The sequence below is a fragment of the Mustela lutreola genome, chromosome 1, assembly GCF_030435805.1.
Source record: "Mustela lutreola isolate mMusLut2 chromosome 1, mMusLut2.pri, whole genome shotgun sequence".
Taxonomy (NCBI): Eukaryota; Metazoa; Chordata; class Mammalia; order Carnivora; family Mustelidae; genus Mustela; species Mustela lutreola.
Window position 1 is genome coordinate 213,654,923 of NC_081290.1, and position 72,089 is coordinate 213,727,011.

The window sequence follows — 72,089 nt, forward strand, 5'->3', positions numbered from 1 at the left end:
AGAAATTGGATATTATGTAACTGTGTACCTTTTTAATATTAAAATTTTAAACATTTAACACTGTTACCATGTACTTACAGCAGTGGTCTTAGAAATTAGATGCCCCCCAACCCCCTGCAAAAGACTTTCCCAAAAGACCCCACTGAAATGGAACAGACCGATAGAAAAAGTTTGTCTGACTTTAAAGAACAATGAAATGAAAAAAACATTGAAAGCATTTTCGAAATTAAAATATTTTCCTTTCAAACCCAAAGCTTGCTTCATCTATTGATTCACCAAAATGAACTGGTACACACCTGCGAGGTCAGCTTTGTGTATTGGTTGAGAGCCCTTTCTCTGGCTGCAGTTAGAATTCCCTCTTTGCCATTTATTAGTTCACCGTCCTTGGGCAAGTTACTTAGCTTTGTGTGCCTTTAGTTCCCTCATCTGAAAAATGGATATAAATACTAGAATTATCTCACAGGATTGTCATCAGAATTATGTATAGTGCTTAAGAATATTTGACAGCACATCAATATAATTCTTAATCTTAATTTTTTTTCAGCCCCGAGTGAATGTCAAGTATTTTTGAAGGGCACTGAAAAATCCTTGAAGTGAAACTATTTGATTAAATTCAATCCTAAATGGGAGTGCATCCTGCATCTCTTCTAAAAAGGGGCACCGGAAGATGTATAACTAAGGAACAGTCAGAACTCCAACACGGAGAGGGGACAGTCTCCTCCTACTCTGCGTTCTCCCAGGTACCATACAGAATGCTAAAGCCTTGCAAGTAGATGGGCTCCTCAAATTTAAGTTCGTGGTCATCTTTAAAGTCCTCCAGGGAATGAGAGGCCTGGATTCCCGCCAGCTCTAAGCTCCCATCCCCGAGATCTCCGCAGCGCCCCTTCTCTCCGGTTATCCCACCCCGCTCCGCCCCGCCTTCCGTCACTCGGGTCTCCCTCCCCAATGCGGCTAGTCCGCAGCGCCCCGCGAGCCCCAGGGGGGCCCTTCGCGCCCCAGCACCGCGGCGGGCCGGGCCGCATCACTGCGCATGCTCCTCGCCGCGCGGGTGGGGTGCCCGGGGCCGGGAGGCGGGCGCTGGGCGTGGGTCCCGCTCGGCTGGGAAGGCCTCCGCCTGTCGCGGGCCACGCAGCGGCGGGGGAGCGCGCTCCGGGGCGACGGCGTCCTGGAGACCCCGGCGAGATGGAAGCGGCGGCGCCGGCGGCGGCCGAGGCGGCGGGGCGCGAGGAGCTCGGTGGGTGCTGCGTGCGGCCCGGACGCGGGGCCGCGTGTCCGCGGGATGCGCCCGGGACTCCGGGCAGGCGCTCGGCCTCGGCCTCGGCCGGGGAGGCTGCTGCTGGCGCCGGGCCGCCGCCGCCCCTCCCCCTGCGCGTGGCCGGGCCGCATCCGGCGCGTAGCGGCTGGTCTCCGGACCCCGACAGTGGCGGGTGGCCTCCCCGGGGCCACTGGGTGTTTCTGGTCGGGGCTCTTGGGGTCGTGGGTCGGGCACGGGTTTGGAATAAAAACCCAGCCGAGCAAACCTCCCCGAACAGGGGGTGAGTTGAGGCTGGGGAGGTGACCGACCTGGGGACCGCACCCGCGCAGGAACCCGCTGACTGGGGAGCTGGGCCGGTGACGAGAGGGGCCTACAAAGGGCATCAGATGGGCGCGCGCGCGCGCGAGTATGTGTATGTTGGGGGCTGGGGTGCGTTGTGTGTGCAAAGGCAAGCGAGAGTCTGCGCTGTGACTCTCACTGTTTTCTCCAGGGGTGCTTGACGGCTTTCACACGCCGCAGCCCCATCCTGAGTCCTGGGTGACTCCTTCATTTACCCTATGCCACCTCCGAAGTGGCGAGCGCGACGTGCGGACCGGACCCGACGGGAGATACCTGTAGCTACCTCACTAGCCGAAGTTTGTTTTCCTGCCGTCCTGCGGGCTTATCTGGTCTTATCTTCCTGGCCCCTGGGAATGCAAAAGCTTGTTTATGGTTTCCTGCCATCAGCAAGGAAGCAAAAGCAAGGGTCAGGGCAGTACTGTCCTTTCCCAGCCAGTGATATGCATTCTATTTAGGAATATTTTGAAATCGGCCCTGAGTGATTAAATGGTTTTTTAAAAGTTGAGCTTTTTAAAGCAACACTTCATTTTAGTGACTAATAGGTTGGCGGTCCCGTAATAATGGGCAGGGCACTCTGCAGGTAATTTCTTTCAAATCGTAATAAGGGTAGAAATAAACTTAGCATTTATTGATTGCGTATTGTGTGTCAAGCAGCCAGCTAAGTGCTTTACATATGCATTGTTTCTTTTAATCTTTAACACGATTGGGTGAGGTAGATGCTGTTATTATCCCCATTATGGTAATTTTAAGTTAATTAATAGCAGAACCCAGATATGAACCCAGGTTTATCTGACTGTTTGAAATTCATTAAAAACACATCTTAGGATGTGGAGAAATGTGCATTCTCCTGCGTTACTGGTAAGAGCAGTGTAGTGTCTTTATCCTTAAACAGGCACATATCCTTTGACCCAGCAATTTTACTTACAGAAGTATTTCCGAAGGTAATAAGTCAGGTAACAAATACTTAACATTGAGAGATGTTCACCACATTCTTTGTAGTTGAGAAAATATAGTAACTATCTAACTGTCCAGTTAAAGGAAGATGGGTGAATTGTGATAGAGCCGTATGGTCATGTGCTGAATAAACATTAAAAGTAGTGTGGGAGGGGGCGCCTGGGTGGCTCAGTGGGTTAAGCCTCTGCCGTCGGCTCAGGTCCTGATCTCAGGGTCCTGGCATCGAGTCCGCATCGGGCTCTCTGCTCAGCAGGGAGCCTGCTTCCCCCTCTCTCTCTGCCTGCCTCTCTGCCTACTTGTGATCTCTCTCTGTCAAATAAATAAATAAAATCTTTAAAAAAGAAAAAAAAGTAGTGTGGGAAGATGTTTACCATATATGTTTTTATTAACTGAGAAAGGTTCCAAGTTATTTCTTAAAAGTTATGTCTGTTCATTCAACACATATTCAACAAGCTTCTCTTATGTGCCAGACGCTGTTTTAGGCACTTGGGATACATCTGTGAACAACACAGATGTATATATAATAAAAGATCAAGATTCCTGTTCTTGTGGGGTTGTATTCTAGTAAGAAGACACAGACAATGAAGAGTAAAGACAATAATCAACTAATTATATATTATGTTAAGTGAAAAGTGCTGTAGAGAAAAGGATAGAGTAAGAGAAGTCAGAGTCAGGGTGGAGGCTGGACAGTTACTGTATTTTATGAAATGGACAGAATGGATCGTATTGAAGAGGTGAGGTTTGTGTAAAGACTTGGAAGAGCTGAGGAAACTAGTCAGGTGGTATCTGGGGAAAGAAATTCCAGGTAGAACGAATGACTGAATAAAGACAAATAACACAGAGGCTAAGATGGCTGAAGTGGGATGATCAAGATGGTGATGTGGCCAGGTTATGTCAGGTTTTCAGGGTTGTGTAAAGACTTTGGCTGTTACTCTGAGAGAATGGGGAGCCAGTGCAGGGTTTCGGCGGAGAAATGACATGATCTGACTTGAATTCTAAAAAGATTACACTGCTGCTGTGGGAAGAATAGACTGTAAGGGGCAGAAGTAGCAGCAGATGGGTATTTCTGAAATGCAAGAAAGAAATGCACATGTTCCTCACTGAAGTATGCTCGTAGCAGTGGGAGTGGAGAGAAATGGTTAGACTCTGGATATACTTAAAAGTAGAACCAGCATGATTTCCTAACAGATTGGGAAAGGGTTGAGAGTGAAACAGGAAACAAAGATGACTCCAGGGACCTGAGTATCCAGAAGAATGAATTTGTCACCAACTCAGATGTTACGGTGGTTTTGTAGAATGTCTACAGAGTTTTTGATACTTGTCTCATCCAAAGGAAGAACTTGATTTTCTCCCCTTGGAGTGTTGATTGGATTTAGTAATTTGCTACTATTGGATAGATTATGGTGGACATGATAATGTGTGACTTCAAAGCCAGATCCTAAAAGACATTGTGCCTTGCTCCCTTTTGGATCCCTCACTTGGAGGGAAGGCCAGCTGCCATGTTGTGAGGACACTCAAACAGGTGTTGAGTGAGCAATGGGATTGATTTCTTGAGTTAGTGAAAGGTCTGGTCTAGAGATACAAATTTGGAAGTCATCAGCATGTAGATAGTATTTAAAGCCATGGGACTAAATGATAATGTACAGGAGGTGGGTGTATTTGTGTATATTCTAAAATGTTACCAGTGGTTATTTCTGGGTGGTGAGGTAATTTTAATTTCAGAAATGTTGCATATATATATATATATATATATATATATATATATATATTCTGATCTTCTACAGTGACCAAATATTATTTAATTTAAAAAAGATTTTTTAAAAATTGAGCATGTGTGTAAAAGGCACTGGTAGAAATGTTAAGATACAGGTTTCCTTAAGCTATACAAATGTTATTTGTATAGCATAAGAACTATACTTTATTTCATAGGCAGTGGGGACCTCTGGAAGTTTCTTGCTGTGCATGTTTTTCAGAAATGAATAAAATAGTTACTGCTTCTATCTTATATATGTAGTAGTTTATAGATTTAGATAGCTACATTATGTTATATTAACAAAAAACTTTTCTACTTTTAATTTGTCCATTGTCAAAATAGAAGTGATTTCCTTTATTTTGCTATAATAAAAGTAATATGTTTATTGCTTTTTTTTTTTTTTTTGGATTAGCCAGAGAAAGACAGTAAAAAGTACTCATGATCCCTTTGCCCATCTCCATCCTTGTTAACTTATTCCCATTTAAAAAAAAAAAAATGTTTATTTTAGAGAAAGTGAGAGAGAACGGGGGGGAGGGCAGAAGGAGAGGGAGAGAATTTCAAGTCAGCTGGGCACTGAGTGTAAGCTTGACACAGGCTCACATTGATGTCCTTGAGATCATGACCTGAGCTGAAATTAAGAAGCCCGTGCTTGGGTGCCTGGATGGCTCAGTGGGTTAAGCCTCTGCCTTCAGCTCAGCTCATGTTCTCAGGGTCCTGGGATGGAGCCCCACATCGGGCTCTCTGTTCAGCGGGGAGCCTGCTTCCTCCTCTCTCTGCCTGCCTCTCTGCCTACTTGTGATCTCTGTCGGTCAGATAAATAAATAAAATCTTGCCCATTCACCCCTTATTCCCATTTTTGGTATATTTCCTTGCTTCCATTTTAAATTGACTTTTTAAAACATCATTGAATTAATACTGTTGTTATCTAGCACTTTTTTTTTTTTAAGATTTTATTTATTTATTTGACAAAGAGAGAGAGATCACATGTAGGCAGAGAGGCAGGCAGAGGGTGGTGGTGGGGGGAGGCAGGCTCCCTGCTGAGCAGAGAGCCAGATGTGGGGTTCAATCCCAGGACTCTGAGACCATGACCTGAGCTGAAGGCAGAGGCTTAACTCACTGAACCACCCAGGCACCCCGTCCAGCTTTTTCACACTCAGTATGATATACCTTTCCCTGTTTTACTCAGACTTCAAAACTATAATTTAGCATCACTGTAATACTTTATAAAGTGGAGGTCTGTAGTTAATTTTGCAATTTCCTGATTGCTGCACATTTTGGTTGTTTCCAAATTTTCAACATTTATGATGTTTCAATCAACATCTTTGTGCAGAAATTCTTTTTTTCTATATATTGGCTTGTCAGAAGTGGAATTAGTAGGTGAAAGGATAAACATTTTTAAGATTTCAAGACCTGTTGCTAAATTAACGTGGTTTTCTTTAATTCTAACTACAAATAAAAATTTAGGTTGATTTTGGGTTAGGAGATTGAGGTTGAGACAGTTGTCTGGGCAGGCAGTAGAAGAGATGAAACAAGTACTGTCTAACCTAAGAATGTTCCAGTTTTATGCCACAATAATGTATATATATGTTATATCATGTATGGTATATAATATTAAATTAAGCTAGTGTCTCTTACTCATCTGTAATTTTTCCATAGAAAATAGAATATAAATAGAATAGAAATAACTGTGTTTAGGTGGTTTGGTGGTTTGGTTTCCGTTGCTTAATAGTGTTTTATCATACAAGGCGTTCATTATTAATTCTTACCTGTAGTGATCACATAGCACTTTTTAGAACTGCCGGTTCAGTACTAAGTACTAAGCGAAAAATTACAGCAAGACATGGACAAATAGTAGACTTTATGTGTAATGTAAATTGTATTTTGTAACTTTTAATTATGTTGCATAAGTGTTCAGATTTTTATTCCAAACCTTCTTAATTTTGTTAAAGGTTTTACCATGCTAAGTTTTTAAGTGTTTGTGTCTTCCCCAGTCTGTGTTTCCTTCTGGCTGGTGTCACACATTTTGCCTACTCAAATTTTGCCTATTATAGCAGTTTGTAGGTTCATAAATGCTCAGAATTATTAATCACTGACAACTTCTTGTCAACAGTTAAAATCCTATACAGCATAATTTGCTTATGATATATCATCGTGGGGGCGCCTGGGTGACACAGTTGGTTAAGCATCTGATTCTTGGTTTCAGCTCAAGTCTTGATCTTAGGGTCCTGAGATTGAGCTCTGTACTGAGCAGAGTCTGCTTGAGATTCTCTTTCCCTCTGCCTCTTCTTCCTGAACCCCCTGCACATGCATGCACTATCTCTCAAGTAAAAATAAATAAATAAATCTTTAAGAAAAAATAATCTCTCAGGGTACCTGGGTGGCTCAGTAGGTTAAGCCTCTGCCTTTGGCTCTGTCATGATCTCAGGGTTCTGGGATCAAGTCCCACATCGGGCTCTCTGCTGAGCGGGGAGTTTGCCTCTCTCTCTCCTTCTGCCCCTCCCCACTGCTTGTGTGCTCTCTCTCTGTCTGTCTCTCAGATAAATTAAAAAATCTTAAAAAATGAGGTGCCTGGGTGGCTCGGTGGGTTAAAGCCTCTGCTTTTGGCTTGGGTCATGAACCTAGGGTCCTGGGATTGAGCCCCACTTGGGCTCTCTGCTCAGCAGGGAGCCTGCTTTCTCCTCTCTCTGCCTGCCTTTCTGCCTACTTGTAATCTCTGTCTTTTAAAAAAATTTAAAAAAAAAAAGCCAAAAAACTCTCTTTGTGTAGGAAGAGGAAGAAAACTAGTATTTATTAAAGACTTACATCCCAAGAATTAGGCTCTGTGCTTCCTGAATATAACCTCATTTCATTACTATAAAACCCCTGTGAGGTAGAAGTTACTACTCCCATTTTACACATGAGAAGATAGGCCCTGGTTAAAATACAAATCAGATTGCATCACTCCTCTGCACAGAACTCTCTATTTCTGTGTTGTCCAGTGCCATCGTCCTTAGCCCTGTGTGCATTGGAAATGTGGTTTGTCCGAATTAAAATCTGCTGTAAGTGTAATGCACACGGGATTTCCAAGACTTACTATGAAAAATAGAATGTAAAATTCTGGTTAGTAATTTTTTATGTTGACTGCATTTTGAAATGATAATACTTTGATTTATTGAGTTGCATAAGACCTGTTATTAAATTAATTTTACCTGCTGCTTTTCCCTCTTTTTAAAAATGTAAATATTAGAAAAAGTTACTTCCGGCTCACATGATGTTTCTGTTGTACAACACTGCTGTAGGTGGCTTTCCTATCACTGGGAATGGTCTGCAAAGTGGTGTGCCGTCTGTCTTCTCTAACCTCACACCTTCCTCCTCCTCGTCCTCTCCTCTCTCATTACTCTGGACTCCTTCCTACTTAAACACACCGGGCTCTCTACACCCTTGGGGCTTCTGTCTTTGTTGTTCCCACTGCCTAATTGCTCTTCCCCTAGATATCCACAATATTTATCAGATCTTCGGGTCTTCTTTAAAATCCTTCTTTCTCCAGGAGAGCTAATTTGGCTGTCCTAACTGAAACTACGGGCTCTCCCTCCCAATCCCTAGTTTCCTTGTGAGTATCGAACACTAGCATGCTCCCTATTTACTCACTTAACTGTCTCTTCCATTACTAGAATTTGAGCTCCATGAGGTTAAGAATTTCTCTTAGTTGTAGGAATTGCTTTTTTCCCAGCATCTTTGAATGCCTGACACATAGGTGTTAATACTTGTGAAACTGAACTGGAAAGGATGGCACCCTCTCGCGTGAGTATGTTCCATCAGGAGGCACCGGGCTTCTGTGATGGGGGCTCCTGGCAGTAGATGTTGGGGAGAGGCCATGCCATTCCATTCGTGGAGCCTCTTGAGCGAGCCGTGCTCGCGCCTCTGCATGGCCCCTGCTCTGTGCTCCCCCGGCCGTGCTCACATGCCCAAAGCCGTCCTTGTGCTCACCACCACTCTCTTCTCTAGCAAACCCAAAGGCAAGGCCTTCAGAGTTTATTGTGCCAAGAAAGGCAACTCCCTTGTCTTCTCAGCTCAGGCTTTTAGAACAAAATACCTTCAGTTGGGTGACTGAAACCACAGACATTTCTTTTTCAGGGCTCTGAGGGAGGAGGAAGTCCAAGAGCAAATGCCTGCTGATTTACAGTTCCTGGTGAGAGCCCTCTTCCTGGTTTACCGATGGCCATGTTCTTGCTGTGTCCTCACGTGCTAAGAAGTGTCCTCTTCTTAGAAGGACATGTTAGGATTTTATCTAACCCTCATTACATGCCAAAGGCCCTATCCCCCAATACTATCCCATTGGGGGATGGGGTTTTAATGCATGAATTTTAGGGGGATGCAAACATTCAGTCTAAAACATCCTGCTGATGGCTTCCACATACACATCTTTCTGGTTTTCTGCAATGGAATGGGTCCAGGAGCAATGAGGGACACGGTTCTACCCCCTGTCCCCCCCTCTACCTCTCGGACGTGGAGTTCAGAGGAATGAGCGGTGGGAAGAGTAGTAGGAGATAAGATCAGAGAGGGTAACAGTGACACCACAGTGTGCAATAAGCCAGGGAAGGACATGGTGGGTGGGGGTGCCTTCCTTGACCCTGAGCTAGAAGCTGCTCACTGGAAAGGGGTTGCGGATCTTGACAAGACTGATTTGAAAATTTTAATCTTTTGCTTACTATTTTGAATATCTCTTGTACCAAACTCAGTGCAGCCTTTGATCATTCCTTTTCAGTTGCTTTTGCCAACTTTTTACTTGAATTTAAAATGTTAGTGGATCTCTATTATTCGGTGTTCAGTTCTGTTCTCCATACAATCTCTGAGTGACGTCATCCTGCCTTTTGATCCCAGTTATTTCTTAACTACCTTCTGATTAATTCTCAAATCTTTATATTTAGCCCCAGGTTTTCTTCTTACTTCTAGACCCTGTTCCTGACTGCTCATTCAGGATATAATTTCAGTTTACATGATTTAAAAATTCAACTCGTATTTCCTCCTTAACATGCTGCTTTCTCTTTTATGCATTTATTTGTCCCTCATCTCCTGCATTCCAGATATCGAGGGTCCACTAGCAGACAAGTCGGACATCACTGCTGTCACTTCATGGAGAATGCAGACAAATAGAATGGGCCATTACAATACAGTGTATTACAGGAGGGTTGTAGGGTGCCACAGGAGAGACCTGAGCCAGGCTTGGGGTGAGGGAGGCTACTGGGAGATGGTGGTGTCTAAACTGAGACCTGAAAGATGAGCAAGGAATAGTTAGACTAAGTGGTTAGACAAAATTGGATGGGAAGAACAGGGAACGGAAAAATAGAGTATGATTCAGGAGGGAACAGCATATGTGAAGGCCAGAAGCAAGAGAAAAAAGGCCACGGAGGGAAGAGAAATCATTCCTTATGGCAGAACTAAAGTCACCAGACTAGCTTAGATTCCCAGAACTAGTGCTGGTAGGATTGGGATTCAGCTCAGGCTTCTAAATTTGAGATCAGGGCTGTGGATCACATGACACTGTCTCCCTGTGTTTCTTTTCTCAGGGACATTAGCATCCATTCCGTTTTCTCCACTGCGGTCACCTAGGAAGCATCCTCTGTTCCGTTATCTTCCACGTCTAGTTGGTTAACTAGTCTTGTTGTGTCTCTCCTCTGAATAACCATTCTCTTCTCTTCAACCAAGCTAGCTTAATTCATGCCCTCACCAGTCTCTTGCCTGCACTGTGTGCTGATTGGCCTTGCTGAGACCAGTCCTGCCGTTTTTCCAGTTGTTGCTGACACTGCTGCCAAGGTGATGCTACCCAAATGCACATCTGACCGCTTCCCCTTGAATTCTTTCTCTGGCTTTTCACAGCCTCTGAGATCAAGTCCAGAGTCCCTAGCACGGTTCAGAAAATCTTTTCAAGCTTTCCAGCTGATCTTCTGCCATCTACATATGCATTCAGTAACTCTGAAGATAACCAAGCAGGTGCATATGCTCCACTCGTTCTCATGGCTTATGCCAGTGTTAAAACCTCTCGCAAAGAATTCAAGAGTTAAATATACTGCATTTTCCTATACTGTATGCTAAACTTTGGAACAAAAATACAATTTCTTATTTTTTATTGAAGTATTACCTGGAGCTTCTGAAAGTCATAAGTGACTGGTTGAGACTCTATTTATTAATAAATCTCAGCCTCAGAAATCCAGGCCTCAGTGGGCTCTTGTCATTTAAAGATGCAACTTCTTGGGTATGTAAGTGTATCACTTTCTCAAGTACTTGTAGTTAGGTGTCTTTGAATGTATTCTTTAGAGTCAGTAACTATTTTATATCATTCAAGTTAATGTAATCAGGCCTAAAACCCAATTTCTTCACCTACTCTTAGTTTACTTCGTTTAACAGATGCGTATTTCTTAGTATGTAATGTCAACTAAATAATATAGGTGAAGTCGCAGAGAAAAACTTAGAGAGTTTTTTTTTAAATGTAGTTTTAAAAAATACGTTTAAGCATATACTTAGAACTTAGCTAATAATGTTTCACAATGCTTTAATGGTCTATTCGAAACAGTTTATAAATGTGTACTTCTTAAATTCCTAACATTGTTAAGAATTATTTTTATTTCAAATAGTTTCAACTTTAAAAAAATTGACTCTTTAATCTCATTGTTGTAGTTCAAGAAGCTTCCTAGAATTATTAAATTTTATTAAGGCTTTAAAAGTGAAAGGTGAGACAAATGGATTTAGACCAAAGAAAGAAAAGTTACTTTTCAAGTAAGTCATATTTAATGTTTCCTAGACCACATAAAGTTGGGAAATAATGAATTTAAGAAGTGAGGAAAAGTTTAAACCATAAGTCATTTACACTGTTAAAATTAAACAAGACAGTTGCTACTCAGTGTAAATTTGTTAAGAGTGACTGGGAGCCCAGCCAACTTTTAGTTGGGAATTTGAGGACACCTTATAATCCCATTTTAAAAACTTGATTCTGGGGCACCTGGGTGTCTCAGTGGGTTGGGGCCTCTGCTCAGGTCTGCTCAGGTCATGGTCCCAGGGTCCTGGGATCGAGCCCCATCGGGCTCTCTGCTCGGTGGGGACCCTGCTTCCCTTCCTCTCTCTCTGCCTACTTGTGATCTCATGTCTATCAAATAAATAAATAAAATCTTAAAACAACAACAACAACAAACAAACTTGATTCTGTGAATTATGGAACTAGTAGAACTAGTACTATAGATTATTTTAACACTTCTACAAATTCAGGCTTAACTAAAAGATATGACAAATTATCTGGTGATGACATTAAAAGTAAACTTATCCTTCAGAGTTCATATTTTTTTAAGTTGCAAGAAAACGTTTTTCCTGACTTGCCATTGCAAGTCAGTACTTCTTGGGAAGTATGCTTCAAATAACAGATTGTTCAGTTTTTGAGATGTTGGTAGTGATAACTCTCTTTATGGAGAACTTAAATAGTGTGCTTAGTATACACAAAACATACTGTACAGCCTCTGGCAGAAAGAAATTAGTTCAAATAACTGACAATTTGAATAACTGAATGAATAAAAATGCAAATGAACTCAAGAGCAGCAAGGGCAATGAAATGAAATTTGGAGTGAAAATATTAACATGATTCTATTTAAAGATGATGTAACAAATAATGATGATCGTTATCAATTAAATTTGTATTGAAGTCCTACTCTTCAGTCCTTAAGTGACCTTATTTGACAGTAGGATCATTGTAGATGTAAATAGTTAAGATAAGGCCACACTGGAGTGGGGTGGGACACTAATCCAGGATGACTTGTGTCTTTATAATAAGGGGAAGTTAAGACACAGACACGCGTGCTGGGAGAATGCCCTATGAACTTGAAGACGGCCATCTCTAACCAAGGAGAAAAGCCTGGAATCGATCCTTCTCTTCCAGCCCTCAGAAGGAACCAACCATACCAACATCTTCATTTTGGACTTTTAGCCTCCAAAGCTATTAGATAATAAATTTCAGTTCTTTAAGCTACCCACTTTGAAGTACCTTGTTAGGCAGCCCTAGTGGTTTTACAAGATAAAGTATCAATTTTCTTTGTACAGAGCATAACAGAAAATGATAAGAATCTGTTCAAACCAAAGATGACCTTAATTTGTAATACTAAAAAACACTGGAATAAATGTGACATAGCTCCCTAATACTGAGAATCACTTAATTTTCACTGTGTGCAGGTTTAGACTGAACCACTTTGAAATCCCACAATGTCCGGCAGGTCAGAGGGTTAGAAAAACTACCCAAAGATGAAGTTGGGGAATTTGAATTCTAGAAAATACTCATTAATTTACACTCCGGGCATTTGGAGTTTTTGATAATTCATTGGATTTTACTTCACACATATTAGTAATATTATTAGAAGAAGAATATATATTTTTAAGAGATTTCTTTATTTATTTTAGAGAGTGTGAGAGTGATTGGGGAAGGGGCAGAGGAAAAGGAAGAGAGAGAATCTCAAGTACAGTTGCTTCTGAGTGCAGACCTGATGTGGGGCTTGATGCCAGGACCTTGAGATCATGATCTAGCTTTAATTAAGAGTCAGATGCTTAACCAACTGAGCCATCTGGGTGGCCCTAGAGGAAGAATATTTAAATGACTTAAGCATAGACTATTTTCAAGCATTTTTTCCCCCAGTGGTTTATTTTTTAAATTGTAGTATGAACACTTAACATGAGATCTAGGCCTCTTAACAGATACTAAGTGTACAGTACCGTGTTGTCATCCATCGGCACAATGTTGTCTGTCCAGTCTCTAGAACTTACTCACCTTGCATGCCTGGAATTTTACACATGTTGATTAGCAGCTCCCTGTTCTCCCTCCCCAATGGCAACCACCACAGTAATCTTTGCTTCTATGAGTTTGACTATTTTAGATCCTCATATAGGTGGAATCATGGTATTTGAACTTCTGTGACTAGCCTGTTTCATTTAGCCTAATGTCTTTAAGGTTCATCCGTGTTGTTGCATATTGCAGAATTTTTTTGAAGACTATATAATATTCCATTGTAAGTAGACCTCTACTTTCTTTATCCATTTATCTGTCAGTGCCCATTGTTTCTACGTGCTGGTCCTTGTGACTAGCACTAAACTAAGCATGGAAGTAACTAGCCTCTCTTCAAGTTCCTGATTTCAGTAGTTTTGGATGAATATTCAGAAGTGGGACTGTGGGTCATAGGTTCTTCTGTTTTTAGATTTTTGAGGAATCTCTGTACTGTTTTCCTTCATAGCCACAATATTTTGCATTCCTACTACCTGTGTGCAGGCGTTCCTGTTTTGCCACTTGCTCACCATTACTTGTTGGCCTGTTTTTTCACAATGACCACCCTTAGTATGAAGTGGTATTTTATTGTGGTTTTAATTTGCATTTCCTTGATGATTAGTGAAATTGAACATCTTTTCATAAACCTGTTGAGGATTTGTATGTCTTCTTGGGAGAAATATATCAGTTCAAATCTTTAGATAATTTATTAATTGGTTCTCTAGGGTTTTTTTGTTTTTTGGTCTTTTTTTTTTTTTTTTGCTCTTGGGTTGTAGGAGTTTAATATATATCTTAGAAATTAAAATTTCTAGAAATAAGAGAAAACCTAAATCTATCCTTTATCAAATATATAGTTTGCAAATATTCTCTCCCATTCTGTAGGTTGGCTTTTCACTATGTTGATTGCTTTCTTTGGTGTGCAGAAGCTTTTTAGTTTATTGTACTCCCACTTGCCTATTTTTGCTTTTGTTGCCTGTGCTTTTGGTGTCCTATCCATGAAATCATTGCCAAAACCAACATCTGAAGCTTTCTCAAGTATCCAAGTCTTGAATACATTTTGAGTTGATTTTTATGTATGGTATGAGATAAATACTCACTTTCATTCTTGTGCATGTGGATATTCAGTTTTCCTAGGACCATTTGTTGAGGAGACTTTTTTCAGTTGTGCATTCCTGGCACCCTTGTCAAAGATCAGTTGACCATAAAGATTGATTTCTGGGTTCTCTGTGCTGCTTCATTGGTTTGTATGTCTATCTTTATGCCAATGTGATACTGTTTTGATTACAAAAGGCCCCAAATACCCAAAACAATCTTGATAAAGCTGATCATACTTCCTGATTTCAAAATGCATTACAAAAATATATAATACAAAGCTAAAGCATCTTCTGGTATCTCAAAGAATAACATTACTTTTATGAAAAAATGCTGTCATGTGTTCCAGTTAGTACCGGGATAATGGAGGCTACCTAAATCCTAATTTCGTCACGTGTCCTTCCCCCAGAACCTGTTAATTCAAAAAGAAGCACAAGTAAACCATTCATGAAGTTGTTCTTTTAGCATTAGTAGGAGACAAAGCTACCACAAACCTCACATTACATGTAGAAAAAAAAATAGCAAATTTCAGAGTTCCTGCTGCTGCTGCTGCAAGAACTCTTTAAAGAGAGTTGTTTAGAATCTCTGGAAGAGAGAAGAGGGCATTAGGACGTGTAGTCACACAGCAGCCTCGGCAAAACATTGCTTCTGGAGGAGGAGATACAAGGAGCAGTTGAGATGTCCCTCTAATACTTGGGGGTGAAAAGAAAGAAGGAAGTAAGGAGCAGGGGGTGGAGGGTGAGTAGGGAAGTGAATATCCTGCAGAAACGAAGAGAACTAAAGATACACTATTTGCTCCCTGTAACCCCAGTAAGTCAGCATCATTCCTATGCCAACAGAAGGCACTGCTCTCAAATTGGGATCCCTGTCCATGAACTGCCTAGCGGTAGGCAAAATCATAAGTAAATAATAAGGTACAAGGTGTCCAAGGGAAAATGTATTGAAATGAAAGTTTAATAAGATTCATTTAATTTAGAAGGAGAATTTAAATGAGGTAAAGGCAGACTTTAAAAGGGTCAGAAAGTGGTTGAAGTGGAAGGTGGGCAGAGGAGATCTGACATACAATTGGAAGCTCTAAAGAAGAAAAACAATATTTGAACTAAATAAATAGTCAAAGCCATAATCCAAGAAAATTTTCTAGAAATAAGAGAAAACCTAAATCTATATATTAAAAAGGCCCACTGATCCCTGGGAAAATTGACTCAGAATGCTTAAGCCCAGGACGTATCATGGTAAAACCATTAGATCTTAAAGTCAAAGAAAAATTCCTCAGGATCTCAAGCAAAGAACAGTATGTAATGGCTAAAAAAATTGGTTTGGCATTAGACTTCTCAAAAGTAGCTTATACAGCAAGCCAAGAGTGGAATAGCATTTTCAAGAAACTCAAGGATAGAGAGTGTGAGTCAAAGGTGTTATATCTAGCTGTCCATCGTAGCAAGGCTATAGAAAAACAATTTAAAGTGTTCAAGAACTTAGGGAATGCTGTGCCGCAAGCGCATCCTCAAGGATCTACTAGCACTGTGGTTCTCAAAGTGTGGTTCCCAGACCAGCAACATCAGAATCACGCAGGAACTTAGAAATGCATCTTCTCAGGCCCCCCGCAGGCCTGCTGAATCAGAGCCTTCGGGGTGAGGTTCATCAGTTTGTATTTCATCAAATCCTCCAGGTCATTGTGAGGCACAGTCCACAAGAGAATGGGCTTCTTCCAGCCAAAGAATGAGAACACTTTGACAGAGGACTGATAACAGGCATTTAATATACTGATGGTAGATGTAAATCTAAGACATGGGTGGGGACATGATTGGAGTAGCAGTGTGTAAAGCATCATATATGTCACCAAAATAGAAAGAGCACAACAACAAAAGTTGTTCTCTCACAGAAGTGAGAGAATAGAAGAAGGGCATATGTGGGGGTGGGGGGAGCCGTGTGGTTTTCTGGGAAATAAATAAATAAATAAATGACAAAAGTAGAATAAGACCATTAATTATTGTATAGGTAATAGGTAGAATTCAGATGATACCATTTTTTAAAATTTATTTTTGCTTATTTTATTTATTTATTTATTTATTTAAATATTAAATTTATTTATTTTTTTTAATAGACATATAATGTATTGTTAGCTCCAGGGGTACAGGTCTGTGAATCACCAGGTTTACACATTTCATAGCACTCATCATCGCACATACCCTCCCCAGTGTCCATATCCCCACCCACCCTCTCCTGTCCCTCCTCCCCCCCGGCAACCTTCAGTCTGTTTTTTGAGATTGAGTCTTTTATGGTTTGTCTCCCTCCCAATCCCACCTTCTTTCATTTTTCTTTTCCTACCCCCCAACCCCCCCACATTGCATCTCCACTTCCTCATATCAGGGAGATCATATGATAGTTGTCTTTCTCTGATTGACTCATTTCGCTAAGCATAATATCCTCTAGTCCCACAGAGGATACCATTTTTTAGAAAGATTTATTTATTTTGTTTTGTGGGGGCGGGGGGGGCGGCGAGGGAAAGGGAGGGAATCTCAATCTCCAAACAGACTCCCTGCTGAGTATGGAGCCCAGAGTGGGGCTTGATCTCGTGACCCTGAGATCAAGACCTGAGCTGGAATCAAGAGTTGGACACTTAACCAACTGAGCCACCCAGTGCCCCCAGAGACTGACAAACCTGACAAACAAGGATAGTAAAAGATTAAGGAAGGAAAAAAAGGAGGATTAAGGACATCATAAAAGACATAATGGCAAAAGTCACCAGTAGAATAAGTCAGCTAAATCCAATACATGATCCTGCGGTGAAAACAATTACTGAGAGAACTTCGTTGGTACAATTGATGAAGTTAGAATACGGAATGTAGGTAACCATACTGCATCAACATCAAACTGAGTGTTGGCTGTGATGTGAACGTTCAAGAACTTCCTGTTCTTAGAGAGAAAGTGCTGACTGTGGGGTAAAGTGGTGTTATACGTGTAACCTACTCAGATAGTTCAGAAAAAGTGATACACAGTTGAGAGAGAAAAGGCAAACATGGCAGAATGTTAAAAATCGGTAAGTCTGTAAAGGGTGTATAGGAGTTTTTTGGTACTCTTGCAAATTTAATGTAAATTTTAAATTATTGCAAAATAAAAAGTTTGTAAAAATTCCGTGTCAGTCAGTGATAGTTACCCCAGTTCTCTGGTTCACAGGTTTATTGTATTTGAATGGAACAGTCTTCCACTTCTTTAAAATATTCTATATTTCAAACCTTGCTAATGCATATCAGTCATCTCAATAAATTTGAGTTTAGTGAATTTTATTAGAACAAGGCAGACAGCGATGACTAATGTCATCATAAATCTTGGCTAAAAATGAGAATACATTTTGGCGGGGGCGTGGGGGTGCCTGGATGGCTTGGTTGGTTAAGCATCTGACTCTTGATTTCAGCTCATGTCATGATCTCAGGGTTGTGAGCTCAAGTCCCATGTTGGGCTCCTATGGAGCCTGCTTAAGATTCTCTCTTTCCCTCTCTCTCTGCCCCTCCCCTCATCCTCACTGTAATTTTCTTAAAGTATTTAAAAACATGATTACTATGTATGTATACAATATGATTAAAACTAAAAGAGCTAAAAATTCATTTGATTATTCAGATTTTTAAAAAAGATCATATTGATTTATTTGAAAGAGAGAGAGGGGGCACAGGCAGGGAGAGTGACTGGCAGAGGGAGAGGGAGAAGCAGGCTCCTCGCTGAACAAGGAGGCTGATGAGGGTCTTCATCTCAGGATCCTGGGATCATGACACCCACCAAAGACAGATGCTTAACAGCTGAGCCACCCGGGTGCCCTGATTATTCACATTTTTTAGTCTCATAACTCTGTGATCATTTGCTAAAAACCTCATGTTGACAAAGCAGAAGAAGATTTGCATTGAATACTTAAGCTTTGCCCTTCTTTGTCCAAACAAAATAATCAGCAAATGAGTCTCATTTTGTTTTTTGTTTTTGTTTTTGTTTTTTTTTTAATGAGTCTCGTTTTTTAAATACACTAAAACTCAAAGCATTAATGGGAATTAACTTAGACTGGAAAAATTAAGTGACTTAACTAGTACCAGTGGTAGGCCCTTCTTTAAAAAAAATGCATTTATACCAGCTTTAACTCAGTGTTAAAAATCATAATGAAGTACTTTGTTTTTCTTTTTGAAGATATGGATGTAATGAGGCCCTTAATAAATGAGCAGAATTTTGATGGGACATCGGATGAAGATCAGGAACAAGAGCTCCTTCCTGTTCAGAAGCACTACCAGCTTGATGACCAGGAGGGTATTTCGTAAGTGTTACGGGGTTAAATGTCTCCTTTTCATTTAGTATATTTTAACCTTCTGTAGGTAAAGCACAGGTACTACACAAGGCACACAGATGAGTAAGATATTGTCCCTACCCTCAAGGTATTTGTAGTCCATTTGGGAACGAAGAAATGCATCTAAAAGACAGAGCAGCACATGGAAATTGCTGCAGTGATGGTCCCATGCTTTGGATCTTGCAAGAAGGGAGATCTGATTGAAAGGATTAGAAATTTTATGAGCTGTGGCTTTGAAATGGTTAAGAGTTAGACAGTGGGAGGTAGTAAACACTTCTTCATGCTGAGTGAATGGTATAAAACAAAGTCATGGTGGTGGGAAAGCAGTGGAACCTTGTAGAACTGTTTTTGTTATTTTGTCATCATTAATAGATTTGAGTAAGTTCTTACTCTGACAGTTAAGCAAAGTTAGATTTTAGTTGATCAAAATAGTATAAACTGAAAAAAATTTAGGCAAGCATGTTTATTTCAATCCATTTAAGATTTGCACTGTTCTTCCTAGTTGAACTTACTTTTTCTTGGCTAAGAGACTTTCTTCTGATGCCTCTTGGAAATTTAGGTGGAATTCCTTAGGGAGTACATGATGTCTAAATGGTAATCAGTATTTATCTTACCTGGTGATTCACATAGTTTTAAGACTTGTGTGCTTTTTCTTTTAGTTAACTTGCTGTTAGGTTGATAATCATAGATCAAATGTGTTTAGTACTGTGTTTCATAGACAGTGTCAATAAATTGCTCTGTTTTAATAGCCTAGCCATGTATAATCTTCAGCATTATTCTGAATGTCATAGCAGCCAGGCATCTTATGAGAAAATTACCTTTTATGTATTTCTTTAGTATGTACAAAAATAGTATCACTTAAATATCTCATTTACTCTACATAATAACCCTCTGTGTCTCCTTTTTTGAATGGCAGAGGTAGCACATGAGTCCATACGACCTCTGGCCTGTTCAACTTCTGGTTGAGTAGAAATGTTACTTGATTCCTTGCCGAGATTGATTTTCAATTCCTTTCTAATGCTAAAACTGTGATCATGTGATTTTATTAGCTTTTTTCCTAAAATCTTAACAATGTTTACTTTTCAGATTTGTGCAAACTCTTATGCATCTGCTTAAAGGAAATATTGGAACGGGCCTGTTAGGGCTTCCACTGGCAATAAAAAATGCAGGCATAGTGGTAAGAATTATCTTTGTGAACTCTATCTAACTTACAGTTATCTCTCTTAATTACAGCAAAAATGACAAGCTAACCGCTGGCCTAGTCACATATGACCTGACCAGGTAACAATGAGATTGTACTGATAAGATTGTGTAAACAGTGATAGTAATAGTCAGCAAAAATGAGAATTAATTACTCTTTTCATTTCTGTTTAACTACTTAACTTTTTGTTTAATCACTTAACTTTCAAATACTTCATAGTGTTTGGCAGAAAGCCTAAAATAGTATTTGATTTTTCCAAGTATGGTTTTATCTTATTACTTTTTTAGATTTCTGGGGATGTAAGCCATGTACTCATATCAACAAATATATTTATAGAGTAGATTATTTGAGTTGGTGAAATTTTATGGTTTTTTGGATTCAGAATAAAATATGCGGTTTTCAGATTTAAAGAATATTAGTAAAGAAAAGGGATAACAATACTGTTTGAAAACAAATGTGCAAAGTGTTGTTAGAACTAGTTATTGTCATTGCAGAGAATCTTAGGGAGAATTGCCTTATGAACTAATGAAATTATATTTAGTCTTTTTAATTTTTTTTAAGATTTTGTTTGAGAGGGAGCGAGAGAAAGAGCATGAGTGGCGGGAGAGGCAGAAGAGAGGGAAAAGCGGGCTCTGCTGAGCAGGGAGCCCGACGTGGGGCTGGATCCCAGGATCCGGAGTCATGGGTCATCTCAGGTCATCTCAGGTCATGAGATCATGACCTGAATTGAAGGCAGAGGCCTAACTGACTGAGCCACCCAGGTGTCCCTGCTTAACCTTTTATTAGAGGTCTAAAACCTTACCAATTTGCTAAGAACAGTTTTAACTGTCCTTTCTCTCTGCATTTGACTTGCCCACCCTAATTTAGAGAAACTTAAACTATTTCTGATTACAAAAATAAATTCTGACAGTATTTTTCTGGGTTGCAATAATCCAGGCATTACTTCAATATTAGTAAACAAATACTTGAAATTTTTTATGTACCACTTTTAAAAATAATCTTCTTCACACATAGCAAGTGCTCAACAAGCACAGCCCAAGATGGGTACAGCAGTTTTTAGTCATTCAGATTTAACTATCACGATGGGACACTGATGGTCATAGGCTTACCATCGGGTGTTACTGGAGGTGAGGTCTATCCTACCTTACTGCACACCTGTAGTCTGTGCTCATAGGGTCGGCTTAGCAAGCCGTGGAGATGGAGTCATACGCACTTGTCTTAAGTATTACTGAAATTGGTTCAGTATCAAGATCGTGAATTTTCCTATATGCAAATGACTAATCATTTTGTCCATCAAAATTGAATCACACAGATGAGTAGTCCATTGTCTCATTCATAGTAAGACAGCTTAATTTTTGTTAAACTTAAATATTTAATCCTATACATTTTTTCCCCCCACAGCTTGGACCAATCAGCCTTGTATTTATAGGAATTATTTCGGTTCACTGCATGCACATTTTGGTACGCTGCAGTCACTTTCTGTGTCAGAGGTAAATGAGGATTTGTTAAGTGTGCTCTGTTTCCTTTAAAGCAATGTATTTATTTAAAGCATCAGCTAGTCTTAACTGTGCTTTGCAACTAACAATTATATTTCCTCTAATCTGGTAGTAGTTAAGTCTAAAATAATGAATATGGAAAAAGATAGTATTTCCTGTGATTGAAATCTGGTCAGAATATATTCACTTCTTCTAGAATACAGCCCTGTTTAGTGAAATGGCATGGTTTCTTACCATGTAAATTAAAAAAAATCCGGATCGACATGGAGGCCTCAGCACTACTTTCAGTTATAGAGTGATGGTCTTCTGTTTGGTAGAAATTCATTTTAGGGTATGGTGCCTTGGTGTTCTTTGCTGACCTGTGGATTGGCAAATAGTAAAATTATATTCTTTTTTCTTTGTTTTTGTATCATGAAATGTTTCTACTTACACAATGGACTATTTAAAAACTAAATATTGCCTATTCTAGTAAACTAATACTCTAATCTTAAGTCTTTTTGTTATTGTTGTTAAATGTTATCATAACTTTGGGCAAGTCATTTACGATCTTTAAATAACAATGATACCTGAAAAAAAAAGTGGGGAATAGAACAAGGGGAAATAATGCCTATCTCAGGGGCTGAGTATTAGGTAAGATAGTTTATATGTAAATAAATTGTAAAGCCCTGCGCTGATGTATAAAATAATGCCCTTCTAAGAATAAATAATCAGGCAGTGAATAATGTAGTTGAAGCTTTTTGTAATTGAAATACTTACATATTTAAGTCAGTGAAGCACAAATATTACATTATATGACTTCTACAAATATGTAAACTTTGACAGTAGATAAAAACTAATATATTGGTAAAAATAACATTTAAAATTTCATGATACATATCTTTGAGTATGCAGTTCTTGAAATTTCGAAAACTCCTCTGTCAGTGCATGGCCTTGCATTTATTAGTTCCTATTTATTTGATGTTCTTTTCAAGGGTTGGATTTATAGGCCAACTTCAAATTTTCCTTTTTCATATGCACATGTGTCCTTAAATTACAGGTTCAAAAAGTCAACATTAGGTTATAGTGACACTGTGAGTTTTGCTATGGAAGTAAGTCCTTGGAGCTGTCTTCAGAAGCAAGCAGCATGGGGACGGTAAGCACTTGTATGTTGTTAATATCTGCTTACAGAAATCACATCATTTTTTAACTATTTTAATTTTGGCAAGATACATGAATAGAAGTATGATAAAGCTGGGGGAATAAATATAATCTTTAGAGTTACACAGACTTGGGTTCAAATCTCAATTCTACCATTTTTCAGTTTTATGACCTGAATCAAATGATTTGTCATTTTGTTTTAGTTTTCTCACCATCAGATGACTTTATGGTGATACTTACTTCACAGGATTACTATAGTATTTTAAATAAAATGACATTTATAAAGCATCTGGCTAACCTATGACATAATCGTGCTAATATGTTTTTAAGGAAAGGAGCAAAAGCAAGAAAAATGTTGCAGACTCATTATTTTAGATTAAATTGTGGTATTTAGCTATATGCTTATGGGATATTTGAAGTGTGTATTTTAGCATAATCTTAATTTTACTGTCTTATTGTTTAAATGTAACTATCATTGGTATACATGACTGATCAAAGCCAGATGAATACAGGACTGGAAAAATAAGCATGGGTAATCAACAAAATGCTCACTGTAGTACCAGTGATATGTGTAAGGGAAATTAAGAGCATGGGGAAAAAAAACAGTGCTAAGAGACTTTATGGTTCAATATGGCCTTTCTGGAGATTTGTAGGAAGTGAGATTTGTTTATGAACTGCTCAGAGTTCTTGATATGCCAAGTAGAAGAAGAAGAAAATGGCCTAATGCTCTAGGATTTGCCCCAGAACCCCATCTTCTTCCTTTTTCTGCCCCAGAGTAGACACAGCTTTGTCCGTTTTTTTCTATCAAGAAGAATGACTTTCCAAGTAGATGTGGCTGGAATGATTGTTAGTAGGATACTAAAATCCAAGGTGGATGAAAAGATCTTAAGGGAATACTTAAATGGAGCTCATCAGAGAAAAGAGACTTGAATTTGTTATAGGGTACCAAGATTATTTACAAGGGAGATCCCCGAAGAACTATGAGAGCAGTAGTTATGACAAGAGTGAAGATAGGCAAGGGCCCTTCCAGTTTCAGATGAGAGAAGGAAGGTGTATAGATCTGTGGACCAGGTTGTTTGACACGTTAACATCCGTGGTCAGATAAAAGCTGTAATGAATTAGTAGGTGCATGCTGTTGTAACCACTCATCGTTCTCCAAACAAAATAGAGAAATGTGGGCTGTGTATTATTACTAGATATGCAGATTTAGAACTACCATTCCCAAACTATGCTAATTTGACTGGTGACATTCCCTTTCTACTACTGTGCACTATTTCATGTAGCTAGAATTTTCTTAAGTATCTCATTAAACAATAACAGAGCTAAGCTACTGGAAGGGTCTTTGGTCTTATGATTCAGGGCCATGCCCCCAGTCCTTTCCCATTCCGTGTTCTTATTGGTGATTTGGATAATGGAGAGCTTGCTCACTCATCATACTTGCAAATGATATGAAGCCGGGAGGGCTGGGAAGTACCCTGGGTTAATCAGGAAAAGTTCTCGAGAAGCAGGAGAGACGGGCCTAATCTAAAAGATGAAATGTTTTCTAAGTTGTTTTATAAGCAGATACTCAGACTGTTGAATTTCAGAAATAAATGATAGGGAAATTTTCACCTTTTAACTTAATGGAACATCTTTTTGCTCAATAATAATTCTAGTGACCTACCGATTATAAATGTGTGCCGTTTGTAGAAAAATACATATTTTGTTTATTTCTTATTTGAAGGAAGTGAAAAGAATGTAAGCTGTAACAAAATGTTTTAAAATAGTTTAAAAAGAGAAAAATATATTGATGTATCAGCAGCTCTTAGTGATCTTATTTGTGGGTATCTCTTTTCAGGAGTGTGGTTGACTTTTTTCTGGTGATAACACAGCTGGGATTCTGTAGTGTTTATATTGTCTTCTTGGCTGAAAATGTAAAACAAGTAAGTATTTTCCTCCAGCTATTGAGATCAGTTTCTCCCACTTCTATAGTTATGGCATCAGATCTCCTCTGAGTAAGCCCTGGTTGAACACAGAAATGTGTTCCTTTCATAAGCCATGTTCCTTTATAAATTTTCCTTTCGTCTCCTTTTTTGTAAGCTGGATTTTCTACTACTGTTGTTGATTTTACTTTTCTTGCCATTATGTATCAGTAGTGTTTGTTCTGTTAGATCTGAACTGGACATAATTTAACTGACTCTTAGATACCTGAAATTTAGCAGAAACACAGATGTTTGGGGAGCATATTGGGGAGCATATTGCTTTTTCATAAATAAATATATAAGGCTTTAGTCAGTAACCTAAAAAGTAAAGTAAAAAGTGGGTATTACTAAAATCTAGTAGTTACTGCTATTATCTGGAAAGATACTACATCCAAAAATGTGCAGTGTTCTGAAATTGTCTCCATACTTTAAGGATTTGCTTTACAAGCAAGTGGTTTGCAGTCTTGGTAGAGACTGACTGTCAATTTGAACAAACATGCAAAGCACTGAAATAAAAAAAGCTCCTCTATCCAAACAATGCCGAAACACATTTCCTTATGCGCTCTAGCTTGTAACTAGTACATTATGCCCTGTTCTTCTTTAATCATTATTTTCATCAATAACGTTCATTAACTGTCCACGCGTGCATTTTGCAGTAGTAGACATCTTACATAGTAGTATGTAGAACTTGTAGGCATTTTAATGCAAAATGATGATGTAAATATGTTTTCTAAAGAGTCTGTATGTAGCGATATAAGTATATATTTGGCTTACTTTTTCAAGTATAAAATATGCTTCATTTTGTAGTTAGAGCAGGGATGGCACACTTTTTCTGGAAAGGGCCAGATAGTAATTATTTTCAGTTTCACAGGCCATATGGTCTTCTCAGCTTAGCCATAGACAATAATATATAAACAAATATAAACTGTAATATTCCAATAAAATCATATTTACAAAATTAGGTGGCAGACTGGATTTGGTGTATGGGACATAATTTGCTAAAGCCTCTAGCTTAGATTTTTAATATTGGAAAGGCTCATTGAGTCAGCCTTTCTTTATAAATAAGAGAGTCAATGCTTTCATTAGCATTGCTTGTTACAGTTGATGTGCTTTTGATTTACAAGTGTTTAATTCCACAAGTTGCTTATTCTTTGGACTATTAACTCAGTCAAGAGGCTATCTGGTATTAAGAACTGATAAGACACATCATTTTACCAGTCATTTATGTGGAATACAAGGGAAATGATCCCTTTTTAGGATTGTGCAACTTGGCAATAATGTGTCTTTTCTAATATTTCCCAAGAGAGCTTCCAAAAAGCTTGATTTGAATTTATGGATAATGCTAATAATGCCTTATAATTTTATGTTAATAAAGTATGACATTTTTTCATTTAGTCTTTACAACTACTCTGTAATGTACAATGCTCGTTTTTTGAATGCGTAAATTGACTCTCACAAAGCATGGGCAGTGTGCCCTAAGTCGTGTGACTCAAGCTGAGACCTAGGTCTGTGACCCAGCTGCCACCCGTCACTGGACAGGATCATGTCTGATTTTAGCTGTGTGTGCGTGCAGTATGACAGAATAGATGTCTGTAAGCTTAGGGCTGGTGACGTTTTCCTGCAGAATAGAATCAGTTGCTTCCAAAGTTGACTGGAAGAATGTAAATCATTTGCACATATTCTAAGCAGACCAGGTAGAAAAAGTGACTTTCTAGGAGGAAGGAAATTGCCTACTGTAGATAGAAGGACAAAAGTCCTTTTGAGGCATAAAAAGCAACATGGAAAAAGATGCTCAGACTTGAGAGAGGTTTTGAAAGCAATAGTGAACCCCTCGCCTTAGCAGAGCGGACAGATGGTCCCTGAGACAGACGCTTCAGAGAAGCCCGCATCTGACGGCAGTCTCCAGCAGTAGACACGCTGGTGGTTCCACCTTACCGTCTACTACTCTTACAGTTTAAAACTCTTAAGTTTATTACTGCATTAATCCACATAAAAACAAAGATGCAATATTTTATCAAATCAGAGAAGTGGGGGTTTAGTTGCCATACAGGGAGATGGGAGTACATACAGGGAACCTCCTGCTCTGTAACTGCCGCAGGGCTGTTTTTAGTCCCATTAAGTCATTATGAGCATTGGGGGGAGGGAGGGGGAAGGATGGGTAGTGCCTCCAGGATTCTAGCCCATTGTGGGTAGCTCCTTTCTGTTCTTACTCTAAGATACTCTAGAGAATTTCAGAAGGATAAAAATAGTATATATGGGCATGAAGAATGGGGAAAGGATATTACACTAACAGAAAAAATACATAATGTTAACCTAAGACCATGGACTTCAGAGACAGAAGGTCCAAATTCAAATCCCTACTCTCAGTTTTAAGTCACACATGGGTCAAGATCCCCTTATCCTTGGTCAAGCCTTAGTTTCCTTACTTGTAAAATGGGAATAGCAACAAAATCTCCCATTGTTCCTCCTAAACTTACCATGAGGCTCAGCTGACAAAAAGTTTGTGAAAGCCTTTGCAAAATGTGAAGTAGTTTAGAAATACAGGGTCTTTAGTTCTGCATTTATTTTCGCTTTGCTGAAGAACATAATCTACTTTTGGAATTCTAACCATTAGATTACTGAATCATTGAAAACTCATAAGTAGTAGATGTTAGTAAATTTAAGCTTTAAATGGAAACAACTGAATTTAGTAATTTTATTTTATAATATTTATTTCAGTGTTTTGCATTTTGGTAAACATGTGAGATCATAGGAAGTCCTATTAGATAGCCAATATCTGTCTCTAGAGGGCATCAAAGGACTCAAATGTTTACCTGAATCTTGCTCTGGGTATGTATCTACACTTTATTTTATTTTTTAATCCTGACAATTTTTATAACTGTCTTTCTGCCAAAGAATACTAAATTATTATGAGATATTTGTGATAGAATTAATTTCATATTCTCAACCATCTCACCATTCAAACTACCCTTTTTAAAATTGGTTATGTAACTGATTTTCTCTTGCCAGGTATCCTTGTTAGAGCTTAATTTTGATCATTATCTAATCTGATTATGGGCAGTACTTCTTAGATACAGAAGCATTTGGCTATAAATAAATTTGCAATTGGGAAAATTGAGTCAACAAAAAATTTATAATCTTAAAACCAAGTAACGTGAATTACCAATCTTTTATTTCAAATTGTAAAATATAAAATAGAAAGTTGTGATGACCAGTCACAAGATAAATATGAGGTGTGCAGTTTAAGTGGTTTCTGATGTAACCTGAGAGTTTGTTAGCACTGTGTGAGTTACAAGTTGCCTATTTAGTTTAAACTCGTAAATATAGTCCCTGCAGTTTAAGATGATGTATACACTAAACATTGCTTTTCATAAGTTGTAAATATAAAATTAAAATAAACACTTGAATTGTTAGTCATACTATAATTTTTGTTCTAAACTTCTGACCTGCAGGCCTCTTAATACTTAGTATATTTAGAGAGAGGGATGTCAGAGTAGAGGCCAGGCGGCTCCTTGGGCAGGGCCCCCTCTGCAATGGGGATATTTAGTCCAGTTAAAGCATGCAGTTGTCACAAGCTGAATTCTAGTCTCATGCCTGGGCTGGAATCCTAGAACTACCACTTACTGACTTGATACTACGTAAGCTTTTTTAACCCTCCTTAAATCTGTTTTCTTAAAACCCACCTCAGAGTTGTTTTGAGGATGAGATGAGATGTTGTGTACCACGTTAGTTCAGTCCTCAAAAACTGCTTCCTGTTATTACTGTAGGCTGTGGTTCTTAAAAATTGATGTATCTGGAGACTTGATCACGTTCATGTGTTCAGTGGGGAGGGGGTACAGTGTTTGGGGGCAAGTAGATTTTCACTAGTATTTAAATTACAATATTGTCTGCCTCTGCTGTGAGTTTTTAAGAATGTTTTTAAAATCCTTTATAATTTCATTTCTAGTTTAGTAAATTGGATCACAGAATTAATTGGATAAGAGACCATTTTTAATATATATAAACTATAAGTTATTATATCTCTCTTGAACACTAAATGTTGGTTTATAGAAATGGCTGAATAAATTTTAAGGTAAAACTGATTTATTGAAGTGTATTGCTCTAGCAGAAATTTACCTATATCTAACACATGGCCATCAATGAATTTAGTGGATTCTTATTAAGTATTTTTTGATAGTGATGATAATTTATAAACAGTTGTTTTATAAAACAGTTTTAAAGTTAGACTATGATTTCTAAACTTTATCTTGACAACTGTACATTTCCTAGAGGAACTTAGAGCTTGCTTCCTCCTCTGAAGAAAATAAGTTGTAGTAGGATATGGTCATTTTTTTTTTTTAAAGATTTTTATTTATTTATTTGACAGATCACAAGTAGGCAGAGAGGCAGGCAGAGAGAGAGGAGGAAGCAGGCTCCCCGCTGAGCAGAGAGCCCAATGCGGGGCTCGATCCCAGGACCCTGGGATCATGACCTGAGCCTAAGGTAGAGGCTTTAACCCACTGAGCTACCCAGGTGCCCCAGGATATGGTCATTCTTAACAAGTATGCATCCACTTTTGATTATCTCAAAAACAAATTGAACCTTTGCAGGGATCATGAGTACAAAGCTTCAAAATAAATTAGTAAATTCATCCTCATCATTTTCTAGTGAACCTTCTTTTTACAGTATGATAAAAGAAGTTATTTTGCAAAGAAGATTATCCTATTTAATTATCCTTAAGCTTGATAAATATATATTTCTAAGAAGCTAGACTATCTTGAAAAAGGTAAATATTTGACTAATCATAAAGGAATTTAACATAGAGTATATAGATAATAATTTTCTTTATTTTTTTTTATTTATAAGTTGATGGAATTTCCCCCCCCTCTTTCTTATTCTCCTGGTAATGCTATATAGGTTCATGAAGGATTCCTGGAGAGTAAAGTATTTCTTTTGAACAGTACCAATTCTTCAAACCCTTGCGAGAGAAGAAGTATTGACCTAAGGATATATATGCTTTGCTTTCTACCATTCATAATTCTTTTGGTCTTCATTCGTGAGCTAAAGAATCTGTTTGTGCTTTCATTCCTTGCCAACATTTCCATGGCTGTCAGCCTTGTGATAATTTATCAGTATGTCATTAGGGTAAGTATAATATGTTTTTAACTGTCGTATGTGTTTCTTAATAAGTAAATTCTTTGTTTACTTTGGAGGTGAAAGCAGTGGTACGTAAAGACCCCTGCCTCGTTATGTGGCATACCGATCAACTTTGAGTCAACTTTGGTCTCTGGTTGGGGGATACTGATCAGCTTGAAAGGTGTGTGCCATAGAGCACAGGCTTAGTGTTCAGGTCTGGTTTTAGATTTTGGTAAATATGCTTCTGGGCTTTATGACTTTGCTGCAGAAAAGAGTAATACCCACCCTAGGAAGCTGTGAGATTTAAGATCATGCCTCAATACACAGTGCAACATGAAACAAAGACCTCAGAACTGTTTTGTTTACTCTTTTAAGATTTGAACCAGCTTCCAGATGGAGTATAGATATAATTTTTAAATTTTCTTTTATTTGCTTTTATTTTCCTATTTATTTTATTTTTTAATTTTCCTTTATTTGCTGCTACCATCTCAGTTCACTGCCACTGCCCTAGTCCGTTCACTGCCATTGCCCTAGTCTGTAACTTCTTAATCAGAAGACCTCGGTTGATTTCATTGTCCATTGTCTGGGGAGCCCAACCATAAAAGAAGTATTCCTTAAAAAAAATTTTTTTTTTGATTGATGGGATTCAGGGGATCTGCAGATGCAGTCAAAATATTTGCAAGATCTAATGTTTATGTATATATGCATTCTTCTACTGAGCACTGTATAGCTTTCATTTCTCAAAAGGGGCCAGTGACTCAGAAAAGGTCAAGCATTCCTGTTCTCTTCTTTTCTCATCCAACCCATTTTGTATATTATTGCTGCAGTTGTTCTAAAACCTCCACTGGCAGTTTATTACAAACTCTGTTTCATACCTGCCTCCCCCACCAAATTCCAAAATCTGTCGACATTTTCTTACTGTACATAAGAGTGGAAGGGGACAGGCCGGAAGGTCTCAGAAGGCTTTCCATAGTTCATGAATCCTTAGCTGAGCTTGTAAGAGTCAGCGGAGCAGAAAAGGAGGCTCCTTGGGTAGAGGGAACAGTGTGAGCCTTGAGTAACTGTTGATGTTATCAAATGACTCAGACACTTACTACCCTTTTCACTTTGACCATAGCTTGTGTTTTCCATCATGTATTATCACTATAGCAAACATGTCTCCCTGTGCTTCAGATGTTCTAGACCTCTTTATTTCCCAGATTATCCATGTGCATTCACACTTCAGTTTCTTTTTTCATCCTGTTTCCTTTGTCTTGAATCCCACTTCCAGTTAGCTAGGGCAGAGTGAGAACCAGTCTAGGTGTAGCTGGAAAATAGAGCCATTGTGGAACCAGAGCTCTTGAACAAGATGTGCATTTGTGAGTTTCCAGATAGTGAAAGTTGGAACGAGGCTATGCGTCAAGACCAAGTAATCAAAGCCAAAGTCAAGGAATATGTACAAATAATGAGGGTAATGAGAACTGTCAAGGTAAAGTTTAAGACACAGAGACCAGGAGGAGACCTGTACTAGGAAGCAGCAGAGTTATGATGTAAAAAAGCCAAAGTTAGGAGCAGGTACCTCGGAGACTGAAAGAGCAATGGAAACAAAGTAGAAAATGGATTTCATTGGACACCGTGAGTGGGGTTTGACACCGTGGCTCTCAGTTCAGACTGAGGATGCTTGTGTATTTCCTGTCATGCCAGGAGCCATACCTGGAGTGAAGAGCCCGGGACTTGAAGGTAGCAGCAGGTAATCAGAAGCGTTTAGCCCAGATGGAATGTGTGGGCATGAGGGAAATAATGGCTTTTGGCAGTGAAGTCCTAACAGCTTGGCTACATTTAACATAGGATGCTTAAAGTGTTTATTGAAAGAATTACTCACTTTTATAACATACATTTGCTGTTGTAAAACTCAGAAGTATATGATTTTGCTCTTTATTTTAAAGAATTTAAAATAAGTAAAGACGTTAACTTCTCTTATTTTGTTTTCTTTCTCTAGAATATGCCAAGTCCCCACAACCTTCCAATAGTGGCTGGTTGGAAAAAATACCCACTCTTTTTTGGTACTGCTGTGTTTGCTTTTGAAGGCATAGGAGTGGTAAGGATTTACTCTTTATTATTATTTTTAAGGCAACACAAAGATTTATGTAGTCAAACTACATTAAAAAATGCATTTTTTCTTTTTTGTTTTGTAGTTTGGTAGCTTATATTTGAATTATAGTTCAGTTTAGATTTTTAACACTTTATTATGGAAAATTTCAAGCCTAAGACAAAATAGAGAATAGTAGATGAACTTTCTTGTCAGCATCACCCAGCTTCAAAATTCAATTCATGGCCAATTTTGTTTTATCTGTCTTCTATCTCATCTGCCAAGACCAAATTATTCAGAAAGAGCCCAAGCATCACATTTTATAGACTAGATGATTTTAAGGGAATTGAAATTGTTACAAAGTTGCCATTACATAGAAGAATCAAATATAAATTCTCCCTTTAGATTTATACATATCATGTTTGTTTTGAGAAATGATGTTATCATAAAGCTACTACCAAGAAATACAAGCACCCTGAGGATCCTCAGATATTAAGTATTTCCATTTAAGATGCTTCCAGTTTATTTAAAGCCTGGAATGTATACATTTGGGGAAGATAAAATATCACTCTCTGCTCTCTCCATGTCTAATGGTTTAGTACGGGAGGGAAAACACTTACACATACCTATATGAACCACAGATGAAATACGACCTAGAAGACAGTTTTATACCATTTTACTTGGGTTCTTGCTCTCTCTTAATTCTTCTTTAGAGAATTCTCACGAATTCTTACAGTTCTGTTTATGACGGTTACAGACATAACTGCAGATTTTCGTTTCCATCTTTAACCAGTAAGTTCTAGTTAACTATTGGACGTACCTAGTTAAGTTGTCCTTTAACATCTCAAGTTCGACAGCTCTGAAGCTGACATAGACTTTCTTAATCCAAAGCTAGCTTCACTTTCTCATTTCTCTATTTCTCTTAGTTTTACTTTCAGTCACTCAAGCTTGAAACATTGGAACGTTTCATTTCACTTTGTCCGTTTCCCCCCATTCCATTGGTAATCAAGGCATGTTTATTTTTCTTTCATAGTTCCCCATAAATGAAATTACATTTAAAACACCCACAGTGCTTCTTGCCCCAGAGGGAGCCTACATGGTGCTAGCTGTGCTGGCACCATTCTTAACCATAGTCCCTTATTTTAGGTCTGGATTATCTCCAGAACATCCAGATGGTTCTCTCTCCTATTAACTAGTTAATATTTCCATATGGATCTAACTTACCTAAGAAGTAGAGCTGCTACTGGAGTTATTGTGGTATAGGGCTATTGTGAGGATTACATGAGGTGCTGCCTGCAAAGCATCTGGAAAAATCCCTGGCAGGGGGTGGTCCAGGATGGCAAGAAGGGAAGAGCCTGAACTCCCTTTCTCCCATGGACACACTACAACTAAAACTACATGTGGAATAATGGCCTCTGAGAAGGACCTGGAAACTAGCTGAACAGCTGCTCCACAGCAAAGGAGTAAAAGGTCCACCTCAAGACGGATGGAGGAGGCACCATCTGGATGGGGGAGACAGAGATATGTTCTCACCAGAAACTCTGCCCCTGCTGCAGCGACCCAATACAGGGAGGGATCTTATAGGCCTGGAGCTTTTCCCTGAGCAAGGGCTTTGTGCCCCCACATCAGGCATCCCAGCCCTTCAAACCTGCCCTCGAGAGATAAGCCCCCAACTAGGCTTACATTCAAAGGATCCAAAGGGCTGTTGGGATCTGAGAAACTCCTTCTGAAGGACTTGTATATGGACTCAGAAACTGGCATGAAAGCTGCAGTTTGAAAGGAACCTAGACTCTATGTGAAGGGGATTCATTTGCTGGTCTAAAAGCATCTGCTGGAGGGGCAGGGACAAGCTGGGACTTTCCCCAGGGATGGAGGCACTGGCGAGCACCCTATCCGTGGTTCCCCCCTCTCTCATGGTTGTCCAGGTGGACACTCACAAACACAGCAGTTTCCTGCTGCCTTTCTAACACTGGTGGCCGTGCCCTGCCCCCAGTGTCCTTGCCCTTCCTTACTAAATAAAGCTGTGGGCGAGTGTAGTCCACACTGGGGATGCCCCTTGATCACCTGGCTCTGGGGTGTAGGAGGGTTTGTGTGCCAGAGCCCCATGAGACTTGAACAATGGGAAAGAAAGTTCTTGGCAGCCTGCCACACTGAGGGCACTACACAGACAGCAGACTGAAATGCACCACAAGTCGGCCAGTGAAAAAGGCCTATTTGCTGGTGCAGAAGCTTTAACCCGAGGGATAGGCTTTAGGTTTGTCACATATCTTGAGGCTGTGGAAATGCTCTCAGGGAATGTAAACAGGGAAATACCATCTTGTGCCCTCTGGTCTTGCTACAGCTTGCTGGTACCCCCCAGAAAGGGGCTTCTATCTGAAGCCTTGAATTTGCAACTGTCCTTCCAGCAGACCCCTCCAGATCTTCTGGTCTAGAGGCCAGCAGGATTTACAAAGTACCATAGGACTGTGTCTTTCCATACTTTAAAAGCTACTTCCTGAGGATCTGAGTTCCATCATCCTGAAACTTGGTACTGACTTAAATCCCTACACTGGAACACTGGCAGGCCTTGGCACACCTTCAACAACTGAAATTTATCAAGAATAAATTAGGCTACTTAGATAATCACAAAGGTCCAAGAGACAACCAAGAGCTAGGGCAAGGTTGAATGATAGAGTTCGTCTCCTATACAAGGTCACTCCTTCAAGACTGGGAGATGCAGCTGTTTCAGCTAATACATAGAAACAAACACAGAGAGTTAAGAAAAACAAGGTGTAGGAATATGTTCCAAATGAAGGAGCAAGACAAAACTTCAGAAAAAGACCTTAGTGAGATGGAGATAAGTCATCTACCTGTTAAAGAGTTCAAAGTCATGGCCATAAAGATGCTCCTGAAACCTGGGAGAACAATGGATGTTCTTCAGAAAAGCAAAAGAAAAGTAAGTACCAAACAGAAGTCATAAAGCTGAAGAATACAAACAATTACTGAACTGGAAATACACTAGAGGGGTTCAGAAGCAGACCAGATGAAGCAGGACTGATCAGTGACCTCGAACACAGGACAGTGGAGCTCACTCAAACAGAGCAGCAGAAAGAAAAAAAAATTTGAGAAAGTAAAGAGAGCGTAAGGGACCTCTGGGGTAACACCAGGCAACATAGCATTTGCAGTATAGGGATCCTAGAAGGAGGAGAGGGAAAAAGATGCCAAAAAATAATAAAGAAATAATGGCTTGTAAATTCCCTAACCTGGGGAAGGAAAGAGTCACCCAGTTCAACTGGCAGTTCCAGATAAGATGAACCCAAAGAGATCCACACAGAGATACATAATCAAAGAGGGAATCTTAAAGCCAGCAGGAGAAAAGCAACTTGTTTCATACAGGGGAACCCTCTTAACGCTATTAGCTGATTTTTCACCAGAAAAATCAGAAGGGGGTAGCATGATATATTCAAAGTACTGAAAGGAAAAAAAAAATACAACAAAACTTTGAACCAAGAATACTGTATCTAGCAAGGTTATCATTTGGAATTAAAGGAGCACTTAACCTGAATAAAAATGCGAGAATGGGCGTCCTTGACTTGTTCCTGATCATAGAGGAGAAGCTCTCAACTTTTCATTGTTGAATTAATGCTAGCTGTGAGCCTGTTTTAAAAGGCTTTGTTTTGTTGAGTAATGTTCCCTGTATATAAACTTCGAGTGTTTTTATCATGAACAGATACTGAATTTTCTAAGTGTTTTTTTCTGCATCTATTGAGATGATCATACAATTTTTAAACTTTATTTTGTTAATTTGGTGTATCATGTTAATTCATCTGTAGATCCTGACCCATTCTTGCATCCCTGGAATAAATCCCACTTGATCATGATATATGATCCTTTTAATGTATTGTTGAATTTGGTTTGCTAATATTTTGTTGAGGATTTTTGCACCTGTGTTCATCAGGAATATTGCTTATAATTCCCTCCCTTTTCTTCCTTCCTTCCTTCTTTCCTTCCTTCCTTCTTCTTCTTCTTCTTTTAAAGATTTTATTTGTTTATTTGACAGACAGAGATCACAAGTAGGCAGAGAGGCAGGCAGAGAGAGAATGGAAAGCAGGCTCACTGCTGAGCAGAGAGCCCAATGCGGGGCTCGATCCCAGGCCCCCAAGATCATGACCTGAGCCAAAGGCAGAAGCTTTAGCCCACTGAGCCACCCAGGCGCCCCTCTTCTTCCTCTTGTTCTTCTCCTTCTTGTTCTTCTTCTTCCGTGCCCTTGTCTGGTTTTGGTATCAGGGTAATGCTGCCCTTGTAAGTTAATTTGAAATTGTTCCTCCTCTTCGGTTTTCTGGAGGTATCTGGAAAGAGGAGGTATTTAAATATTATTTGAATTTTGGTAGAATTTGCTTGTGAAGTCACCTGGTCCTGGACTTATGTTAGAAGTTTTTTTAAATTTAATCTCCTTACTAGTAATCTTAGTGTTCTGATTTTCTATTTCTTCATGATTCAGTCCTGGAAGATTGTATATTTCAAGGAATTGTCCATCTCTTCCAAGTTCCTCAATTTTTTGGTATCTAATTATCCGCAGTAGTCTCTTATGAAACTCCGTGTTTCTGTAGTATCAGTTGTAACTTCTCTTTCATTTCTGATTTTATTTATTTGAGCCCTATCTCCTTTTTAGTTGGTGAGTCGAACTAAAGGTTTGCCCATTTCTCATGGTAACTTCAGGCAATAATACTTTATTGCATATTTAAAAATTGCCAAGAGAATAAATCTTTAAAGTTCTCATTACAGAAGAAAAATTTGTAATTTTGTATGGTGATGGATAGTAACTAGACTTATTGTGGTGATTACTTTGCAGTGTATATAAAACCAAATTCTTATGTTTACACCTGAAACTAATGTTATATGACTATTTTAACTTAATTAAAAAAGAAGAACCCCTCGCACATTGTAAGTGTGCTTGCTGCTGCTGTTTTTCTCTTGCTGCTCCTATTTCTTAGTATCTTTAACTGTATGGTCAAATCATTTGGCCAAAACCTCTGAAGATTTGCCTAAAAAACTTAACTCTTCAATTAGCCTTTCTTTCTTTTCTTTCAAGGTTTTTTTTTTCCCCTGCACATAATAAAAATAACTTTTTCATCTCACTGCATTGACAGACAGTAGCTACAGGTGGCTAGCTGTAGAAGCAATTACAGACATGAGTATAGCTGGGATAGTGTGCACACACGTATTTCCTATCACATCAGCTGAGAGTTACACAGTAGCTACGGGCACACCCAGCACCCTGATCTTGACTTCTAAGTACCACTTTACAGCAAAAGAACCCAAGTTCTTTGGAGAAACGTCTGATTCTAGGGCTGAAACAAGGACATTCAAGATGAGTCTGGAGTATCTTGTAGTTCTAGAAAGTATGTAAATGCTGAAAAGAAAACAAGCAAAAAACCGAAAGAACGGAGGCATGCAAAGGAATACAGGAAGCAATCTGATGGCATTCTCAATGACCAAAGCTGGAACAACATGAGCAACAAAATGAATAAGTGTCTTGGATTCATATCCACAATATAAAACAAATACACGTGAATGTATACTAATATAAACAGGTGGTTAAATAAATACATATATGGGGGGATTCCCACATAATTTATGTAGGCACTTCCCGTTCAGGAGGTGTGGCTTACTCTCCCCAGTCCCTGGAGTACAGGCTGTGTTCAGTGACTTGGCTTGTAGTGAACAGAATATGATGAGAAAGAAGAGAAGACCTCTATAAGCAGAGAAACCTGGCAAACACAGCCTTAAACCAAGTGATCAAAGTTAGTTTCACCAGTGACAAATCATATTGGTAGAAGGTGTGGTAAGAAGGACATTTCACCTTTATGGTATCTTGTTCTAAAACCTACAACCCCAGTGTGCAGACATCAGACAACATCGGACAAACCCTGCCAGAGAGACATTATACCAAACACCTAACCACTGCTCTCCAAACTGTCAAGATAATGAACAATGAGGAAGGATTGTGAAACCATCAAAGATCAGAGAAGACCAAGGAGGTTTATGGTAACAAAATGCAGTGTGGCATCCTGGAAGGCACCTTGGAACAGAAAAAGGGCATTGTAGAAAAGCTGATGAAATGCAAATAAAATGTGGAGTTTAATAGTGATGAACCCATGTTGGTTCTTAGTGGTAACAAACGTACTTTGGTAGTTTAAAATGTTAACAATTGGGCAAACTGGTCGGGTGTATGAGAGTTTTTTGTTTATCTTTGTAACTTTTCTGTAAATCTAAAATTATTCCCCCCAAAAAAAGTTTATTTTAAAAAAAATCTGACAGGTTTGCCTGATAAGAGCTAATTTCAGATGTTTTTATTTTAAGGATTTGAAAAATCTGTAGTGTAAAAATATATATAACACCAATAAAAATATTCAGTAATTATGTCTTATTTTTTATTTTTATTTTTTCATTAACGCATAATGTATTATTTGCTTCAGGGGTACAGGTCTGTGAATCATCAGGCTTACACATTTCACAGCATTCACCATAGCCCATACCCTCCCCAGTCTCTATCACCCAGCCACCCCAGCCCCCCCCCCCCCAGCAACCCTCAGTTTGTTTCCTGAGCTTAAGAGTCTCTTACGGTTTGTCTCTCTCCTCAGTCCCATCTTTTTTCATTTTTTCTTTCCCTACACCCCACAACCCCCACCCTGCCTCTCAAATTCCTCATATCAGAGAGATTATATGATAATGGAGTTTCTCTGATTGAATTAGGTCTTATTTTAAAGGAAATAAAATGTGCATATAAACTCTAGAAAGATTAATATACATATATGTGTAAGATGGAATACTAGATTGTTTTCAGTTACTTGTATTACCTGCATCTCTTCTTAGGTCCTTCCACTGGAAAATCAAATGAAAGAATCAAAACGCTTCCCCCAAGCTTTGAATATTGGCATGGGAATCGTTACAACCTTGTATATAACCTTAGCTACCTTGGGATATATGTGTTTCCGTGATGAAATCAAAGGCAGCATAACTTTGAATCTTCCCCAGGATGTATGGTAGGTAGATACGAGTTTGTTAGCCCTTAGATACAGCTTACCGATATTTGGGGATAAAGGTGTATTTTTGGATTTATGGTTTAAACATTTAAAAATTTTATTGTGCTTTCTTATTTGTGTAACCTTGAATTTTTTCATGATCTTCAGAATAGACCATCTGTGATTTTACAGATTTGTTTGGGATTCTTTAAAAAGATGAAAAATTGTAACATATTCCAAATTTGAGTAAAATATAAAAGTAAAATGTGGATTCTTTTACTGTGGACTCACTGTAATAAAAAAATGTAATACTTGTATTTGTTGCCAAATAATCCAACACCCTGGATTCCTGATAAAATAATAAAAGCCACCACTTATGACCCTCACTGTTTTACTGGTCAGCCTTAATAGGTATGTACCCCAGATCCTTTCAGAACACAGATGGGACATATTACTAAAAAAATAATATGGTGCCTCTTAATATTCTCTTAATATTAGAACCATATTCTACAAAATGAAGTAATGGGGTTTTTCCTTCTTCCAGAGTTTAGTCTCTGGGGATTTTAAAAAGATTATTGGCAGCAATTACCATGTTGACATGCTTCCTTATTTATAAAAGGGAAAGTAACTCCTTAGTTTTGATAAATACAAAGAATAAATGCTAAAATGCTGATTCAATTAATGCCCCACTGCTCCTTGAGCTGCTTGGATAGAAGTCAAACCTGCAGTGTTTTTAAGTATTATGTGTTCTAACTGGCTTCCTATTGGTAGCTGGGCGTTTATCCGTCACTCAGTAGTCCTCTGAGCCCGGCTTTTTACTGGAGTCAAAAATGTTGTAAGAACAAATGCATATGGGAAGACAGTTGTGATAGAATGTACCTCGAATAGTTCCCAGATTCACAAAGGGCAAACATGCAGTGTGTTCTTCAACTATAATTCTACTTTAGCTGTGACACATTTTTATTTCATGATGGAAACGTGTCAAATGTTATACCTTTGTTTCAGACTAGAGACATGATCACAGACAAGATATGTAACTTTAAGCATTTATTTCATTAACTTACATTATAGTTGATTACATAATTGTGTTTCTTCCAAATATGTCTCTTTTTATAATAGTTTAATACAGGCTAGAATCTTAAACAGATTAATATAAGAGATGATCAAGGCTGCTAAAAAGTATGGTATCATAGTTCTTTATTTTTTTCTAATACTATATGATGTCTAGAAAGTAGTATTTTTCCCTACTAAGAATAATATTTAGAATAAATCTGAAGAACAATTTCATAAATAAAATTGACAAGTACTTCTAATGTCAAATATAAAATATAGGTGGAAATAGTCTCAGAACTTTCTTCCCTACTCTTACTCACAGAAGTATTTAAAAAGAGCAGGGACCGAAGGGGGAGTTACATTGCATGTCAAGTTAAGATGTGCCTATCCCCAGAGAGTTCAGAGCATGGCGAAGCAGTGTGGGGGAGACAAGTGGGGAATGCTTTGGGTGTTCACAGCTGAGTCCTGAGGGAGCCGTGTATGCCCTGGCAGTAGCTCTGTGTAATCCTTGCCTTTTCTGCATCCCCTTCCTGCCTCTCCCCTTACCCCTCTTGGCTGTGGCGTTACACTTAGAACAGAACTAGTTGCACGTCTCCATTGAAAAGGGACCATTACATCATCATCTGTGTTCAAGAAAGCCTAGCTAGCCACCTGCTTTTCGTTTAGAGGAAAGGATATAGTACACATATCCTAAGAAACAAAAATCTGGAATAAAATGGAAAGCAAGTCAAGATACATAATTCTTTGGCGAGCAAGCTGGTGTTGGCTAGTTCCTTCTCCTTGTGGGAGGTGTGGGAATCGTTACAACTTTGTATGTAACATTAGCTGCCTTAGGATATATGTGTTTCCGTGATGAAATCAGAGGCAGCATAACTTTGAATCTGTGGCCTGCTGTTCATTTCTTTGTGGTCTGTGCATCTGGGCCGGTTAAAATAACAGCCACGACTGAGGGATACTGCGGAGGAGAAGCCCATCTCTTCACAGTGATAGTCTTCTGTAGAATGAGAAGTTTGGACCGGCATGATCATAGGATTGTATCTAAAATTTCTTTCTTGATGTGCTATGTCTCTTCCTTTCCCTCTTCCTTTCCCTCCCCGTGCTTCAGGCAATAGGCCTAGGAAGTCAGAGAAGGGGCAGGGTGCTGGTTATTGTGGGTATAAAAGCCGACGGCTGTCACGGAGCCTGGGGCACTCTCAGCCACTACTGCTGGGATGCTGTGCAGGGCTCTTAATGCCCTGTGACATAGGTTCTCCGAGTTCATTGGGGTCGTCCTACAAGAAAAGGCTGGGTTATAAAGCAGCGCAGGATAAAGCGAGTATGGATTAGAGAAGCTCCAAGTTATTTACTGTTTATTGACTGAGGTGTCATCTTTTCAAACCAGTAATGAGTAGTAGTATTCAGTCTGTCTCATTTAGACTTTGAAGCAAAGAGTGTGTTTGAAAGATGATAAGTAAATTTGCATCATTAGCACCTTGAGAACAGGAACCCCGCAGCTTCTAGGCGTAGGATATACCTCTGTGATCTAGCACGTGGCTCTGCGCTCAAGAGGCCTTGGTAAATGTTTGCTACCTAGCATTCTGAGTTGAAGAGCATGTCCCTTGTTACCTGATAATAGAACCAGGGCACTGATAGGGGTCCAAGTTGAGTGATGTTGTAGCAGCGTTTTTCCAGGACTTCCACTAACAGAACCTAAATAACAGCCGAGAGGGAAAAAAAAGCATTCTCTTGGGAGTCTTTAGACCTGTCAAGTAGCCTGTTTCACGAATAGCATGGAGGAGTGGGAGTGGAGGATGATTATTGAGCATGAACACTGGTGTAACCAGTTCACAAGAGGACCTAAGATAGCAAACGTATTTATTCTGGCATCTGTCTTGCTGAGTGACATCTTAGGAACAAACATCTTTCGCTTTTGTTGTAATTTCCTTTGTTCAGTTGTGTTGTGTTGCTTACTTTCTACCGGTCTGAAATACAAGGTCTGTTCCATACCCCTCCGCCTTTTCCCCATCACAGTTTCCATGCCTTCTTGGTTCCAGTTAGTGGCTTTTTACCTTTTTAAACTACAACCCATAATAAAAAAAGGGAAATGTTTTAAAACCTTCTAGAAATAAGAGTGTGTGTGTCTGTATATATGTGTTTTTGTGGTGCCCACTGCCCACACTCCTATAAGTCACTGAAGTAGGGTATAAGTAAAAGGTTAAATAAAAACCCGTATTTTCTACATATAGTGTCCCCTGGTATTCTCTGTTCCAGTCTGTATCTTAGGGAAAATGAAGAAAAAAACTTTTCACAACTCCCTCAGTTGATACCATAACCCACTAGTGGGTCATGGTTAGTTTGAAAAATACTGGCCTGGAGTGAATTCATATGTTACTCATTTAGTCAGCACACATAGCACTTCTAAGAAATATCAAGGGTATTAGGTTTTCACACACACAAAAAGGCTAAGAAACAGAAAGGTGTTTCTGCTCTCACACATGATGTTCTTTGTGAAGCATGTGTTGGATAGGAATAATTCAGTTAAAAAAATAGAGAGGAACCATGTAAGAACAGGGAAGGGATAAGGTAGCATTTTAATTTATTAAGATAATTGAACTGGCCCTTCATCCGCCCCCGCCCAAAGTAACAGAACCAACCCCAGGTCTAAGCCCGCGTTTGCAGCTTACCGGAGCTGGGATCCTGAACGTTCTGCGAATAAAGCTGAGTAATGGCAGGTAATCGCTGAACCTACTAGGCAGGCAGAGTGTTGAACTCTGAGGAGCTCGTTACCTAAAATGAAAATATTTGGGCAAAACAGACTCGCCAAGAGGTAAACAATAAAAAAGCAGTTGAGAGAAATAAATTTAAGGAAACTGGAAAAATAAGGTTCCTATCTCTTGGACTATTCCCTTTGTTCTCTTTCTGACAAACTCTGTTTGTTTCTTTGTTTTTTCTCATTAAACTTTTGTTTTAATGGGTCTCAAAATTCTAGGACAGACTTAATTATCTCCTTCCAGTATTAAAGTTGCCTGTGACTGGGAATTCTGGGCCAAACTGCCTCTGACTCTTCTCTCAGAATGACTGTTCTTTATTACATCAAATAATTTATAATCAAATTTAGAATGAAAGGCATCTAGCAGATATTTATCGAATGCCTTTCATGTGCTTGCTGCAGGCACTAGAGAGACAGCGGTGAACAGGTGAGAATCTCTTCCTCACAGGACGTAGAGTCCGGCAAACATGCTCTACCAGTTGAGTGGGTCACAGCCGTCAGTCTAGTTGTGAATACTAGATAACGCTTGTGGTGGTATTTTTCAGCTTAGGATGAGGTGAGCTTCTTGGTAAGGATTATAGCTAGGCCTCAGACAGACTCCTTCTTAACAGAACTAAGCTCAAGATTTTTAACGTGAGTATCATGAAGGGTCTAAGAGGGCAAGTTGAGTCATCAGTCTTTCCAAGAGTAGCTGCTGTATTCACCCTTGAGAGGAGAATCAGCAGCTTTCTTCCCAGATGGGAAATTTTGTGAGATATTCATATCTGTACATTTCTTTTTTTTTTTTTAAGATTTTATTTATTTATTTGACAGAGAGAAATCACAAGTAGATGGAGAGGCAGGCAGAGAGAGAGAGAGAGAGAGGGAAGCAGGCTCCCTGCCGAGCAGAGAGCCCGATGCGGGACTCGATCCAGGACCCTGAGCCGAAGGCAGCGGCTTAACCCACTGAGCCACCCAGGCGGCCCTCATATCTGTACATTTCGATTAAGTATTGTTTTATTAGGGAGCGCCTAGGTGACTCGGTTGGTTAAGCATCTAACTCTTGATTTCAGCTTAGATCGTGATCTCAGGGTCAAGAGATTGAGCCCTATGTCCAGCTCCGTACTCCGCATGGAGTCTGCTCCCTCCCTCTCCCCCGCCCACTGCCCCTCCCCACCTAAAGTAAATAAATAAATAGAATCTAAAAAATAGTAAAAGAAAAGTACAGGAGATGCCTGGGTGGCTCAGTTGGTTAAATGTCTGCCTTCAGCTCAGGTCATGATCCCCGGGTCCCGGGACCCAGCCCCACATTGGGCTCCCTGCTCAGCGGGGAGCCGCCTTCTCCCTGCCCCTCTGCCATCCCCCTCCTACCCACCCACCTCCACTTGTGCTCTCTGGCTCTATCTCTCTGTCAGATAAATAAATAAAATCTTAAAAAAACAAAACCCCTTGGCAGTAATTTTTAGAATGCTTTTTAATGTGCATTAGATGTTACTTAAAAGTTATTTATGTTCTCTATCTTCAAAATAAATTCTTGTGACTTTAAGAAGGTGTTTTATCCTTTGGAGAGAGAGTTTATAGGGTAGATTCTTCTTTCAACTCTTCATTTCTAAAACAGTACATAGATGCCTGCTTCACAACAAAAGGAGAACCAAGGTTGATAATACCTGTAGAAAACCTGATTAGAGAAAAACAGAGTGATTGAAAATATAGATGAAACTAGTATTCTTAAAACAGAGAAGTCAGAATAGAACAATTGATTTCAATAGACTGCAATGCTTTTCTTAAACATCTTTATTACTCTTTGTTGATAAATAGCATGTATATTAGCTTTTAAAAGTCTCATACCATTTTATTTCACATTTATTCTATTTAATCTTACTGATTTGTGTTAGTAATAACCAAATTCTTAAGTCTGTATAACTTGTTTTAAATCAATAGAAAAGTAATTATACCTACATGCATAATGATGTATTTTTAAGTATATTGTTAACCATATTGAAAAACATGTAAGTTAAAAGATAATTAGGAATGTTCAAATAATAACAAATAAACAACAAATAATAACAACAAAAGGAATGTTCAAATAATAAACTGATAAGAATATTCATTTAATTATCTGCTGTTACATATCAGTATATGAGGCAGGAGTCTTTCACTTGTTTTGTGCATTGCAATAACTGACCATTTATATTTAAAGATTTTATTTATTTACTTGACAGACAGAGATCACAAGTATGCAGAGAGGCAGGCAGAGAGAGAGGAGGAAGCAGGCTCCCCAAGAAGCAGAGAGCCCGATGCGGGACTCGATCCCAGGACCCTGGGATCATGACCTGAGCCAAAGGCAGAGGCTTTAACCACTGAGCCACCCAGGCGCCCCCTGACCATTTATATTTCAACTTTAAGCCTCAAGCTGAGAAATATATCCTGAAATCGTTTTAAAAATTAAGATTTTATTGTTGCTAGCCCTAAGGAGTTCCTTCTTTCTGTAATTATGTTTATAGTATTTTTGAATCTGATTCTATTCAACTTCTTTCCTTTCTCTTACTCACTCCTCTAATGCATGTATCATAGGTAGACACTTACAGAATTCCTTCCCGCGTGGCCATGGTTTAGAGAACTATTTATAATCTTCGCTACTTGAAATCTTAAGACATCAGAAATAAGCTTAAAGTCCAATTAAATGTTGAGGCCTTTCTCTACCAAAAGTGGATTATGTCACTTCTCTTTAAAAGGATTGCATTTTTTTTCCTAAGAAACACTCTTCCCTGGCATAGATGGGCCTTGCAGGTGGGAAAGCAGGACTGTCACACGGGAAGACGGGGCTGTCAGGGAAGGTTCTGCCTCAAGAGGACGTGGGTGTTGACCACTACCCCTGATGCTGCGGCGTGTTCCCTCCTCAGTCTTCTCTCCCGTTGTTTGGGGTTTTCTATTTTAACTGTTGTAAAATACTCGAAATTTCAAAAAACAAAACAGTTTTATTATCTGTAACCCAGGAGAATAGTTTCTATAGTCTGAGTCCTCTGATACTGCATTTTCTTTCTGTGCCACTATCAACATTTAAAAAGCCAGACAAAAGGAAGTTAACCAAAGATTCTATCCAGACATGGGTACTGATTTTGACAAGATTTTTCTACCATGTAGAAATCTAAAGATATTTGTAAAACTGAACGTTGCTGTGCTGTTTTGAAGCACTGGGCATCAACCCAACTAACAAACTTTATTTCCCTACTAATGCAACTTTAACATAGGTGAAAATCCTATAGAATCTGGAGAACTCTTTAAGTTGGAACCATTTAAATGCTCTCCTTTTAGACCTAAGAATGATGGTGTTTCCGCAACAAATGACATACCTACCAAGTTTTTTAAGGAGAACTGTAACTCAGAGTTCAATGTGAAGTTTTCTTCTATATATAGATCAGTAAGTTATCAAAGACGTAATAGTATTTCTAGTTTTTAAAAGAGAGTTGAGAAAACATTGATTCTTCATGAGACACAGTCTAGCCTTTAGAACACTGGGTTAGCCTAAAATGAAATCTTTACAGCAGTATTCCCAAACCGTTGCATTGCCACATTTAAGCCCTCTGGACTTGTCAGAATGAACTGTCCACCAGTCATCTAGAAATTCTGTAGAGACCCGCTGACTTTTTTTTTTTAATAAGCATCTAATTAGTAAGATACTGGCCTATGTTTGTGTTGGATTTCTTAACTTATGTTAACATTAAAGATAAAAAGAAGAAAGCCAGATTCATGTCAAGACCACAGTGTAGGGGCGCCTGGGTGGCTCAGTCATTAAGCATCTGCCTTCAGCTTAGGTCATGATCCCAGGGTCCTGGGATTGAGCCCTGCATTGGGCTCCCTGCTCAGTGGGAGCCTGCTTCCCCCTTCCCCACTCCGCCTGCTTGTTTTCCCTCTGTTGCTGTTTCTTTCTCTGTCAAATAATAAAATATATTTTTTAAAAAGACAAAAGTGTAGATGAACCTGGAAGCCATTATGTTACGTGAAATAATCCAGGCAAAGAAAGAAAAGACAAATACTGTGTAGCATTCGTCATAAGTGGAATCTAAAAAAATACATATGGGGCGCCTGGGTGGCTCAATTGGTTAAGTGGCTGGCTCTTGATTTCAACCCAGGTCATGATCTCAAAGTCCCAGGATCGAGCCCCCCATCCGGATCTGCACTCAACGGGGCCTCTGGTTGAGGATTCTCTCCCTCTCTCTCAGCCCCTCCCCCTGCTCACTCACATATGTTTTCTTTCTCTAGAATAAGTACATTTTTTAAAAAATTGATTAATTAAAAAATATGTGGGGCACCTGGGTGGCTCAGTCTTTTAAGCAATTTGCCTTTAGCTCAGGTCATGACCCTAGGGCTCTGGGATCGAGCCCCACATCGGCCTCCCTGCTCAGCAGGGAACCTGCTTCTCCCTCTCCATCTGCCTGCTGCTCCCCCTACTTGTGCTTTTTCTCTCCCTCTCTCTTTCTCTGTGTCATGTCCATGAAGTTAAAAAAAGATTCACACACACATGCAGTTGATCTCACATTGACTTTATGTGAAATATATGTATCTCTCTCTCACATAAACAGAGTCAACCAACGGTTGCTAGGGGGCTGGTGAATGGGGAAAAAGAGGAGAGTTTGCTAGAAGGGTACAAACTTGTAGTTGTTAGATGAAGAAATTCTAAGGATCTGATGTATAACGTGGTGACCACAGTTGGTAACAGTGTAGCATATAACTGAAATTCACTGAGTAGAATCAAAGTGTTCTCACCAAAAAGAGAAAAAAAAAGCAAATATGTGAGGTGATAGAAGTGTTTATTAACTCGATAGTGGGAACCCTGTCACAGTGTATATTTAATATTATGTTGTACCTGTTTACCTGTTTAACGGTGTTGGTTGTTGTACCTCAGTAAATCTGGGGAAAAAAGAATGACTGAATTTTGAAATTTTTTTTTAACAGGTTGTATCAATCAGTAAAAATTCTATATTCCTTTGGCATCTTTGTGACATATTCAATTCAGTTCTACGTTCCGGCAGAGATCATCATCCCTATGATCACATCCAAATTTCATGCTAAATGGAAACAAATCTGTGAATTTGCCATAAGGTCCTTCTTGGTTGCTATTACGTGTAAGTATTACTATACATTTATAGCATCATCAGTTTTTCTTGTTGAGTGTCATATAATGAAGCTACGTAAAGTATATTTTTTAATATTTTAAAATCAGTTTTGTTTACATAGCTGAGATACTTTTTGAGTTAAAATTCTGTTATTCTACTACTGTAGAAGGAAAACATAGAGCAGATCTTATTACATTTAAAAGAACTAATCAGATTATTATTTTGAAAATGCATCAGTGGTTAAAAATATAAGTATATTTGGGACGCCTGGGTGGCTCAGTTGGTTGGACGACTGCCTTCGGCTCAGGTCATGATCCTGGAGTCCCGGGATCGAGTCCCGCATCGGACTCCCAGCTCCATGGGGAGTCTGCTTCTCTCTCTGACCTTCTCCTCGTTCATGCTCTCTCTCACTGTCTCTCTCTCAAGTAAATAAATAAAATCTTTAAAAAAAAACAAACTAAAAAAATATATAAGTATATTTAAATTAGATATATAAGGGACTCTTACATTGTTGATAGACATTTTACTTTGATTCTAGTTTTCCTCAGGTTTTTTATTTCTGCTAACTTTTGTATATTTAACTGCTTAAATCTCCATGACTACCTATAGAAATGGATTTTGTTTTGTTTTGGTCTTTAATAATCTCAGTGGCTAATTTTACTTACTATTTGAAGGAATATGTGTAATCTCCTCCTAAGGTTTCACATTATAAAATGCCTCACCAGGGAGCAGTAATCATGGCGACCTGTGGAGAAGCAGCTTGATTTTATTTCAGTGGGAAATAGGGTGCATTTTGGGGCCACACTGACCTGACAGTTTAAACCTACCAGTTACCTGCCGGTGTCTTTAGACAAGTTCCCTACCATCTGTAAGCTCCTCCTTTTTCAACTGTGGAATGAAGAAAGACTTCCTTTTATGGCATATTTTGTAGGGTTTAAGAATATTAACAAAGTAGGTAGCCAGCAGTTATAATTGTCACTGTTATTGTTATAACCACAAGTATAAGATGACTGAACTGACGATTACTTAGAGTGATACCAGGGACCACTGGAAATGGGTCAGCTTTCTGTGGAAGATACGAGTAACCACCTTGGCCCAATCAAGGCGAGAGAATGAAAGAGTTAGAAATTCGGGACAGACAACTGTAAATTTCAGTGAGCAGCTTGGGGTGGAACTTATGCCGAGATCTAAAGAAAAAGCTGGGAAAAGTAAATGAGACCTATTTTCCAAAGAAATCATTTAAATGAATTATAGCAACAATAAGATAAATCATAATGAGTGAAGTCAATGAGCCCATACTCTGATGACTAAGAAAACATTCAATAGGAAAAAGTCACTTTACGACATTTTGAAATACTTCTTACACATTGTTTTTACTGAATTTTGACAACCGTACTAAATAAAAAGGCTGATTTCAGTACGAGTCCTTTTATCCTAGATGTAAGACTGCTGTATTCTGAAAGTGTGTCTCCTTTGAAAATTAGTAACTGAAGTTCACTTGAAGGAGCTTGAAGAAAATGTTACAGGGATTTAATAACTTCTGATAGTTCAGTAACTGCACCCATTTCTGTGCACTGGCCACCATTGTTATATCGAAGTGATCCGTCTGCACATCTGCTACCAAGAGTCTGTTCCTAGAAGCCTGGGACTCTCCTCAGGAGCTGAGTTCATGACACACAGAATGGCTAGTGTTTCTTTGCTGCTTCTTTCTCTCCCTCTTTTTTTTTTTTTTTTTTTTAAAGATTTTATTCATTTATTTGACAGCGACACAGTGAGAGAGAGAACACAAGCAGGGGTTGGGAGAGGGAGAAGCAGGCTTCCTGCCGAGCAGGCGGCCAGACGTGGGGCTTGATCCCAGGACCCTGGGACCATGATCTGAGTTGAAGGCAGATGTTTAATGACTGAGCCACCTAGGTGCCCCCTACTTCGCTCTTTTACTTAAAAATACTTAAGAAATTAAAAATAGAGCTACTCTATGACCCTGCAGTTGCACTACTGCATATTTACTCAAGAGATACAGATGTAGTGAGAAGAAGGGCCATCTGTACCATAGTAGCAATGGCTACAGGTGCCAAACTTTTGAAAGAGCCAAGATGCCCTTCAGCGGATGAATGGATAAGGAAGATGTGGTCCATATACACTATGGAGTATTATGCCTCCATCAGAAAGGATGAATACCCAACTTTTGTAGCAACATGGATGGGACTGGAGGAGATTATGCTGAGTGAAATAAGTCAAGCAGAGAGAGTCAATTATCATATGGTTTCAGTTACTTGTGGAGCATAAGGAATAACACAGAGGACATTGGGAGATGGAGAGAAGTGAGTTGGGGAAATTGGAGGGGGAGACAAGCCATGAGAGACTGTGGACTCTGAGAAACTGAGGGTTTTTGAGGGGAGAGAGGCAGGGTGTTTGGTGAGCCTGGTGGTGGGTATTAAGGAGGGCACGTATTGCATGGAGCACTGGGTGCGGTGCATAAACAATCTTGGAACACTGAAAAAATTTTTAAAAATAGTTGAAGTTACTCGGCGGTATATGAGAACTATAGTTACGGCGCGCTTTGGATGAAGAGAACACAAAGCAAGGAATATCCCCTTTGTGCTTCACTGGGACGCATCGCCAGACGCTGACCTTCACTGGAATCTTCAGCTTGTGCTTCCCAATTAAAGTCAAAGCCAGCCCACATGCAGGATGAGACTGTTTTTTATCTGCCCTGGGGGCCCTTGATAAGCTTTGGGGGCAGGCTCCTGATGGATGCCTGTGTGGACAGCCAGTGGGACCATCGTGTCCACAGAGCAGGCTGTGTGACGCTGGCAGTGAGAGCAGAGGCCCAGCTGGATGTGAAGCTTGGGTATCTTCAGGCGTTCCACAGTCCTCTCCAAACACTGAGTGCAAGTTGGTAGTACTGCTGTTTAGAGTTTTGAGTTCATCAGCCTGCGTTATATTCCTTATACCTGTTCTCCAGTTAGCATTTGAATCATCCTTTCAAACTGTCTTCTTAGTAGGACTCAAAAGCTTGGGAAGATGGGTCAGACTCACAGGAATTGACTTGCTATACGGTGGCCTCTCAGAAATGGATGTTGTCCATGAAATTTGAAAGGTCCTATTTTTGTTCGGGAGTCACGATTATGGTTCCCTGGAGAAACATGTTACAAGAATGTGGCAAGCATCTGTTCAACAGGGAACCCACTTTATCAAGCATTTCCAGTTTAGAGCTACAACTCCTTCAAAGTCAAGTGTCTTATTTAGGAAAGCTTGCTGCACTTCAGTCCTCTAGGTGTGAGGCTAGGTTTATCATTTCAAAATAATTTTTAGCGTTTTAGCTTTCAAAAGAAATTAAATAAATAACAAGTACTTCTAAGAAACCTAGTAGTTCCAGATTAATACCATACCCTCCTGGAAAGCATTGAGGCCACAAAAAGAATAGGGGAAGGAAAAAACCCATAACCTAAAAATAAAAGAGTGGAAATGGAAGAGTTCATTCCAGAGCCCAAGTTAAATTATATATACACCAGGAAAGTTCAGCAAGAGACAAAGAGGCTAGAAATGAGGAAGGCAAAAGTATGTAAACTTAGGAATAAAAAGAGAGGAATAAAGGCCCCTGAGTGGCTTAGTCAGTTGAGCGCCCAACTCTTTATTTTGGTTTGGCCCAGGTCATGATCTCAGGGTCTTGAGATCGAGTCCCACATTGGACTCCATGCTCATCTGGGAGCCTGCTTGACTTTCTTTCCCTCTGCCTCTCCCCCGCTCACACACGCATGCTCACAGTCTCTCTCTCTCTCTCTCTCTCTCTCTAAAAATAAATAAAAATCTTAAAAAGAGAGGGATAAAAAAGATCAGAGGGGAGATGATAGCTTTAGGAGACAAGTTAGGGAGAGCCGATGCACGTGTCAGTGGAGTCCCCAAAGCCAGAACTGTGGTGACGGAATCCTCATCGTTTGGCGGGGGCGGGCGAGTGCATAGCTGGCATAGCTTGCCCATGAGCAGACTCTAGGGTTATTTCTGGTGGCTGCTCCAAACCCTCAGCAAGTCGATCGGTAATGTTGGAGAAAGGAATCTGAGTCTTAGTTTTCACAAACTCTCTGTTGATACCTTCAGCAAGAGAAGGGTAAGTAGGACTAAGAAAATATAAGATCAGAGCTTTTCAGAAAGCTTGCCAGTAGTTTGGAAGAAAATCGGTCAGAAGTAGTGGTACTTTTTTTTTTTTTTTTTTAATTTCATCTGGAAATAACTCAGAAAAGTTATAAAAGAGAGTAATCATACCCACTGTCTGCATTTAGTTTTCACTTAAGTATTAGGTATTTAATTAAGGATTATATGTATTTTCATTTTCTAGGTGCTGGAGCGATTCTGATTCCTCGTTTGGACATTGTGATTTCCTTTGTTGGAGCCGTGAGCAGCAGCACATTGGCCCTGATTCTACCACCTCTGGTTGAAATTCTTACATTTTCTAAGGAACACTACAATATATGGATGATCCTGAAAAATATTTCCATAGCGTTCACTGGAGTTGTTGGTTTCTTCTTAGGTACATATGTAACTGTTGAAGAAATCATTTATCCTACTCCTAAAGTTACAGCTGGCGTGCCACAAAATCCTTCTCTAAATTTGAATTCAACATGCTTTACATCTGGTTTGAAATAGTGGAAACAGAACTGTGAGTCTTCTTTTCTCTTGACTCCGGAAATGATACAAATAAGAACTAGTAGAATACATTGCAGTGAGCTTATAAATAGAACCAAATTTTCTTTTCTTTTGGTACAATAATGGCATTTTAGTAGTAAACTAGAGTTCTTTACTGATAGTGGTAAATCATGACAGATTATTGGTTTTAAGTATTTGCAATAATTTCAAAATATTTAGTTTTGAAATTTTTAAAAATTAAAATGTAGAAAAATTAAAGAATAAAAAGACTTCCACTGTTCTTCATTCAATCAGAAATACTCTAACCAAGATTCTCTTTTTGACCCATGCTCCTCTTTCCCCACCCAGCTGAGGAGGGAACAGGGATCTAACAATAAGAGAATCAAAGAAGGACCTAGTTAACAGTCTTCTCACTATCTCGGTGAATATCAAAGTGTACTTTGTGTATAATGTAAAAATGTCTTAATCACGTTTTTACTAGAGAGCCAAATACTTATGATTTGTCCCTGGAAGGATGGAAACTTCATTAACCCTAATGTAAGCATCAGAAGTCTCTACAACCGGAATTATGCTGCGTGATTCTCTGATGGTCGTTGATCTGCACAACGAAAACTCTTGAGGCACTGTGTGGGGTCCCGACTCTGTGTCTCAGTCAGATGTGGAAGAGACTTTAAGGGTTATCCAGCATAATTCCCTTATTTCTTATCTAAGGAAATTCACGCCCAGAAAGGTTCAAGTAACTTGGTCAAGACCACTCAGCTTTGAGGTCAAGCAAGAGAACGTGATCTTTTGATCCCCAGTCTAGGATTTTTTGTTTTTCACATCACATCCAGGAAAAAGAACAAATGAGGTCCAGTTTAGCTGTTAGTGTTGCATCTATTTAGTTATATTTTACTACTCGGAAAACCAGGGATCTTTGTACTCTGTGTGACCTGACCATAAAGATCAGAGAACTCTAGAAAACCTGTGTTACAGCCATATAAACCCCAACAAGAGAAGGAAGTTTTCTTTTGTTTGTTTTGTTTTTTAAAGAGAAACTACATGCTGGTTTAACTGCTGGCTAGTAGAAGGTACACAGTACTCTCTGGCTTGGACTCTCCGTATTAGTTCCTCCCTCTTTGGGTTTTGTATGCACCGTCTTTCTCAATAGCAGAACATAGCTATCTGACAAAATACAGGATTTGTGTATTCCTTCCAGCCCTGTGGCTTGCTTTGTTATAGCCTTTTACTGATCTGAATGGGCAGAATAAAAAAAAACTATAAAGAAATGTATGCTGAGGAAAAATCAAGGTAGTGATAGATTGCTAAATCTTGAGACACTCCAGGTTTCTTCAAAAGAAATGCCTTTTATTACCCCAGATTTGTCAATCCCGGTTATTAATCAAAACAGTCTCAGTTGACTTGAAAAATGAAAAAATTTTACTTTTAAAACATGAAGAATCTTGACTTTTTAAAAAACTCATACTTTCAAACATGTTGAACTTTTTAATCAGGCTGATGGGACTCTTATTTGTAATATATCATCAAGATCAGTGTAGTGTATGTATTCTATATTTTTATATGTAAATGTTAACTTAGTTTAAGTAATTTTTGCTTTGCATCATTAATGAGTCATCAAATACAATTCTAACAAAATATCAGAAGCTTTATTTTTGTACAAATTCATAAGAATCAAACTTTTTTTAAACATTTACATTAGATGTCACCAATAATTGTTTGTGATACTTTTATATCAAATCTGTTCTATTGAGCTTTTAGTCATACTGAGAGAATGTGGAAGAAGTTATAGGAAGAGTAATCATCATTGAAACTGTTATATAACCGTGTTTCTAAGAATAAATTAGGGTTTTTTAAAAAATGTATAACTTGGTATAAAATGACTTGAAAATCATTGTTTAATAGAAAGCACTATTATTTTGTCAGCTGTCCTCAGATATTTCTAGTCTATGCGTGAAATTTTATTTTTATACTTTGACCTGTTTATTTTCCTTATTAATTCATCAAATTCAATAAATTCTGAGTAGTTGATCATAGCAATAAATAAATTCGAGATTGAGCATGAACGAAACATTGAGTGCACTGTCAGCCAGGCTTCCTTACGCAGCGGGTGCTGCATACACAGCCAGTACTTAGTCCCCTTATTCATCGACACTTTAAATATCAGAGAAAAGTGGAAATGGTGAAAGCAGGGGCTAAAACCGGTAGAGACTAATCTTAATCCTTAACAAGAAACTGTTTAGGTATAAAGCATAAATGCGCCCTTACTTAAGAGTTTTTGATGATGTATTTTATTTGGGAAAAAATCAGTGGCAATATTTTTCCTCTGAAAAATTTAGTTTTAATGAGTCACAACGTTTTTTTTAAAGATTTTGGGAGAAGATATTTTGATGGGGCCAGCTGTTGCTTTTATTTCGGGGCCTGGAAAATGAGAACAATTGCACCCGTGAAATTTTGTGTCTGGTATCTTGGTCTGTTACATTATGGCTCGGACGACTGCCACATTTCATCTGGCACCATGAAGAGCCCTCTTCTTTGAAAGCGGATTGGGTGCCTGAGAGCCTTTTCTACCACTGACATGGGGGAAGGAAAGGAAAGCTTCATTGACCTTTGCTGACCTCTGCTGACCTTTGTCCTAAGTCAGTTATCATTAGTCCCTGACCTTCAAAACCGTGTCACCAGTTTGAGTCAACTTGTCAAAACACTGGTTCTCGGATTTTTTTTTTTATCAGAGGATCTTCTTTTCCCCACCTGGTCAGATCTCTCCACAATTAAATAAGAACTAGGGTTTTTCCTTGGTGAAAGACCAATTTGTATGATGTTATCGACTAAAAATAGTATATGGGATCAGCCAGTGCCACATGATGTTTTAATTCTCTCCTTGCTGGATTCTCCTTTCTTAAAACCATTTTTGCCTCTCATCTAGGCAACGCACTGAATGTTTTTATAAGCATTTTATGCAATGTACATGTTGTAAATTTCCTAACAGAGCCGAATTTCATTCAGTATTTTCAGAATAGTTACAGGAAAGCTGTCTACCTGCAAAGCACTATAAAAATATTAATGGGACAGTGAATTAAAGTTCTGCATTGGGGCCACATCTTGCTGCGGCAGACAGGTGGCCCAATGGGTATTTTCTGTTGAGGAGTACGATTTGGTAAATATACAGACCATTGATCATGTAAAATGAATTTTGTTTTTCTTTAAATGAGTGTGTTTTGTTCATTTCAGCTGTACTAGGTTCCCCCTTCCTAAGAAAATCTGAGAACTTTGATCTAAAAGGTGTAACGAGAACCTTCCTGACATTAAATGGCTGACTATAATAGTTAAGACTTTGGAAGTATTATGGATAATCTTATTTATGCCCCTAGTGCTTACTTGGCTAACCTCTCCTTAATAAAAGTGGTTGGTTTTCGCCTAGGAGATGAGAAAACATGCTTAAGAAATGACTGGAAATGCTATTACTCTATGATAAATGAAATGACGACTTATTCTCATTCTTGAAATGCCGTATTAAAATTAGCTAGTTCTTACGTGTGCATACACACACACACACACACACACACACACACACACACACCAGTAATCCATGTGAATTAGATACTAATATTAACATACCATTTAAACTGGGACCGAAAGATGATTGTTGAAAGATCACTCCCAAAATGATTACATTAGCGTTTTATTGATAACAGTTAGGAAAGTAAATGCTTATACCGTGAATAAATTAAGCTGTGGATTTTTGTGTTTTTCAAAATGATTTTGTGAGTTTGAAAACTAAAAATCATTGTACTTGAGTCAATTCTTTTTAAGTTATTTTTCTTTACACTATGGAAAAAAACCATCTTAAAGTACTGTAACTCTTCTGAATTTTCAATAAAATATAATTATTTTGCTTGCAAATGCTTTTTAAAATGAATTTGTCTTCTCAAAATTAAATGATATTGACAAATGTCATAAGCTGAAAATGGCACTGTATATTCTCATCTTAATCAGTCTATGTGGTTCTTTGTCATGTGATCTTCAGCCTTCGAAGTTGATATCATCAGCCCCTAAGATTTAAGAGGAGAGGTTGATTAAAAATGAAGGGACATAATCAAAACCGTGACCTGATCTTCCTATGGAGTAAATGCAGAATGAGCAGGCAGTCTGCAGATGTTACGTCTGTGATTTAATTTACCACACTCTTCAGGTCAAGAATATGTATCAGTTACACTTTGATACATTTTGCTTGTGTTATGCCAACTCACCAAATCAAAGATCATAAAGATTTGTACCTTTATATCAATAATCCTTCTCTTGTGAACCTAGCCTAAGGGCATATCATAGTTCCTGAGAAGAGAAACACTCTTTGCCCAAAGGTGCATCGGCAACATTTTAGTAGTGAAAAGTTGGAAACAACCTAAATGTTCAACAATAAGGAAATAAGTTGTGACACAGTAACCTAGAATATAGTGAAGATCATATTAATTACATTGTTGTTATGCTAAAGGTTAATAATTTGGGAAGAAATACATAAAATTAATTTTTGATTGCAGCTCCATAAAAATAATACTTTTGAACTGATACAAGGTACACAGAAAGTGGAACCACAGTGTTAGGAAAAAGATGGGTTTTGGACAATCTGGATGCCTCAGTCAGTTGAGCATCTGACTCTTGGTTTCAGCTCAGGCCATGATCTCCTGGATGGTGAGATGGAGCTCTGCGTCAGGCTTCGTGCTCAGGAGGGAGTCTGCTTCAGGATTCTCTCCCTCTGCCCCTTACACACTCCTGTGTGTGCTCTCTCTCAAATAAACTGGAAAACAAACAAACAAAAAAACCACAAGGGTTTTACTATTTGAATATGAATAGTATTTACTGTATTTATTATATGAATAGTAAAGGGAGGACTGTGAGAGAAATAAAGGGGAATAAAATTAAAAAGCCATAGGGGTACATGCTTTTAGCAAGCAATAGAAGAAATGGAAAGACAAAGACAATAAACCAGTAGAGAAGGGCTAGAACTCGGTATAGAGAGAGAATGCAATGAAAAGACTCACAGAATGCCAGCTGAAGGAAAACAAATAGAGCCACTTCGTAAAATTAGTTGTAGATTTTTTTTTATGCAGAAGAGAGTGGTGGTTCTAACATGCACGCGTGGGTCTCAGAATTTTGCACATACATTGGCGGGGTTCACACGTTAAAAACTGGCTTGATTCGAATTTTCCTTTTAAGGATGGATTTGTTTGAAGGCTTTAAACAGTGGGAGAGAATCAGGTCTTTTCTGAAGGTCTTTGAAGTCAAAGTTTTCTAGTGCCATGAAGCAAAAGACCACGTAGTTTGGGGGAAGCCCCTCACAGAGGAGAATATTCTCAGCTGTTCTGAGAAGCTACCCATTGTCAAAGTGCATCACAGTACACGCCATAAAGAGAGCCCAGTAAAAATCAAGAATGGGAATCTAGAACTGTTGGGAGGGACTGTCAAGATGATCGTTTTGCAGAACTAGCTAGGAATATTTAACTATGGACATCTGGAAATTGGAATTAATTTAATGGAAGAGCCACTGCTCCCTACACTGTCTTTCACGAGACCTCCCCCATGCATGTTATCTGCAGTGTGCTCTCAGACCACGGTCCTAGTTTTCACTATAAAATAGATGAATTTTGTCATTGGGGGAAGACAAGACCCCTCAGGGTTCCAGTCCTCATGTTGCCCAGGTCACCGTCTTTAGGTGTTCGTACTAGTGGTATCACCCAGTGTTGATGACTGCTCAGTATTAAAAGATGGTGTCAGAAATCACATAGTACCAGTGGGTGTGGTGTGGAAGACAGCATCACACATGGCATGCGGGGAGCAAGTTCCCCTTTCAGCTAATGCTGTATGACACATGTACAAAGGAAATGCTGGTTGACTTTCGGTTATTGTACTACAGAAAACCCATAACAGAAGAGGTTTTTAATTTTTGGGGGGGACACCTGGGTGTACTGGGTGGCTCAGACAGTTAAGCATCTGTCTTCAGCTCAGGTCATGATCCCAGGGTCCTGGGATCGAGTCCCACATCGGGCTCTCTGCTCAGCAGGGAGCCTGCTGCTTGCTCTGCCTGCCACTCCCCCTCCTTGTGCTTGCTCACTCTCTCTGACAAATCAATAAAGAAAATCTTTAAAAATTATTTAATTAATAATTTTGGAGCCATTATATAGACAGGAGATGTGTCGTGCTCAATTCTGACAGATGTCCAGATTCTTGCAAATCTAGAAGAGTAGCCCCCAAAGATAGACCCACACTTACTTGGTTTTCAGAGATGAATTAGCCGTCTAGCATAGCCCCTCCTGATTGCAATTTTGAGTTTAAGGAAGCAGTGAAAATTATACTGTGATCACCTTGCAGTTACTGAGTGTAGACATTGTTAGCATGTTCTGTCACCAAGGGGGCAGGGAATATAAGACCCTGCTTTTCCCCCACTGACAAACGCTGGTTGGCAGAGGGAAATAAGCTCTCAGGAGCTGGGAAATAGGAGTGGGGAAATCCCTCCATGACACTGATAATGCTGACAGAGGTCATGTCTATCATTTCAAGCACATGGGGCATCTCAGCAATACCCTCATTTGTCCTGACAAGCTTGGCTTTATCACTGCAGGGATGGACTACTGCCAGTTTTCAATGGTGAAGATCAGGTATAAGCCTGAAGACAAAGCAAAACAAGCTGGGGGCCAAATGCCTTGGTCACTAGGAATTGGACTCATTCCCAATATTTGATGATTTTTTTTCTCATTAGAAAAAACAGTGGGGGGTGCCTGGGTGGCTCAGTGGGGTAAAGCCTCTGCCTGGGATCCTGGGGTCCTGGGATCGGGCCCCGCGAAGTCTCTGCTTAGCAGGGAGCCTGCTTCCCCCTCTCTCTCTGCCTGCCTCTCTGCCTACTTGTGATCTCTCTCTCTCTGTCAAATAAATAAAATCTTTAAAAAAAAAAAAAAGTGAAGAAATTGCGGGTATGTTTAAAAGCTGCAATGAGACACGAGGAATTGTTCAACAGAACGCAATGCAATCAGGGCAGATTAGGAATTACCATCACTACCCCTAACTAGACCCAGTCAATCCACCAGGTCACATTTTCCTTGTGGACTCAAGGGTTTTCAAGGTCCTGTCCTCATTAAATCTCTCTAGTAAGTTCTGGGTCCATGTTTGACCCGGATATCCAGAATTATCAGATGGAGACTTCAGACATCTGCTGAAATTCTCAATCACCTATAATTTTAATTTTAATCCTTCAATTTACCAGCAATGAAGAAGCAGGGAAGAAACATACCGCATATAGAAGCTAATGCTTAATTTATTGAGCCAAAGCTTAGTGACAGGTTAGCAGTGATATCATCTTTCTTCCACTGACATGAAACAATTATCTTTATCAATATTATGTTCCACTTTTATAATTTAAATACTTATCATGTCTCTTTCTATTCACTTAGAATTAATGGTCTAAGGGTACACTGAGTAAGCCATTAAGTAGTTTGGGGATAACGAAAATTTGAGAAATGCTGATGAGAGATTGTTGGAGGAATGAGTGGCTGAGGGAACTGTCTAGGATAAACAAAGCCTGAAAATGGCAAGAGAGAGCCCTCAAGGGTTTCATTCTTGTCATGGCCATAGAAAATTGGGAAAAATTTTGAGAATGGGCATAAGGGAAAGAGTGTTACAAATCCTAGTTTTTGCGTTTGATAAATATGGTGATGATTGACTCCTTTAAGACTCCCGTACCCCCACCCATATCCATGAAGGATATGTTCCAAGAAAAGAAAAGAAAGAAAAGACTAACAATTTTTGATATCCACATATTATTGTGAGCTTAGGGTCTAGGAGTCTTGTCAGAGCAAGAAAGAAGGGAGAGATGGCCTAGATACTAAATCTGATAAGGCTGTCATTCTTCAATTCAGTCCATTTTCAAAATTAACCCCAGGAAACGGCACCTGGATGAGAACAGCTGGCACCAAAATATGGCTCTCATATTAGTCGAGACAAGTACTATAGCTGCTATAACAAACTATCCCTAAAGTCTTAGTGATGTCACATAATGAAGTTTATTTCTTGTCCGAGTCACAAAATCCCGTACAGTGGGCCCCCTCCCCCAGGTGCAGACTCCAGGATCCTGGCTCTTTGCATCTTGTGTCCCTATCATGCTAAACACCTAACTTCCATGGTCGCTGGAAGAGAAAGAGAAAGCATGAGTAACATTGTATGCAGTTTTATGGCCAGTCCTAAAAGAGGGGGACATCACTGTCACCCACATCCCATTACCTGGGACCTAAATCAATTGGCCCTATACTATTGATTGCAATAAAGGCTCATGAATCAAACTTCTCTATGCCCAGGAAAAGGAGGTAGGATTGGTAAACAGCTAGTCAGTCTCAGCTGGAGATGGTAACTGAAAATGCTACTTGAGATTTGAAAAAACATTATGCTGTAAGATCCAAAAGACCACGTATAGCACAATGCCTTCGGGAAATTTTGAGCTTAAGGATTTCAAATGGGGTTATACTACGGATCTCTGGGAAAACAGACTCTGCTGTCCTCAAAGGTGTCCTGGTAAAGAAGCTGGAGAAGTCGGCAGCCATGTTTTCAGACTGAGCTAGCCACACATTGTCATTTCCAGCTCGGAGATGCATGTCGGAGACTCAGATACACAATTTGCAGACATCGGACAGAATTTCTTCTCACACATTCCTCCCCACTCCCTTAACACCGATCCTTGACTCCTGTGAGGGACCCAAGCTGCTGATCTGATGAGCACTGTGCTTGGAACCAAGGGGCCTCAACATGGGAACATTAATGATTGAAGATTAACTGCTGTCATAAAAAAGGTGAAAGCAGTCCAATCAGCTCAGCTGTTAACACTGAACAAGGAGAGAAGACAAATCACCACTGGGGAGAATATGGAATGGTATTTCAATTCTGAAATTTGAAGGTCCTTTTTTTCTTCAGACCTTATGAGTCAGAACAGAGCAAGCGTCATGCATGGAATGCGGCCACTGAACTAAATTTAAAAGTCCCTTGTGAACACAGCAAGGTATCAAGAAACATTTGATGGGTTGAGGAACAGAAGTCAAGAATGATATTGACGTACGGACAATTCCTGAATATAGCACCGCATCGATTTAACTAAAAAGATTAAGTCGGTAATTAAACTTGTGAGAGGAGAGTAAGTTTCCCGAAATGACAACAGCATTAATATGTAGTTATGATTTGATTATAGGTAAATAGTTACCAAAACTTCCTATTTTTTAAGTAAAAAGCATGGCTTAGTACAACCTGAGAATGAAAGCCACTGGACATAAGAAATAAACACAAAAAAACTACCAAACCTTCATAACAGAGTGCAGACCTCACCAAATCACAGATTAAACCTCGGTGGCTTGCACAAACGTTCCCCCCAGATTGTACGTTGCTTTTTCATCCTTTTAACAGGGTTTTTTGCAGAGCAAAGTTTTTATGTTCTTGAGGTCTAAGTTATAAACTTTTTATTTCATCGGTCATGCTTCTGGTTTCAAGTTTAACCATGCCTTGCCTAGACCTAAATCCTAAGGACTTTCTCCTACCTTTTAAAGAAGTTTAAAGAACAGGGGCACCTGGATGGCTTAATGGGTTAAAGCCTCTGCCTTCGGCTTAGGTCATGATCCCAGGGTCCTGGGATCAAGCCCTGCATTGGGCTCTCTGCTCAGCAGGGACCCTGCTTCCACAGCCCCCGCCCCCACCCCCTGCCTACTTGTGATCTCTGTCTGTCAAATAAAAAAAAATAAAGAATTAAAAACCTTTAAAAAAAAAAAGTTTAAAAATAAATAAATAAATGAATAGTAAAATAATAAAATTCTACTTTTACGTTTAAGTCCATGATCCACTTTGAGTTAACTTTTGTTTAAGGTGCGACACTTAGGTCAAGATTCATTTTCCCCACATGGATGTTCAATTGCTCTGGCATCATCTTTTTTTTTTTTTTTTTTTTTTTAAGATTTTATTTACTACTTGAGAGAATGAGAGAGAGAGAGAGAGCTTGAGAGGGGGGAGGGCCTGAGGGAGAAGCAGGCTCTCCGCTGAGCAGGGAGCCCTGTGCAGGACTTGATCCTGGGACTCCAGGATCATGACCTAAGCCGAAGCCAGTCGCCCAACCAAGTGAGCCACCCAGGCACCCACTCTGGCACCATTTAATGCAAAGGCTCTCTTTCCTCCATTGACTTGTTTTTGCTCCTTTGTCAAACACCATCTGGGGTTACCTGTGGGTCTACTACTGGATTCTCTGTTATACTCCTCTATGAGTCTATTCGTCCCCCAGTGCTCACACTGCCCCAATTACTGTAGCTATGGCATGTGTCTTGATATTTGGTCTACTAATTTCTGCCATTTTATTTTCTAGTACAAAATTGCTTTAGCTATTTTACTACCCTCATTTTCCTATGCAAATTTTAGAATAATATTGTCTGTGTCTACTAAAAATCCTTTAGTAGAGTTTTTGCTCATCGTCTGTTCACAATTTCAGAAAGAGCAAATGTGAGAGGTCATTGTATAATCATTTTATGTTTACGCCGATTATGTTCCCTAGTTTCTGGAGGGTTCCAATTTTATCCTCTGGTGTCCAGCTGGGTAGCTGTTATTCTTAGAGCATAAGCAGCCCACCTTCGTGAGAGCACAGAGTGGTACCAGCAGAAAGATATGGAGGTTTCATTCTTGCTTCCAATGGTCTCTCACCCCCAAGAATTTGCCTCCTTTGGCAGCCTGACTGTAGTGCTCCCTCTCTCATCCCTTGGCTTTGTATCTTGCTTGCTATTCTATACTGCTACCTTGCCTTTCTACTAGGCTCCATTAATGGACATCCAATGCAGAGAAAAAAAAATGTTTTAAGAATTATTCCAATGACTTCTGAGAGCCACTTTGCCAGTGGTAGTTGAGAGTTGCCACTCAATAAGCATTGTTGTCTGAATATCTTTCACAGTGACCCTCAGCAAGAATTAAGGTCACTTAACTTTGTGAAAAGAGCAGAGCCATAGGTAATTAAGAATAAAAATTGCTTAAACTTAAAGTTTGGGACACCTGGGTGGCTCAATCAGTTAAGCGTCTGCCTTCAGCTCTGGTCATGACCCCAGAGTCCCAGGATTGAGCCCCACATGAGGCTCATTGCTCAGCAGGGAGTCTGCTTCTCCCTGTGGCCCTCCCCTTCTTGTGTTCTCTCTCTTGCTTGCAAATAAATAAATAAAATCTTTTTAAAAATTTGCTTAAAATTTATAAAGACACTCAGTGTATTTTCTTTTCTTCTGGACTTAAATATTTAGAAAATAAATAAATGAAATCCTCATCATTGCTTTCACATTTGGCCACATGGAGTAATGGGAATGACAAATTTTCTCTTAGATAATTCAAAAGGATAATTATCTACTATATAATATCTCATTGCTCAGCTTTAATAAAATAGTTAGTAGTTAGTAGTATTGTAGTTAATAAACAATATAAACAAATAGTTATAGGGAACATAGTATGTGTGGGGCCGGTATCTTGTTGAAATCCCACAGCCATACAAGGGAGGCAGCATTATTCTCCCAATCCATAAAAGAGGAAACCAAGTCCTAAGAAAGTTAAGCAAAGTACCTCAGGGGTCCTAGCTAGCAAGTGGTAGAGCCAGGATAGAGACTAAGGTCTGACCAACATGAAACTGCATGTTCCCAACCAGTATAATACACATTATATTTGATTGCATCTTCGTGAAGGGAAATGACACTGAACAGTTAAGGATCAAATTAATTATCATCCTATGACATTATTCAACTTTAATGATAATAGCTCTTGGCAGTTTTCAAAAGTCAGACAATGAAGTAGTAACTTCTTTAGGTAATTATGTGAATGCTTCCAGGTTGTTCCACTCTCCTTAAAAATGTCAGGAGACAAAAGAAAGAAGACAAGCTCAAAGTGGAACAGGTCAGATGTAAAAAAGAAATTCCCAACAGTATAATAAGTATGGAAATGTTCTACTGAGGGAGGAAGTGCATAATCTTAAGATGCCCACAAAAGGTTTAAAGATTTCAGCCCAGAGCAAGAGGAATTGAGTTAATTACTTCTGAAAATCTTAAAGGACTTTCATTATTAAGGACATTGTGAGCCAAAGTTCAGGTCCTTGAAAACATATGCCTAAAATCTTTTTTTTTTTTTAAGACTTATTTAATTTAATTTATTTTAGAGAGAGAGAGAGAGAGCACACACGTGAGGGGGAGGAGCAGAGGGAGAGAGATCCTTAAGCTGCTTAAAATGCTTGGGACTGAGTCCGCCTCTTTTTTTTTTTTTTTTTTTGGTTACAATAAGGGAACACCAAACAGTCTCAAATCTCTCTGAATTTGAGGACTATTTAGACAACTAAGATTTTGGTAACATTTTATTACTAATTAAAACCTCCAAAGAAGAATAACAAGTAAGTTTTGCAATAAGATTGTCTTTTTTGGGGGAAACTTCCATCTTAATGAAAGAAGATATTAATTGAAAGAAGCTTTCTACACAGTGTTGTTTCAAAGCGTTAAGCATGTGGTCCTTTATATAATAAGAATTTCAATGTTAATTCAATATGGCTACCTCATGTTGGATGCACACACAGAAGAAAGACAGAGAAGAATTTCCATAAATAAACTGAAGGAACTTCCTGGAAAGAATACTGTCGCCTCGGTGTAGTCCTCTTCATTCTGATACTTGGTAAGCAAGACAAATAGCCAGATCCTTGCCCAACAACCCCCAAATCAATCTTCTCTAATTACTGCCCTTCTTAGATGGCCTACCCACATACACAGAGCTCTTTTATAGTCTTCCTATTCAAGGGAGACACTTACTAGAAAAATCAATCTCCTATACAATGGCAAAGAACCTCACACCATCCACCTCCAACAACCATTCTTAAATATAAGTGGACAACCAAGAGTCATCAGACAAATGAGGAAAATGTCAAGATGGAAGAGGAAGTCCGATACAAATAAAAGGGGGTAAAAATGAACCTAGAAGACATAGACCTAATTCTGAGAACAGGTTATATATATATTTAAAAAAAATTACTCAGTGTTCTTTAGAATGATTTGATAAAAGGCTGCTGCCGCAAATTGAGAACAGGATGTTATGAAAGATGACAAAGAAAAAATAAATTCAAAAATGATTGCCAAAATAAAATAATTCATCAGAAGAGCTGTTAAAGCCCAGTAAATCTTGTTACTTATTCAACTTCCCCCCAATTCTCAGTCTCATTTTGAATGGCTTTTTGTTCCATAGGCTCTTTCCAGTTCCCCAAGACAATTGTTGCCTACTTAGCTGTTACCATCACTGGATGGTACCATAGACTTAACAGATAAGAATTGAATTACTATCAAATAAATTGGAAATTTGGGTGAAAAAGACTCGTTACTACTTGGACTGGATTTTAGGCCAGCGTATCCCAGCTTTCAAGTTCTAAATATTTTGTGCTTATCTTGCTGTGCCAACCAAAATGGCAAAAGGACTCATTTCTATTTTACACCTTGCTAATTACTGAACTCACAATTCAGTACAATTACTAGTTAACTGAAGATCTGTGCAAATTAAATGTGATGTCAAAGGGTAATTTTCAAAAATTGATAAGAATCCTGGTTTTCAGATATAAGATGAACACGTGTCAAAGATCTGAACTCATTTTATGCACAAATTATAATGAGGTAAATAAATGTTGAATTGAGCTTGCAAAACTTGTTCTGTGCATAGAGCAATAGTCAATTTTATTCCAATAAGGCGTATCTAATTTACGGTTTTACAGACAAGCATTGTTCCCATTGCTGCCAATTTGCTACTACGTTAACTTCTACCTCTCCAAAGTTGTAAAAGAGCCTAGTCAGAGTCACCTCCATAAGGAATTAAATAATTCTGGAGCCTTCAGCCTTTCATTAAAAGAATATTCAGTAGTCTTTCGCTCATTCCAAAATCTTAAGTTTTTCTCTACAGTGATAAAAACTATTAATGCTGCCTTCGCACTGTTAGGGAAGGCAGAATGAACAACATATTTGCTAAAAGTACACAGAAATCACACCTCCTTTTTTTGTTTCAATTTTTAATTCCAGTATAGTTAACATACAGTGGTATATTAGCCTCAGGAATATAATATAGTGATTCAACAATTTCATGCATCACCCAGCGCTCATCACGACGGCCCCTTAATCCTCATCTCCTATTTCACCCATCCCCCCACCTGCCTCCCCTCTGGGAAATCACATTTCTTTTATCTCTGGTGCTTAGCTGTTTTTGTTTTTGTTTTTTAAACACATAAGCAGAATAAAACAAACAAATGTTAATAATCCTGAGCAGGATATTGTAAATATCACCTGACCTTGGTTATCTAAGATAACAAACAGAAATGCAGCTATTAACTTAATGCTAAATGGAAATATGGTAAATATTGTATAAAGGGCATACATCTAGCAAATGAAAATTGTGATTTTTTTTAAAAGATGTGAATTATTCTCATCAATAATTACCCCCTATAATGAAAAAAGCATGGTCTGCCATGTCGGGGAGTGAAGATAGACTGCGAAGGTGGGCCAAATATACGTGGCCTAAAAGAAGACATTCAAAGGCATCTGAGAAGCAATTTCTTTAAACTACTGTCATGCATTTGACTTACTTGCTTTAGGATGAATTTATTCCTTTGTCTGCAATACAAGTCCAAAGCATTTTAATTTTTCAAAGAGTAGTTTTACAGAAAGCATTTCAGCATGCCCAGAACCATGCCAACCAGTATTATCTTCTATCATTCAGTACTCTAAAAAAATCCTCTTCTCTTCCCAACAGTACTGAAGGTCAAGTTCAGATGACCATCTTTAACATTATCTCAGAGGCCTGTGAAAAAATGCCAGCAGGAAAGGAGAACTTAGGTCCACACAAGAACTTACACATGAGTGTTTGTCCATAGCAGCATTATTGAAAAGAGGTGCAAAGTGCGAGCAGCCTACACGTCCATCAACTCAGGAATGGATGCGTGAAATGTGGTGCGGCCTGACAGTGGGGTATGATTTGGCAACAATAAGAAATGAAGTACCCGGCACATCAAGGATGAGCCTTGAGCAAATGACGCTGATCCAAAGAAGTGAGTCATAAAGAGTCACATACTGTACGATTCCATTTGCACAAAGTGCCCAGAATAAGCAAACTCACAGCAAAGACAGTAAATTAGTGGCTGCCTCGATCTGTGGGGACAGAGGAGCCAGGGGGATGACGATGAAGGTTCGAGAGGTTTCTTTAGGGGGGAAACCCAAATGCTCTAACATTCACGGAAGGGAGGGGTGTACAACTCTGTGAATATGCTGAAACACTTGCAATCCTACGCTGCAAAGGGGAGGAGTAGAAGTAGAGAGTGTGGGAGTTTTAGCTCAACAAAGCTGTTGGGGGGAATGCCCGTGGGGGGGCGGGGCTCCTTAGCACCTTCGTTCTGGCCTGCAGTGGCTCTCAGGCCCCAGGACCTTAGTCCTTGCACGGAACCCCGCTGGGCGCATCGGGAAGACAAGTTGTGTCGCTTCCCTGGCTGTGTCTCCTATGTGACTTGGGGGTGGTGTTATGCCTTCCTCCTTGTGAGATAACACACGACCTTCTCAGAGTGCCTGGCAAATGGAAAGACTGGGCTACATGCGGGCTAGCATTATTAGATGTGAAATGAGCATAACGATGCCTCCGCGAAGTTGCTATGATGACAGAATGAGTTAACCTAAGGAAAATACGAACTGTGCCTGTCACATAGACGTGATCAGTAAATGGTGGGTAGGAGGAGTAGCGGTCATTAGGGTTGATCAGATTATTGTTTTCGTGTGCTTTAGGAACAGGGAGCTTCTAAATTTCAGTCCTCATGCACATACACAAAATCTGTGTTAGTGGTCCCAACAAAGAACCATGGCTGTCTTCAGCTTTAAATCAGGGCCCCAGCATCTTCCTGCCCCCCAGAGTCATGGCCTATCCTGAGTGCTCCTGGCTGCCCCTTGGCCCAGGGGCAGGAGACACAGTGCTGAGGGTGCTTCCTTCTTTAGTGGTTGTTGGGTGGGAGCAGGGAGTGAAAGCCTGGCCCTCACCTGGCTCCCGTTGCCCCAGCCCAGATGAGCGGAGCTGGCCTGCGGAGCAAGGAGTGAGAACGCCCTCAGAAGGCCCTCGAGGGGCTCTGACCTTGACCAAGTGGCTCTCCAAGGTGAGGCTACCTCACTTCCCCTCTTGAAGTTGTTTTAGCTGTGTTGGTGTGGAGGGTTTGTTTTGGCTCTTTTTCCTCCTTCCTCTGCTCAAACAACTTAAAAGCCCAATTACTTAGAGAATTATTTATTAGAAAAAACAGAACATTCTTTTTCTACCTCTTGTTCCTGGATCTTCATTTTCTCCTCTGTTTCTGCTTCACAGGCACGGAATCTGAGCAGAAGTCCTTTCCCACAGGGGGGAGGCTCAAGCTGCTCCGACAGCTGCTGGAGGCAGGGTACTGAGGTGCGTCTGTGGACCTGGGGCCCTGAGGAACCCCGGGCTTCTCTTCCAGGTGCTGGTACTGGGTTCTCTGCAAGGCCTCTTACAACCCCAGGGCATTGGCATGGCAGCGTTGAAGGCATGTGGAGATATGAGACTTCCCTGCCTTCCAAGCAGCCCTGCTTCTCTGTAAGTCCGGCCCCATCTCCATTTGTTTATTTTGGTCCCTATATGCACACATACGCAGTTCCTATTAGTGCGACTTAAAAACATGGCCCACATGGGGTCCCCGCTCAGCCACTGCTATCCTACCAGCCCAAACCACCATCTCCACTCACCTGGATTTTAAAAATAGACTCACGAAGGGGGCTGGGGTGGCTCCCTTGGTTACGTGTCTGACTCTTGGTTTAGGCTCAGGTCATGATCAAAGGGTCCTGAGAGTGAGTGGGGAGAGATAGGGAGAGAGATGCAGGCTCCCCACTGAGAAAGGAGCCTCATGTGGGGCTTGATCCTAGGACCCTGAGATCATGACCCACGCTGAAGGCAGACACTTAACTGACTGAGCCACTGGGGCGCCCTTGTATTGTTTGTTTTGGACTCATAAATTCTTCCCTGACTTGCTTCTTTTTCAACATATGTTGAACATTCAACCATGTTGATGCATTTTAAAGCTTAAATCAGATTGTGTCATTCACCTACTCAAAACCCATCAATGGCTGCCCACCACACTTAGGAATTAAGTCCAATCTCCTTTCTTGTACCAGAAGGCCATACGTGACTGACCATTGCTTCTCTCTCTTGCCTCATTTCCTATACTTACACCCTAATTTTTTCTGTTCCCACTCCACTGTCTCTTGTTTCTCAAATGTGCCAACTTTGTTCCTGCCTCAGGGTCTTTATGCTTGCTGTTTCCCTTTGTCTCGAATATCAGGACCTTGCATATATTAGGCATCCAATAATAATTTTGTGTTAAATGATTAAAGGAATGAATGAGTGTGGGGGGGGCATAACCTCTATTAGCTCACACCTCAAACCAACCAAATATAAGCAATCTAAATGTAAATACTGTGTTTGCTTTGTAAATGCATCTTTAACATAGACACCTGCTCCTACCCAGGGCCCACCTGGTATAGTTGTGCATGTTGCACACTGCACAATGTTAGGGGTCACCATGAATATACACTAGCAATTTTGGAATGGCCATCTCATTATTCACTAGCATATTTGCTAGTTGTTTCACATTCATAGTTTGTATTCATGTTTAGTTGCACATAACAGAAAATGCAATCTAAACTAGGATCAGTACGAAAGGGGAATTTGTTAGTCTGTGTTCCTGGAAAGTCCAGCCAAAGAGCAGACAGCAAGCTGATGGATTCAGCAGCTCAGCAAGGTCATTGCACTCTCTCTGGTCGCACTTTCTTTGCCCTTCTTTCTGCTCTGTTGCTAGGAGCGCTAGTTCCATTTACGAGAGGATCATGAAGGATTAGAAACTAATTTGAGAATTGAAGGAGGAAAGGAACAGCTTCTGCCCCAGCATCCCAGCAGGAATCCTGATTAGTCTGGAGGAGATCATGTATGTGCCAAGTCTCAAGAAAAGAAGCATGGTGAACAGAGTCTCACGGGAGCATGTGCTGGTCAGACCTGGTTTCCCAGGCTCACTGTGTCCTGAAGGCTATTCTCCCCAAGTACTGAGTCTGCAAGGGAGCTGGGTACCAGAAGCAAGAAGGAAGGTGTAGAGAGAGCGTCTACAGCAGGTGCTGAGTGGACCCCTGTCAAAGTCCACAGAGTCGCCTGTATGGAAACTGTGAGGTTGAGGAGATCCTAGATCTGGGTGTGAGTGAATAAAGCAGTGAGTATAAATAGAATGATGGTAGCTGTGAATTCTGTGAGCATCTCTCCCTAGAGCTAAGGGGAGCCACAAGTGTGAGGGCCTGTTCATTTTCAGTTAGAGAGCAAAATCTTCATTTTCAGGAGTTAGAGCTGAAGCCGTGCCTTAGCTGCCTATAAACTTTTCTCCTAGCAGGGTAGTTTCTTCGATGAGAGTGAGAAGGAAAAGAACATTGTGCTCTCAGGTGTTTGATGCCCTCTGTGTTGGCTGATTTGCATTTCCAGGACAGATCCTGCCTCTTTGCAGCAAAGTAGCTCATACAGAGATCTCAGTGGTCAGAGAAGAGCATTTGCTAAGCATCTGGCAATATCCTGACCCTGGGAAAAGAAACCATGACCTGACCTTGGGGAAGGTGTTTTTTTCCAAGAAGCTGGGGGCTCCTCCACCCGATACCCACCTTTCTGCTTTGGGCCACTTAGGTGCCCTGAGAAGGATGTCACCCTTCATGACTTCTGGGTTTCCTCATTGTCCTTTACTAATACATGAGGAGTTGCTGCAGGGGAGGGATGTTAATAAAATGGAAGAAAAGAAGAAGAAAGAATGGTTGGAGCGTGTGCTGGCATGTGCAGCTGTGTTTGTGTATGTGTGTGAGTGCCAGTGTGCATGTGTACGTGTGTTACCCTTGTGTGTGGGTTGTGTATGCATGCGTGGGCGTGTGACCGTGTATGGATGTGATTGAACCAATAGAGGTAGATTGGTAGATGACTTCTTGGCATCTATTTCTAGACATATTCCAGAAAGTTCCCTAACACTTTGTACTTCTTTGGTCCTCTTCGGTCTGTCTGAAGAATCTGGTCTGCACATCTGAGTCCCTGAACTTTAAATTTCTAGAAGGGTGAACAGAAAGGAAGCAGGTGGGGTACACCCCGTGATGCCCACACGCATGCAGGGCCTGCCACACACCATCACAAAGCCCATGGAGGCTCCTACCTTGCAAACCCAGCCAGAAAGCTGAACCACACCACCTGCCATGAACTCCCACAATGCAGGGAGGAGGCTTCATCAGGACTTAGCTTACGCGGAGCAGAAACTCTCTCAAGTTTGCGTAGATAAGGAAGATCTTCTGGCCCTAGTGTAACATAGTGTAACATACACTACTGTGCCTCGTAGGGTCTGGAAGCTGCTGGGCAGCTGCCCTCTTCGTCTTGCTCCCTGTGACCTCATGACCTCTTACCTTCAGTTTCTCTGCACTTCTGCTCCTCTCCACAAACAGCATTTTCTACCCTCCCATAAATTCAGCTTGTAGATGGTTTGGTGAACCACGGTGCTATGTCTGATCCCAGCTCCAATGCTCAAGAGCTCTGTCCATGCTTCCTGTGCCATTAGTTAGTTAAAGAAAGCAAGAGAATGAGCATATGTATAGACTTGGTGGAGTCTCTTTGCACAAAAGTGGCCACTTTGGCGCATCTTCAGTATGGGCTATGGGGATGAGATTGTCATGCAATATTTGGGGGGCATACTTGTACTAAAAACTAACTTCTTATTTCCCTGAAAGCCAAATTACACTGGGTGATCTATATGTTTCTCTACTAAGTCTACAGTGCTCTCTGGAGGCACTCTGAAGGTGTCCATCCACTCTGGGGGCCAAGGAAGTGATTATGATTAACCAGCACCTTTTTGTCTTTCGGTCCAACCCTCAAATGCCTGCTTTACCATTCAGAACAAGTGTGAATCATGTAATCTTTTGAATGTAAGTTTCTAAATGGGAATCATGATATTAATTAAAAACAATTAGAGAAGACTATTATTTACA

General features: G+C 39.6%; 1 protein-coding gene across 2 annotated transcripts; it reads left to right on the plus strand.

Annotated features, from left to right (window-relative positions):
* Nucleotides 1–1,059: 1,059 nt before the first annotated feature.
* On the plus strand, nt 1,060–55,908 carry SLC36A4 (solute carrier family 36 member 4). 2 transcript variants are annotated; one of them, XM_059186725.1, is made up of 11 exons: nt 1,060–1,234; nt 18,331–18,454; nt 19,571–19,661; nt 21,087–21,175; nt 22,218–22,313; nt 24,156–24,240; nt 29,176–29,403; nt 31,373–31,471; nt 38,318–38,487; nt 47,204–47,373; nt 51,701–55,908. In XM_059186725.1, the coding sequence occupies exons 1-11, from the start codon at nt 1,183–1,185 to the stop codon at nt 52,006–52,008; spliced, it is 1,512 nt and encodes a 503-aa protein (XP_059042708.1). In that variant the 5' UTR covers nt 1,060–1,182; the 3' UTR covers nt 52,009–55,908. The 2 variants fall into 2 exon arrangements, with proteins under 2 accessions (XP_059042708.1, XP_059042718.1); XM_059186735.1 differs by lacking the exons at nt 1,060–1,234; nt 19,571–19,661 and adding an exon at nt 19,718–19,765.
* Nucleotides 55,909–72,089: the final 16,181 nt, after the last annotated feature.

What these genes read in the sequence shown, in the direction of transcription:
- SLC36A4 (XM_059186725.1), top strand. Translation starts at nt 1,183, where the DNA reads ATGGAAGCGGCGGCGCCGGCGGCGGCCGAGGCGGCGGGGCGCGAGGAG. An exon ending in GATGACCAGGAGGGTATTTC is followed by an intron (nt 18,455 to 19,570) that starts GTAAGTGTTACG and finishes TTTACTTTTCAG; the next exon opens with ATTTGTGCAAACTCTTATGC. An exon ending in CTTTTGAAGGCATAGGAGTG is followed by an intron (nt 31,472 to 38,317) that starts GTAAGGATTTAC and finishes ATCTCTTCTTAG; the next exon opens with GTCCTTCCACTGGAAAATCA.